Consider the following 72,089-nt stretch of genomic DNA (forward strand, 5'->3'; position numbering starts at 1 on the left):
GTACTATGCATGATAAAAAGCAATATAGTAGAATATTTTATAAGCTACTTCTACAGTGCAGACATTTTGTATGATTGCTTTTTGATCCATGTTGTAGTTTAGACCATTCCTAATGAAATTGATATCTCTATATACTTTGGCTATGTAAAACAGAGGATGAGAGTATTTGAATTGAGGATCAGAAATTGTCCTATTTTCTAAATGTCTTGTTTTTCGTTGCACTGTGCAGTAAAAGGATGATAGTGTTTGAAGCATATGAGATACCAAGGAAGTGTATCCACCTTTTCTGCCTCCTTGTGCAGTGTAAGTAACCATCAACATCTTTTAAACTTTGTCGTGTGACAAGAATAGCTTCTCCATTTTTATGTTCAGTGATCATATTTTTTCTAGTGCAAGTGACTTTTGATATGGTTTAGCAAGTTAGCCATTACAGCCGAATATCTAGATTATTCATATCAACCTTAGCAACTTTGTCTTCTAATAAGAAATGAGTTGAAAGTTATATTAAAGTCTTGTCAATCTTGATGGACTACGATGATTAGTTTATTGTGTCTGTTAGATTGATTGATTTTTGTTATAAATTATCAACACATGTCATGGCTAAACAGGTTTGCAATTTTGCATAGATGGTCAATGGGATTGAAAGATAATTTGCAGCCCAATCCACGCTACGGCCAGTATGGCAGCCATTTCACAACAAATCCATAGCTATATCACTTTTGCTTGAATTTAGCTAGAAATTAGATGCCAATTTCTTCGTAGCTAATACCCAATTTTCTTGTAGTGTGATTATATGCATGTATCAGGCATTTATCATGTGAGGAAACTTGATATATGTTTAATAGATAAAATATCTCAGTCAAATTTTGTTTGCCAGCTTGTCCCCAATAGCAATAGTAAAGGAATTATGACTTTAATTGAGAAAACAAAGGAGCAAAATAGCTACAATAGTTTCAATAGTATATTTTGTATTTTTTGCCGATTCAAAAAAAAAAAGTATATTTTGTAATTTTTTGGATGTAAGGAAAATGTGTGCTTGGGATAGTAACCTAGTTTGGGTGGGCAACACTTGAGTACTTTGGTGTATGACGGTATATTTTGATTCTAGAACTCATTTTTCTAGGATTAATAGCATTCGTCTATATAATTGGATAACATATATAATACACATTAACAAAAAATCAAGTACAAACTCTTTGTCAAAAAAGAGGAAAGAAACATTAACATATAGTCTCAAATAAGAAGACAAACTCCAATATTCACAACAACTTCACCACACAGACCATATTGACCACAAGTATATGGTCTCACATAAATTGAATCAAAACGCAAAGTGTGACATAAAATTGATTTTTATGATAGCGTTCAGGATATGGAACAAATTGATTTTTGGGGATGTGGAGAAACAAGCTCGCTTGGCCATTGATGACGTAAACCGTATTCAGCAGTTAATTGACACTTCTGATTTTAATGATGCACTCTACATTAAGGACCTTTAGGAGCAGCTCATTCTCACTAAGACTCTTATTTTCATCGTGTAACTACAATGATATTTTTACAGATCTAATTATTATTGAGCAGCACATTCTTAATTATTTTCAGTTAATTTTTGGCAGCCCGAATAATTGTTTTCCGAATGATATATATAACCTCAACTTCTATTCCAACATCGGTTAATGAGACAAATAATTTGATGTTAACCAAAATTCTGTTAGCATAAGAGATTAAAGGTGTGGTCTTTGATATAAATGGGGGTGGCCCAAATGAATTTAATTTAACATTTATAATTTATGATGCATATGTTAGTTATGCTATAAAAGTATTTCCAATAATCAAATAGAAGTAAATTTGATAGTGTTAGATTTAATTTTATGTGGAGTATTTGACTTATATGTACAAATCTTTATGATCACGTTAGTTGTTGCTATGTATATTTAATGGATTGAATATATGAATGTATTCAAATTGAAGTAGAATATCAAACCAAACTAGTTATTAAATATTTTAGCACAACTACTAATGACATAAAGTTTGCGCATCGTTAATTTTTCAAAAACTCTTCCTAAAGGAAAATTATTTACTTTTATATTTATATTAAGTTACAATTGATTGTAAATCATTTAGAGCAGGGCTTTTGAGTTGTTTAAAACAAAAACATTTTTTGTTGATAAAAATCGGGGTATTACAAAGTGAGTGTATGTTGTTCATGCTTTTTGTTCTATTCTAGTTATGGTTATAGGTTTTCACATAAGATGTGCAAGGAGTTTACTTTTTGTTAAAAATTATTTTCTTTATAAGATTTTTGGGGTATCTAGAGTTGGGCATAATGGTTAGCTTCAACTCATTTCTTTCATTTCTGGCATTGGGGATCAATTCTTCTTTTGGGAAAAATGATTAGTTATTGTTTTTGGCGAGTCCAAATACCATGTTTAGTCCTTTTAGTTTGACAGAATTCTCAAGTTAGTCCTTTAAGTTTTGAAAATTTCGATTAGGTTCTTTTATTTTGACATAATTCCCAAGTTAGTCCTTTAAGTTTCAAAAGCTTCAAATAGGTCATTTTAGTTGATAAACTATTTCACTGTTACCAGTGCTATCAGTTAATAATGAACTGATACTGATGTTGTCGTTAAGTTGTTGACTTGGATCAAAACGCTGCCTTTTAAAAACTCCAGGGTGTCAAAACGTTACATTTAATCATCACAAATAATTATTCTAGCACTATAAATGTCGTTTAATAATGCTAGAAAGGCATTGTTGTAAATAGATGTCTTTCAAGCACTATAAATGATCGTTTGTGACCATTAAACGTAGCGTTTTGACACCCTCGAGCTTTTAAAAGGCAACATTTTGATCCAAGTCAACAACTTAATAGCTACATCAGTATCAGTTAAACGGAGACTGACATCAGGGGTAACGGTGAAATAGTTTATCAACTAAAAGGACCTTTTTGAAACTTAAATGACTAACTTTGGATGGAGGCTTTAGGAGGGGAAGGGAGAGGAGGGCTTACTTTTCTTTTTTAAATTACGGACATTATAAAATTAGTTTTAGAAAATTGAATTAACAACAAGATAAATGATCATAAAATACTTCAAAAACACTTAACTTATTTTAAAAAAAACATTTTACATTGTTTGTAATTTGAAAAATAAAAGTGAACCCTCCCCTCCCTTCCCTTCCTAAACCCTCAATCCAAACACACCCTTATATTCTATATTTGTGGATCCTTTACATACTCTTATGCTACTCTTAAGTGCATTTCAGACTAGTTTACTATCAAATTATTGTATTTCACAGGAGTGAATATCTACAACATTCTTCAAAGCAGAATCCTAATGTTACTAAGAACATGGTTTTCTATAAGATTATATGTCAAAGGAGTCAACTTAATTGAAAATCAAAATACTATAATTCAAGTGAAAGCATATAGTATAGAAATCAAAATACTCTTAAGTCCCTCCTATACACAGATAAGTTGAATGGTGTACACCTTTAAATTCATAGTTTGAAATTAGGAGTTATGTCTATCAACTATAAACGTTTTATTCAAAGCTTAAATAAAAACATTCATGGCAGAAACAAGCTGAAATAATTAATCAAGACAGGAGAGTAAAAGACAAAGGTATTTAATTAAGACTACACTATCAGTCTTACAACACTTTGCATCATTCATTTCTTAGTGAAGTTGAACTTAGAATTAGTTCTAATCTTCTTTTTCACAGGTTCAAGCATTGGCTTTTCAACCCCAGCTTTTTCATCTTGCTTCCTTTTTGGTCTTATTTCTTGATCAGTGCCATCTTTAATGGCCTTGTCCAGAGTACTCCAGCTTGACCACTTTTTACGCTCATAGACATTCATCACTTTCCTTATAGAATTATTTTCAGAAGTGTCATGTGGGACTACTTGCTCCTCAACTTGAACTTCTACAAATTCTTGCTCTTGGATTGGTTGCTTCTTTTTCTTCGATGGTTGCTTATCAGTGACCTCCTCAGCTACCTTGTCTTCCTTCACAACATTTTCTTCTTCTAACCGATCCTCTTCTTCAGCATCTTGAATATTTAGAGGATATTCCTCTACATGATCCTCAACTTCAACTTGTTCTTCTTCAGCTAGAGATCCTTCATTCTGGTGTTCAGCCTGCTCTTCTAACACTTTCTCTCCTTCCGGCTCCTCTTCCTTATTTTCTTCCAATGTTTCTTCCATTGGTGGCTCCACATCCTTTTTGGCTTTCTTCTTCTTCTTTACAGCAGTGGCTTTCTTCTTCTCAGAATAACCCTTTTTCTCCTTTCCCTTGGATGTTGCAGCTTTGGCTTTGGATGTTGTAGCATTCTCATTTTCTTGAGTGGTTTCCAAAATGTGATTTGGGAACTGTGGGAAGGACTCCTTGTCAATATCAGCTAAACTCCACCCCATATTCTTTTGGTAATCTCCAACTTTTTTCATGTACTTCCAAAAATCCTGGCAATCTTTCTTAAATTCATCAAACTCCTTCTTGGTGATGACCTGATCTGATGGTAGATCTTGTGTTAAAGCAGATGGTTGAGCCGATAGGCGAGTGGATTTCCTGGAAAGAATCTGATTTCTAAGAGGCAAACCAGAATGTTTGGGCATCAAAGAACTACTAACCTAGAACCACAAACATTCAAAAGAGTAAATAAATGTTAGTTGATCAAAATAACGTGCAAATTAAAAATAAATAAATAAAAAACAAACAAACATATTATGTTTTCAACATAAACTTTCAACACCAAAAACTCATAATCACTTCGAATTTGCCTTTAAATGTCAAAAATAAAAAACAAAGACCATAAAACAAAATAGATTGAATTTGCCTTTAAATGTCTGAATTTGCTTCTACCTTTTTTCTTTCTCCGTTATTCTTTATGTGATTGCTTTCCAATTTGTCTAACATTTGTTGACGAACTTCATGCGGAACAGATGTACACGCTGCAACATTTTTATGTGTGCCAGCTAAATGGTGTTTTAATCGCGAAACACTTGAGGAATACTCTTCGTGACAGTAGTTGCACTTCATTTTGCTAGATTTATTGTCTACAGAAGTGGCATATTGCCATGCTACATCAAGTCTCCGACCACGAGTGTTTTTTATAACCTTCCTACACCTCTTAGTTCGAACATTACTCCTAGTACCAGCCATCTAACCAAAATATGAAAAACAAAGACAATTATTTTTAGATGGATAAACAAAGAATCAAAAACAGAGACAAACAAATTTGATATGAAAAATATGGGGAAAAAACCTTAACAAACAAACAACATGCAAAAAAAGATAAATAAAAATGGCAAAAAAAAACAGTGAAAACAACATTGATTTAGAAAATAAAAAAAAAAAAACGAAGAGACAACATAGTCAGGAGCTTACTGTGTGTGATTGATAGTTTAAGACTGAGTTTCCAATTATTGCTTTGGAAGGTCCGATAGTAGTTTCACAGTCGCACGTGTTTGAAGAGGAAGAAATAGTCACAACTTAGAGAGGAAACTTGATGAATTATGTTTTTTTTGCTTTATAGAACCATGAGACTCACAAAACCAAGAGGGGATTTCAATCCATTTTATTTTTTATTGTGGAATTACAATATTTGGTCAACTCCAATTAATTAAAAAGACAAAAAACTTATCAGTAATTGACAAAATTCAATGTTGGATTGACTCACTTTTTATTTTTAAAAAATATACAATGGGGGGTTGGGGGGCATGAATTTCACATTAGATTCATAAAACTAATATGGCATTTCAGCTTTTTTTTTTTCTTTTTTATTGTGAAATTCAAATTTGTGGTCAAATTTTTTGACCAAAATTTATGTCTCGCTGACTCCGCAATGATAACTTTGTATTTTTTCTAAAAGTTTAAATAAATAAAATATCAAATTATATTAAGAAATATATCTTCCTTTTTAAAAACAGGAAAATAAAGACAAACATAAGCACACATACAATGAAACAAAAGTGCATGCATTTTAGAGTAAATACATCAAATCAAAGGGCATTTCAATTCATTTTCCTTTTTCGTCTGAAACTCGAACTATGGTCAAATTTAAATTAATTTAAAAATTATTTCACTTGTGAAACTCTCCTTTTTTTGTGGTGTTCGGGGTTCGAACCCAACCTTATATATTATTCATTGTCATTACCAACTGAGATAAGTTCACACTCTCTATCATCAACTTTAATTTAATGTGGGGAAGGTAAATGTCATACCAAATACTCCCTCGGTCCCAATTTATATGTGGTTTTGGAAGAATAAAAATTGTCCCAAATTATATGTCATTTTACAACACTAATGAAGAATTAATATTACTTTTTCTATTATATCCTTAGCTATTTATTACTCTCGCTTCTTTCAATTCTTTAATTTATCTTTCTCATATCATTTATTAATGACAATTTTGTAAAACAACTCAGAATATCTTTTTTAATACAAAATCAATTACATTTCTTAATACTTGTAAAATAGTCAAAACGTCATATAATTTGGGACAGAAAGAGTACAATATGTAATGCACTTTAGTTGTCACAATATAATACTGGAGTTTTAGTGTTCTTCATTTTGAAATCATTTAGTAAATAAATCAACCACTACATTTCACAAGTTGCAACTGAGAGTGCTCTATATTCTGCTTCACTAGAGGATCTGGATACAATACTTTTCTTATTGGTGCACCATGATATTAAAGATGAACAAATGAAGAAGCATAAACCAGTAATGGATCTTCTAGTATCTACACATCCTACGCAGTCAGCATCAGTTAAACCTAAGAGTTGAGTATTGGATGATTTAAAAAAGAATAACCCTTTTCAGGGGTAACTCCTCATGTATCTTATGACTCTACATGCATCATTGTAGTGAGTCTTTGTAGGTGCAGATAAGAAATGGCTAAGCTGCTGAACAAAAAAACAAGTGTTTGACCTTGTATTAGTCATATACAACAATCTTCATATAATCATGTGATAGGAATAGATATCTTCATATGATTGTCTCCCATCTTGGTGCAACTTGACAGAGGGATCCGTAGGAGTAGTAGCAAGCTTGGAACCAAGTAAGCCAGAGTCATTGAGTAAGTCCAAACAATATTTCCTCTGTCACACAAAAATACCAAGATGAGAATAAGCAACTTAAAGACCAAGAAAATATTTTAGCTTGCCTAGATCCTTGATTTTGAAGCTGAATCAAGCATGTGTTTGATTCTTGTAATTTATGTGATAGAATTTCCAGCTAGGATGATGTCATCAACATACACAAGTAAAGCAGTGAAGGTGTTAGTTGATGTGTGGACAAACAAAGTATGATCTGCAATAGCTTGAACATTAAATTGTTGTAGAAGAAAGATAGCCAATTTTTCATACCATTTTGAGAGTTGACACCTTGTGGTATTTCCATATACATATCCTCAAGTAAGTCACCATGCAAAAATGCATTGTTGACATCGAGTTGGTGAATAAACCAGTTATTGATTGAGGTCATAGCAAGTAACATTCTAACATTTATAATTTTGGCCACAAGAGATAAGGTTTCCAAATAAACCAATCCCTCAACTTGATTATAACTCTTGGCAACCAATCTAGCTTTGTATCTTTCTATGGTTTCATCTGAATGGTATTTGATTGTATAAACCCATTTACTGCCTACAGGTTTAACCCTAGGAGGAAGATCAACCAGTGTCCATATACCATTCTTTATCAAAGCCAATGATTCAATATCCATTGCTTTAAGCCAATGTTCAGATTTCATAGCTTCCTCATAGGACTTAGGTTCAGAGTGTGAGAACAGACAATGAAAAATGTGATTGTGAAGAGGAAAGAAAATTTGACAAAGAATATAAAGTACCTGAGGAAGATGATACAGGTTGATCTGTGAAGGAATTACAAGCATAGTCTTTGTTGTTTTTGGATTTCCAAACTATTGTATTTGGATTTCCAAATTCTATTATCTACCGAAGTTGTTACTAGGTTGAGTCACGACCAGGTCGCTCTCTTTAAGACGTTTCGTGGCACTACGCAAAGTTGTGCAAGGTAGACTATCAACCACGCCGCCTCCAGGATAAAACAAGCCTAGCTACAACTGTGCGGTTAACTACTACACTGTAGAAAACCGTTCGAGAATTACACATTCAAATATGGTACTAAGACCACTCTTTAATACTGAAACCACTTTAATATGGTATTATTACCATTCTATTATGGTGCTAAGACCACTCAAATATGGTGTTTCCACCATTCTAACCCTTAAGTTCTCCAAACTATCAATATGGTACTAGGACCACTCAAATATGGTGTTACCACCATTTCTCCTCAAATAGAAAAATATTGTTATAATATTTATATACCGTTAAGATCATTCTTGATTCCGATGGGACATTATTATTCCAAATAGGGACTATGATCTTAAAAGTACTCTTTATTCCGAAGGGACATATATTACCGAAGGGACTATGAACTTAAGACCATTCTTAATTCTGAAGGGACATTAAACCGAAAAGGGACTATGGTCTTAAGAACACTCTTAATTCCGAAGGGACTGAAAGGAGTAGAAAAAGGAGAATGACTTGTTAAACAAGTCGAAGGAGGGAGAAGAGAGGAAAGACTCTTCAACACAAGTCAAGAATGGGAGAAGAGAGAAAGAGTTCCCGACAACTCAATGAAACTCTTTGGTGTGTGGAATGCACTATGTGAGTTCTCTATTTATAGGGAAAATTCACAACTAATAAGTGAGAAACTTTGGGAACAAGTAATATGAGAAACTTTGGGAACAAGTAACATATTACTTTGCGATTAAGTAATTCACATATTAGATCTAGTACAAAAATATCTTAATTGAGTACTAAAATATATTAAATTTAGTACAAAAATATATTATATTATGTACCAAAATATTTTAGCAAAACTTGAGGACTAAGAAAGCACTTTCTAATAATGATTAAATTAATTTAATTTATCATTTCCAAATAATAAAATATATATCAATATATATTTTTTCTCTAGTGCTTATGTACCCCCATTAATTAGAGGTACACCCCCACTATATAAACACTACTAATGTGTGTGTTCCATCCGATGTGGGACTTCCACTTTTTTCAATTCACACAACACTAGTTTTACCCAACATGGGAATTTTTGTTTAGTCTTTTTACTCAATTTCCACACATGTTCCAACAATCCCCCACTTGAATTTAAAAAATGGTTTCAGAAGTAACGTCAAAAACGTCTCCATAAGATTTGCTAGTAAACAAAGGTGTCGCGTACAACTTGAACCTTTGCATAGCGAGTAAAATTCTGATTAACAAGAGTTGCTTACAGCATTGAACTCTATCTCAGACATAGAACCCACACACAAACCTTTTCATAAGGTGTATTCTAAAAGCCCATACGTTTATGGCCTTGCACGTGTATCCCGGTTTTAACGAACGCTCTAGGTATTCTGCCCCAAATCCCATAGGAACCGGCCCTTAGTTCCACATTCATATAGGTGAGTCTATCAAGAGTACTCCTGTAGCTATGTACTCCACTCCAAATAGAGTATAGATCTCATTAAGAGTTTCTATTATCTCATCCTTCTATCGCTGCAGGAATCATGCTTTCTTACTTTTATCATAGCATGTTCTATCACTTGTGACTTGTTATTACCCATTGAACCTATTTCTTGGGATCTCCAGTCATGTAGGTCGGGTTACCATCACTTGTGACCTTTGGGCATTAGTCCCATCCTATTGGATGTGTTTAGGACTTTCTTTCTAGTAATTCCTTTCGTCAAAGGATTAACTAATTCTTTATCAGTACGTACATGATCTACTTTAACCGTTCCTTTTGAGAGTAGCTAGCTCTCTAATCCTTTATGTGTTCATGCCTTAATTATCGTCTCTAACGATTCTCAATTTTTGTAATAGCTGCAGACTATCACAATGAATTAACACTTCTGGAAACGGTTTTATCCACTAAGAGATCTCAATTAGCAAGCATCTTGTCAACTTGCTTCTCCACTAGTTTTCTCTAGTGTTCTCATCTCAGATTCATTCCACAGTGGACTGAGTCAATATCATTTGTTTTAACAAACAACTTCTCTAGTGATGCTCAATATGCAAACACTAGTCACTAAATATTCATCTGAAAGATGTTCTATTTTATATCTTGTACCATTTAAGTACAATAGGTTACTCCTAGTGAAGTAATCTTAGAGTCATAATCTTCTTAAGGCACCTCATGAATCTTTCTATAGCATGTCAATGCTTCTCATCCGTCTACTAGTAAACTTGCACAAGAGTTTTACGACATCGGCAATGTCGGGTCTAATACATTCAGTGGCTTACCTAAGGACTGCCAATGATGCTCGCATATTTTATTTGTTTAACTCCATCTCAAGTGTTCTTACACTTGGATCATAATATATGATTGCAAGTTTACGGTGAAATAATAATATTTCCTTAAGAACTTCAACTTTGTCTAGGTCTTTCTTATCAATGTTATTGATAAACAATGATTTCACATAATTCATAACATGAATCTTTAAATCAAATATGAGCAAGTCGTCTTTATAGAGACTTATGATCGTGCAAATATTATTTGTCACTTTCATTCACTTTATACTCATTCGATAGCATTAGAATGTCAAATATTTCATGTCATTCCTTAAGAGTTTATTTTAGACCATACAAATAATTATCTAACTTACAGACCTTGTTTTCTTGTCCATGAATCGCAAAACTTTCAGGTTGTTTCATATAGATTTCTTCTTCTAGTTCACCATAAAAAGAGGCAACTTTCACATCCATTTGGAGTACTATCGAGTTATGAACGGCGGCTAAAGGGACTAGTACTCTTATTGATATGATTTTCGTGACTGGTGAATGAATGTCGAAGAAGTCTATATTTTTCTCTGTCTAAAACCTTTGACTACAAGGAGAGCCTTGTATTCATCAACCGTACCATCAGGTTTTAGTTCCTTTTTCCAAAATCCAAATACAACCGATTGATTTTGCAACTATGAGACAAGTCAACCAAGTGTCATGTTTTGTTAGACTCTAGAAGATTCATTTCATCGTTTATTGCTTTTTGCCATAATTCAGCATCCAATGAGGATATAACTTCTTTAAGGCTTAATGAATCTTCTTCCAATGTATAAAACAAGTTCATACTCTTTAGCATTTTTAGCTTTCTTACCTCCTTGAGGTTCTATAACATCTAGTATGATGTTTTCATAACTATTTCTAATTACATGAATGTGATTAGATATAGTGCCCCCACTAGTTCTTAATTTTTAGAAGGAAATTTAGTTTACCCCCACTAGTGCCCCCACTATTCTTTAATTTACAGGGGTACTTACTTCATAGAAATCAGCATCTTTTAATTCTATGATCACTTTAACATTTAGGTCCTAAAACCTATATGCTTCGTTATTTATAACATACCTAATGAATACACATTCATAGGCTCTACTAGTGAGTTTAACTCTCTTGGGGTCCTGAAGCCAAATATAGTCCGGACAATCCCAAGTTCAAAAATAAGACAAGTTAGATTGTCTTTTCTTCAAAAATTTCTTAATTAGAATTTTTGTTCTTAGACTTGGGTACTCTATAAATTTCAATTTTCGTTATAAAAATTGAACATTCAAGCATATCAATTTTATTTTCCAAAATTCACAGTCATCAATAAATATGATAAAAACATCATTTTATCATTTCTAATTTATGTGTCATCAAATTCACACATATCATAATTTATTATATTTAGAGATTCATATTCTCTAAATTCTGATTTATATGAACTTTTGGTTCATAAATCTTGACTGCAATAAATAAAATTGTCTAATCATATAACTTTAGAATTAATTCCAAGTTACGCAAGTTTAAAATTAAACACTTGTTCGTGATCAATTTTGATATGTCAAATATTAAAATCACACAACTAACAAAATAGAAGGAGAATTTAATTTTTAACATACCATCAAAGGCGCAGTCTTTTCTCACAAGAATGCATGGTACACAAGTCTTTCTTTAAGTCTGAGTTAACTCAGTCTTATTCAATAGAAATCTGAAATTCAATTTCTTTCTTGTTTTAGAGCAACTAGCTTCAAACAAAATTCAGTTGCATAAATTTTTATAGCAACCATGATCCCATCTCTTGGCACTCTATTATGAACGCAAATTTAAGAGTTTGAACGCAAATTTAAGAGTTTGCACGTTCTTGCAAATGGTCATTCCAAAGTAGTATATAGCAAATCCACTTAAAGCAACGACCCAACCTATGCCAAGCAATTCCATCCCAAGCAGTCATTAGTTCATTATTTTCTGTTCGGTCCAAGACATTTTGTTATGTTTTGCAGCAATATAAAAAACTATGACATATCGATTTTATCATTATTAATTAATGATAGTCTTAAAGAAGTAGTTTCAATTTTTTTTATTCACAATATGGTTTTGATTTTTGAAAACAAATTCACAGTCACATATGTGAATTTCTTAGTGTTGTTGTTTATAACAACAATCACTTCATCGTTTCAGTCAAAAGATGTATTTCTATACTTGATTTATCCTTAATGAGTTTAGGGACAACTTAACCTCAATAAGTAACTTCTTCGGTAGACATAGTAGATCGAAATGTCTTAAAATTGTTGTTTTTGGCTATTAACTATGTAATTTCGTAATACCCTGATTTCTCCGTATAGTATAATCCCCATTTACTTGTGCATATGTACCTTATAATAATTTGTTGGCTATTAACTATGTAATTTCGTATCTATATTTATCTTTGATGGTTATTGTGAATTCTTGTGTGAGTTTGGTCGACAATAAATATACTCATAGTTATAGGTAATCATCTTGATATATTATATTATGTTAGAGCCACATTTAATTATAGAAGTGTTTAAATTTAAAATGAGTTGTAGAATATTAAAAATTGTAGAATACCCCTGTTTGAAATATCAAATTGCAGAAATCTCCTATTTAAAAAAAAAAAAAAAAACAAATCACTCCTATTATCTTTTATTTATTAAAGTTAACCCGAATGCTAATTGTTGCCCTAATTTTAACCTAAATCCAGTGCTTGCTTTTACTGTATTACCCCTGTTTGAAATATCAAATTGCAGAAATCTCCTATCTAAAAAAAACAAATCAATCCTATTAAAAATCAAAGAATCAAACACCTCTTCTATTAATCTTAGTCTAATTATGTTCCTAATTTCAATGATAATCGAATTTATTGTTCATTCCAATTAAAAGATCAAAATCTGTGTCGGGTCAATGTCATGTTACAATATCAAGGTCGATGTCATGGACATAATATGATACACCCTCCGGTCACAAATATAAGCAAAAATCCATGTTTTAGATTCATTCAATAAATGATGTATGTGGTCTTTATTGTAGACAACATAATATGGATTTTTGCTTATATTTGTGACCGGAGGGTGTATGGTACGGTACCGACGTCTATGATAATTAATATTAAGAATTTAATTAGAACAATTATGACATTCAACTAAACTATTTTGTTACATGTTACTGTCAAATATTATCTTCGATATGACCCATGCGATAGCACGGATCGATGGTCTAGTTGAAATAAAACTATGATCCAATTTTTTTTAAAGCAACTCATAAAATAGTAGAAATCGTAGTATTTACCCAAATAAAAAATTATCCAAAATATTCCTCGAAAAATTAAAATAAAAACAATCAAAATACATATAAAAAAGTGCATGCTAAAATAAACATCAAATTGATATAAATCATAAAATTTTTAGCTCGTGAGCTTATGAACGTAAGGATGAAACGATTACCGTATTAGGTTTTAGGTTTAGGTTTATGCTTAAATAGCTAAATAATTTAAATAATTATACACCAAAAATAAATAAAATATTTGTAATAATATTATATAAATATGTATATGCGGGTTGTAGGGCTGGGTAGTATAGTGCCCTTACCCGCACCCATACCCATCTAAATTTGCGGGTAATTACCTGTACCCAAGCCCATACCCATAAAGCGGGGTTTTACCCTACCCATTGTGTGTATTTTTTGCGGGTGCCCATCGGACCTGGGTCTAATTGCCACCACTTTGGGGCCTTCTTGTTCCTTACACCCAAAGGCCTAACTCTCCCAGCAGCAACTAGCCCATCTCCTGGTCCTTTAGGCTATGTTTGGTTTAGCGAAGAAAGTCAAAGGAAAGAAAGTGAAAGGATAGATAGTAGAAGGAAAGAATGGTTGAAGAAAGTGAGATGATTATTTTAGTTGTTTGGTATAAAAAAAAGTGAATAGATTGTGAGAGAAAAGAAAGATATGTATATTTGCAAAATGACAATTATAACCTTAAAAAGTTCTAACTAAATGTGTTTATTTAAAATTAATTATGTTATCTACACATTTAAATATATTTTATTAATAATTTTTAATTTACCTAATATTTGTTAAATTTTTGTTCGAAACATCACGCTAAGCAATTTAGAAGCACAACTTGTATTACAATGCTTGTTCAACAAAGTAATATAATTATTATAGCAAGGGTATTTTTGACTTTTCCCTCTAAAAGTTGGTGCTCCTTCATCTTTCCGTCCAAAATAGTGAGGAAAGGTTTTGAGCATGGGTCCCACCTCAAAACTTTCTTTCCTCTTCTTGTTGAAGTGTTGCCAAAGGGTGGAAAACCAATCTTTCCACACACTTTCTTACCTTCTTCTATCTTTCTCTAGATCCAAACACAACCTTAATTCTATCAAATATAAGTTGTTTTGTTTCATGCTTGAGGTAACATGTGTTATTTCAATGAAGGAAGCAATGAAAGGAGACCTTTTAACCAAATAGTGTTTGTAGTTACCTTAAGTAGAGCAATCGAAATACTCCATTCCATTTCAACATTGAATCATCAGTACAACGAAATTAGACAAATATGCAACTAATTATTGCCAACAAACCATGGGAAACCGGTAATGAGGGATAGACAAATAATTTGATGTTATAGCAGTTCGGTTTTTGTTAACCAAAATTTTGTTAGCATAAGGGATCAAAGGTGTGGTCTTTGATTTAAATGGGGATGGCGCTCCTGGCCCAAATGATTTCAACGGTTTTTTCTTCCAGCTTTTTTGGGATGTTGTGGCAGCAAATTTGATTGTTTCAGTTCAGGAATTTTTTGTGCTAGTAAATTTTCAGTTTAAGTTTTTTACTAAAATTCTATCACAGGTTGGTTCTGATCACTATGTGTATTATTTCTGAGCAGCACAAGGGTTTCATCAATCTTTTATATAAAAGGTACTTTCATAGTAATTTGACACTCAAAGTGGATATTAGAAAAGCTTTCGACACTTTAGATTGGAATTTCCTCCTATTGGTGATATAGCAGTTCGGTTTTTGTTCCAAGTTTCGTAATTTGAAACCTCTTATCTTACTCTCAACCAGGCTCTCCATCTTGGTTAATGGGAAGACTATTTGTTCGTGGGTGATCTCTTCATTAGGGTGATACTCTTTCCTTGTTGTTATTTTGTTTAGCAGAAGTCCTGAGCAGATCGCCTACTTTGCCAAACAAAATGGCTCCTTGGTCCCGATGAGTTATTGTGAAGGTTATTCTATTCCGATTCATGTTTTATATTATGTGAAGATTGTATATTCAAGGCAAACCTAGATGTATCCATTTTGAAGAAGTTACTGACATAATCAAAGTTCAGATACTTGGAAATGTTCCCTTCTTTCAATCATGGGTCGGGCTCAGTTGATAAAATTAGTTATCCATGGTATGTTGCTTTATTCCTTTCATATTTATATGCAACCATCCTTAAAAAAATGTTTATATGTGGCCTATCAAGCTCTTAGATCATATGGATAACCTAAAAGTTTGCGCAGTCTACTGGAAGTTTGTTTGCCTTCATTGGGAAGTGGCTAGCTTAGATCTTAAGCCAACACGTTTTGTCAATGAGTCCTTAATTTTTCATTTGGGATGGAAGCCTTCATCCGATGACCCTCAATCTGATTGGATGTCTAGACATCGGTTCTTTAAAAATGGTAGGCCATTTCAGCATAATTTCAAATCCTCGGTTTGGTCAGGAATCAAGTCTCACATGGGTTCCCTAATTCAAAATTCAATTTGGAATGTAGGAATGAATGATAGTATTCAATTTTGGCAAAATAATTGGTGGACCACTCCTTTGGTTGACGTCTTGAATATTCCCTCTCCTTCAAATTTTCAAGGTAACATTTCTTCAGTTATTGCTAATGGTGATTGGAATATGCCACAGTGGCTTATGGATACTCTGGAGATTGCCTCCAAATTTTTTAAAATAATTTTGTTGGTAACTCCCCTTTCGGACAAATTTATTTGGTTGCACTATTCGGATGGTAAGTTATATGCCAAGGAGCCATTTCCTTTTCTTCATCATTCGCATGTTGCTATTAGCAGCATCTATTTGGAAGAAGTACATTCCACCTTATCACTCTTTATTTGTTGGTGGTTTAAGTACGGTAAGATGCCTACGGATGAGAATCTACGCATAGGAGTTGTACAAATATTTATGTTTGTTTCCTTTGTATGTCGAATACTGAAACTTCTAATCATTTGTTCCATAATTGCCTATTTTCTAATCATCTCTTGTTGTGGTTAGGGAACAAGTTGAATTGTACCTTTGATTTATCTTCACCTCGATCGGATTGTATTCCACTAAGGTGTAGCCTGCAGGTTAAGAACATTTACATTGTGAGTATCATCCACACCATGCACATTATTTGGACAACTCAAAATATTTTGCGGTTTGGTACTAATATTGTGTTGTTTCTATATATATGCATGAAAGACAATTATAGGATCAGAAATTGCAATGTCAAGTAATTTTTCTAATGGTAACTGCTTGCCTTCTAATTGTTTATTTGGATTTAACACTAGAAGTTATATGAAAATTGAATTTAACATATATAATTTATGATGCATATAATATAATAAGTGTTTCCATTAATAACAAAAAAAAAATTGATAGTGTTAGATTTAATTTTACGTGGAGTATATTACTTATTTGTTTAAACCCCCTTATGACGTTAAAGTTAATTATGAAAAATCTTTATGATCATGTTTGGTTGTTGCTATGTATATTTAATGGATTGAATATACAAATATATTCAAATTGAAGTAGAACTTCAAACCAAAGTTGTTAATAAATATATTAGAACAACTATTAATGACATAAAGTATGTGGATTGTTGTTTTTAGGAAACTCTTCCTAAAGGAAAATTATTTACTTTATATTTATATTAAGTTACAATTAATTGTAAATCTTTTAGTACGAGACTTTTGCTGTTAAAAATCGGGGTATTACAAAGTGAGTGTTGTTCATGCTTTTTGTTCTATATATTCTATCACCCAAGGGATCCACTCTAACATTGCTATTGTTATAGGTTTTCACATAAGATGTGCAAGGAGTTTACTTTTTGTTAGAAATTAATTTTTTTTAGAAGATTTTTTGGGTATCTAGAGTTGGGCATAATGGTTAGCTTCAACTCATTTCTTTCATTTCTAGCATTGGGGATCAACACTTATTTTGTGAAAAATGATTATTGTGCAAAGGTCAAAGTACTTCAATTAGTTATTGTTTTTGGCTAAGTTGAGCTGCATTCCTTCATATGTTTACCCCTTATTCTATTCTTGTGGATCCTTACATACTTTTATGCTACTCTTAAGTTTACTATCAAAGTTCTTGTATTTCCCAAGAGTGAATATCTATAACATTCCTCAAAGCAGAATCCTAATGGTACTAAGAACATGGTTTTCTATAAGATTACATGTCAAAGGAGTTAAAAGGTCCCACTAGTTCACCATAGTTATCCTCATAGGGTTCAAACTCAATTCAAAATCAAAATACTATAATTCAAATGCAAGTCCCTCCTGAAAACACAAAGTTGAATGGTATAAACACCTTTAAATTCATAGTTTCAAATTATGAGTTATGTCTATCAACTATAAACATTTTCTTCAAAGCTTAAATCAAAATATTCACGGTAGAAACAATGCTAAAATAATTCATCAAAACAAGAAAGTAAAAGACAGCAACATTTAATTAAAACTACCCTATCAATCCTCAAACACTCTGCATCATTCATTTCTTAGTGAATTCTAACTTAGAATTAGTTCTAATCTTCTTTTTCACAGGTTCAAGCATTGGCTTCTCAACCCCAGCTTTTTCATCTTGCTTCCTTTTTGGTCTTGTTTCTTGATCAGTGCCATCTTTAATGGCCTTGTTCAGAGTACTCCAGCTTGACCACTTTTTGCGCTCATAGACATTCATCACTTTCCTTATAGAATTATTTTCAGAAGTGTCATGTGGGACTACTTGCTCCTCAACTTGAACTTCTACAGATTCTGGCTCTTGGATTGGTTGCTTCTTTTTCTTCGATGGTTGCTTATCAGTGACCTCCTCAGCTACCTTGTCTTCCTTCACAACATTTTCTTCTTCTAACTGATCCTCTTCATCAGCATCTTGAATATTTAGAGGATATTCCTCTACTTGATCTTCAACTTCAACTTGTTCTTCTTCAGCTAGAGATCCTTCATTCTGGTGTTCAGCCTGCTCTTCTAACACTTTCTCTCCTTCCGGATCCTCTTCCATTGGTGGCTCCACATCCTTTTTGGCTTTTTTCTTCTTCTTTCCAGCAGTGGCTTTCTTCTTCTGAGAATAACCCTTTTTCTCCTTTCCCTTGGATGTTGCAGCATTGGCTTTGGATGTTGTAGCATTCACCGCATATATCACATCTTTTTCCTTGCATGTTGCACCATCCTCTTTTTCTTGAGTAGTTTCCAAAATGTGATTTGGAAACTGTGGGAAGGACTCCTTGTCAATATCAGCTAAACTCCACCCCATATTCTTTTGGTAATCTCCAACTTTTTTCATGTACTTCCAAAAATCCTGGCAATCTTTCTTAAATTCATCAAACTCCTTCTTGGTGATGACCTGATCTGATGGTAGATCTTGTGTTAAAGCAGATGGTTGAGCCGATAGGCGAGTGGATTTCCTGGAAAGAATCTGATTTCTAAGAGGCAAACCAGAATGTTTGGGCATCAAAGAACTACTAACCTAGAACCACAAACATTCAAAAGAGTAAATAAATGTTAGTTGATCAAAATAACGTGCAAATTAAAAATAAATAAATAAAAAACAAACAAACATATTATGTTTTCAACATAAACTTTCAACACCAAAAACTCATAATCACTTCGAATTTGCCTTTAAATGTCAAAAATAAAAAACAAAGACCATAAAACAAAATAGAGTGAATTTGCCTTTAAATGTCTGAATTTGCTTCTACCTTTTTTCTTTCTCCGTTATTCTTTATGTGATTGCTTTCCAATTTGTCTAACATTTGTTGACGAACTTCATGCGGAACAGATGTACACGCTGCAACATTTTTATGTGTGCCAGCTAAATGGTGTTTTAATCGCGAAACACTTGAGGAATACTCTTCGTGACAGTAGTTGCACTTCATTTTGCTAGATTTATTGTCTACAGAAGTGGCATATTGCCATGCTACATCAAGTCTCCGACCACGAGTGTTTTTTATAACCTTCCTACACCTCTTAGTTCGAACATTACTCCTAGTACCAGCCATCTAACCAAAATATGAAAAACAAAGACAATTATTTTTAGATGGAAAAACAAAGAATCAAAAATAGAGACAAACAAATTTGATATGAAAAATATGGGGAAAAAACCTTAACAGACAAACAACATGCAAAAAAAGATAAATAAAAATGGCAAAAAAAACAGTGAAAACAACATTGATTTAGAAAATAAAAAAAAAACGAAGAGACAACATAGTCAGGAGCTTACTGTGTGTGATTGATAGTTTAAGACTGAGTTTCCAACTATTGCTTTGGAAGGTCCGATAGTAGTTTCACAGTCGCACGTGTTTGAAGAGGAAGAAATAGTCACAACTTAGAGAGGAAACTTGATGAATTATGTTTTTTTTGCTTTATAGAACCATGAGACTCACAAAACCAAGAGGGGATTTCAATCCATTTTATTTTTTATTGTGGAATTACAATATTTGGTCAACTCCAATTAATTAAAAAGACAAAAAACTTATCAGTAATTGACAAAATTCAATGTTGGATTGACTCACTTTTTTATTTTTAAAAAAATATACAATGGGGGGTTGGGGGGCATGAATTTCACATTAGATTCATAAAACTAATATTGCATTTCAGCTTTTTTTTTCTTTTTTATTGTGAAATTCAAATTTGTGGTCAAATTTTTTGACCAAAATTTATGTCTCGCTGACTCCGCAATGATAACTTTGTATTTTTTCTAAAAGTTTAAATAAATAAAATATCAAATTATATTAAGAAATATATCTTCCTTTTTAAAAACAGGAAAATAAAGACAAACATAAGCACACATACAATGAAACAAAAGTGCATGCATTTTAGAGTAAATACATCAAATCAAAGGGCATTTCAATTCATTTTCCTTTTTCGTCTGAAACTCGAACTATGGTCAAATTTAAATTAATTTAAAAATTATTTCACTTGTGAAACTCTCCTTTTTTTGTGGTGATCGGGGTTCGAACCGAACCTTATATATTATTCATTGTCATTACCAACTGAGATAAGTTCACGGAGACTTGGGAAATTCTCTATCATCAACTTTAATTTAATGTGGGGAAGGTAAATGTCATACCAAATACTCCCTCGGTCCCAATTTATATGTGGTTTTGGAAGAATAAAAATTGTCCCAAATTATATGTCATTTTACAACACTAATGAAGAATTCATATTACTTTTTCTATTATATCCTTAGCTATTTATTACTCTCGCTTCTTTCAATTCTTTAATTTATCTTTCTCATATCATTTATTAATGACAATTTTGTAAAACAACTCAGAATATCTTTTTTAATACAAAATCAATTACATTTCTTAATACTTGTAAAATAGTCAAAACGTCATATAATTTGGGACAGAAAGAGTACAATATGTAATGCACTTTAGTTGTCACAATATAATACTGGAGTTTTAGTGTTCTTCATTTTGAAATCATTTAGTAAATAAATCAACCACTACATTTCACAAGTTGCAACTGAGAGTGCTCTATATTCTGTTTCACTAGAAGATCTGGATACAATACTTTGCTTATTGGTGCACCATGATATTAAAGATGAACAAATGAAGAAGCATAAACCAGTAATGGATCTTCTAGTATCTACACATCCTACACAGTCAGCATCAGTTAAACCTAAGAGCTGAGTATTGGATGATTTAAAAAAGAATAACCCTTTTCAGGGGTAACTCCTCATGTATCTTATGACTCTACATGCATCATTGTAGTGAGTCTTTGCAGGTGCAGATAAGAAATGGCTAAGCTGCTGAACAAAAAAACAAGTGTTTGACCTTGTATTAGTCAGATACAACAATCTTCATATAAGCATGCGATACGAATAGATATCTTCATATGATTATCTCCCATCTTGGTGCAACTTGACAGAGGGATCTGTAGGAGTAGTAGCAAGCTTGGAACCAAGTAAGCCAGAGTCATTGAGTAAGTCCAAACAATATTTCCTCTGTCACACAAAAATACCAAGATGTCATCAACATGCACAAGTAAAGCAGTGAAGGTGTTAGTTGATGTGTGGACAAACAAAGTATGATCTGCAGCAGCTTGAACATAACCTTGTTGTAGAAGAAAGATAGCCAATTTTTCATACCATTTTCCTCAAGCCTGCTTTTAACCATACAAAGATTTCTTCAGTTTGCAAACTTGATTTGGTTTTTGAGAGTTGACACCTTGTGGTATTTCCATATACACATCCTCATGTAAGTCACCATGCAAAAATGCATTGTTGACATCGAGTTGGTGAATGAACTAGTTATTGATTGAGGTTAAAGCAAGTAACATTCTAACAGTTGTAATTTTGGCCACAAGAGATAAGGTTTCCAAATAAACCAATCCCTCAACTTGATTATAATTCTTGGCTACCAATCTAGCTTTGTATCTTTCTAATGTTTCATCTGAATGGTATTTGATTGTATAAACCCATTTACTTCCTACAGGTTTAACCTTAGGAGGAAGATCAACCAGTGTTCATGTACCATTCTTTATCAAAGCCAATGATTCAATATCCATTGCTTTAAGCAAATGTTCAGATTTCATAGCTTCCTCATAGGACATAGGTTCAGTGTGTGTGAGAACTGACAGTGAAAAATGTGATTGTGAAGAAGAAAGAAAATTTGACAAAGGATATAAAGTACCTGAGGAAGATGATACAGGTTGATCTGTGAAGGAATTACAAGCGTAGTCTTGAAGTTTAACTGAAAGGTTTCTAACTCTATAAGACCTTATCAGATCATTAGCAGGAGGTTAATGATCAATATTTTCAACAGGAGCAAGAGGTTCAATATTAGCATGATGGTTTTGCTCTATATAAGAGGGATTGATATGATCAAGATTACATGGAAAAATGGACTCAGTACTATGATTAAGATCAAATTGTTCTCTATCAAAAAGAGAATTAGAAGACTTATCATAAAGAGAATGATCATCGTATGAATGAAAATGTTGATTTGTAAGATCAATTTAATATGGTAAAATGTGCTCATAGAAAATAACATTTCCATAAATGAAGATTTGCCTAGTTTTCAGATAAAAAAGAATATAACCCTTGACACCAATTTTATAACCCAAGAAAAGACATTTTTTTGCTCTAGCATCAAGTTTGGTCATGTGTGAGCTAATAGTAGAAGCAAAACACAATGAACCAATAACTTTAAGACCGTTAAAATCATGATCTTGATTAAAAAGAAGTTGATATGGTGACTTGTTGTGCAAGATAGTGGAAGATATTCAATCAATAATATAAGTAGCATGAACAGGAGCATAATACCGAAAATTTGAGGGAGTTTAAACTGAAATAATAGAGCTCTTCCCATATTAAGAATATGTTTGGTGATTTTTTTTCAACTCTCCCATTTTGTTGGCAGTTTCTGTTGGAATATTTTATTATTTAATTATATTACAATATCATTATGTGGGAAAATATCGTAATAATAATTATATTAGTTATTTATCAATTTAGAACCTTAATTGATTAGTGATCAATTTAAGTAATAAGGCTAATTAAATTTTCTATTTAGATAATTAATTATTGAAATTAATTGGTATGGATTCTATGAGTGAATGTCTGGATGGCCCATTAACGGAAGAGTGGAAAACTCTCCTGGTCATCCAATATAAAAGAGGTTATGGTCTCCAATATTCGTATACGGCAAAATTCTCTCTCTTCTAACTGTAACACCCCGATTTCTCCGTATAGTATAATCCCCATTTACTTGTGCATATGTACCTTATATTCGTTGGCTATTAACTATGTAATTTCATGTCTATATTTATCTTTGATGGTTATTGTGAATTCTTGTGTGAGTTTGGTCGACAATAAAAATACTCATAGTTATAGGTAATCATCTTGATGTATTATTTTATTTTAGAGCCACATTTAATTATAGAAGTGTTTTTTTTTTTTTTTGAAGAATTAATTATATATAGAAGTGTTTAAAAAATAGTGTTGGAGAATATTATAAAGTTTTAAAATTGATTTATTTGAGTTTATGGGCTTTACTAGCTTTTACCGTTACAAACTCCTTTGATTTTGGCTGAAAATCACCATGATTAGGTTTCTTATTCTATAGGTAGGATATGTATACCTAGAAAATTATTTTCATGTAACAGTGGCAGCCGCACCATATATATCTCTTATACATCTATGATTATAAATCCATCTTCATCACCTATAATCTACCATTAATTTAATCATGGTTTTCAGTCTCGTGTGGCTTATATTTTGAATGCTCTAAGCCCTCACTTTCATTCTCGTGGGTTACTTGTTGTAACTGTATTTTCCCGAAACTAGCTTTTATGGTCGTTGATTTGAAAAACAGCTACTATTCTAGGATTACTCACACCAAAACTTTTAGTTAGCACTATCATTTCGTATGTCCCGAGAAGATCATTATCAGACCTTGTTAGCGTTCTGCTGCATGTGTCGCCCGTTGGTGAATCACATTATTACAGGCTTGTTCGTTGTGCGTTTTCGATCATCTATTATTCTCGAGATTATTTTATCCTTGTTTCCACGAGAGATCGTTAAAACAGGTATGAGGCGAGAGAGAAGAGTTCGAATACATGGGTATGAAATAAGTGAGATGAAAGGGAATATTTTCCCAAAAAGTTTGTTCAGGGCTCAATGTGACGGTTGTAGCCCTTGAGAATAAGACTAATGTGCAAATATGGAGTTGTGAGATAAAACACAAGTAATTAGAAACATTATTAAGTTTTTGATTGATTTATATGGTAGAAATTATGTGTAATTGATGTGTTGTGAATTAGTTGTTGTGTTGATATCGAATTATTCGTGATATTGAATTGTTGTGATTACTTGACTGGTTTGATTCTTGTTGATTGATATTATGTGTTTCACTATGTGTATGGGTATATGATTGTGTTGTTTATGTGACAATTGGCTGATGTGTTTGTATGTGTGTTGTGGTTAGAAGAAATATTATATTGAGATTGATATGTGACTTGAAATTATGTCATACTAATTCAAGAATGTTGTAAGAATGTTGTGAATGATACCATTCAAGAATGTTGTAAGAATGTTGTGAATGATACCGAGATGAAAAATTGAGACGAAATTCAAATGAGATATTTGGAATTGAGATAAATGAAACTGAGATTACCCCAAAATATTGGAATAACGATAGCTTCAACCCGGCTTAAGATGAGACTCCGAAGGGGTGTCCTAGGCCAACGAGGGGAGAAACTAGTTGTTAAAGGTTTAAAAGTGAAAATCATTTTGCCATAAGTATCTTGGATTGAGGAAAGGGTCTATGAGGTCAAACTTCACCTGGCTTATCAATAATGATAAGACCACCACGATTTCCCCCGGCTTATCAACAAATGATAAGACCACCATGATATTCCCTCGGCTTATCAGTAATGATAAGACCACCACGATATTCTCTCTCCCCGGCTTATCGATGATAAGACTACCATGATATTCCCCCTCCCGTCTTATCAATCAAGATAATACCAACATGATATGGTGATTTGTCCATCCACCCACGTGGTGGTATAGTACTATCGATCTCCTAACCAAGTACTTCAAAAATATAATGGTACTAAGAAAAATGAAGAGTGTAGAGTCTCAGAGCATGCATAGCATTGTTGAATTGTGGTTGAACTAGTTGAATGTGTTGAGTTAGATTGTTGTTTTATATATATCTTGATATTTGTGTAAAATATGACTGGTGTGACAATGTTTATACTTGGTGATTTGATATGGTGACCTTTACTTGTTAAATTGCGTTGATGTTTGAAGAATTCTTCTAAATTTGATTTGATATGATATGATGTTCCTTCTAACTTCTTGCGTGTTCCTTTCATTTATTTTATACTATTAATGTTCTCGAAACTCACCCCTTCGTTGTTTGTGTATGCTGGCTTGGCCATGCGTTTGCTAAATCGCCGTTCTATAAGTTATGAGTCCTGAAGTGAAGTACATGTCTTATTCGAAGACTTTGTTTTGGGAACTTGGTCCGCTCTGATAGGTGACATCGGGTTGGGAGTATTAATTATATTTAAACTTAATACTTGTAATCCAATTTGTAAAACCTTTTGTAATTTTTAAATATTAGTTGTAAAACCAAAATTTACTATTATTAAATTTTTAAAATAATTGAGCATGAAATGAATGTATGAGTTGTGATGTCATTGTTTCAAAAAGTTTTTAGAAATCTACAATTTTCATGAAATGACTGAAATTTTATAAATATTAGTAATATATATTTTGGGTTTAAGGGTGTCACACTAACCCTTTTGTTTGTTTCAGATCACCTCTCGTTTTGTTTCAGATCACTTCTCTATTTATCGTTGCTGTTGAGAGAGGGCTACCATGAAAGCTTTATCCAGTATTTTTAATACCCTAATTCTTTATATCCTTGATAAATCAAACATGTCGTAGATCCAATATAATCATGTTCAATGTTTCGTTTGCTTTCGCTATTGATTCATAATTGTTGAACATGTTTTATAAAATTTGTTTTCATTAAGACCGAAATTTCTAACAGTTTCAACACAAGACTTTTGATGTAAAATACCTTTGGAATTGTAAAACTAAGAAAGATCAAATTCAGGGACATTGTCACTTTTGACAATTTTTACTTTACAATCAAATTGAGTTTATGTGAATGTAATAAAATTTTAAACATGATTTTGAACATGAGCTTTTGATTTTAGCAAAATGATTCATACAAATCTATATATTTTTTTTAAGGAGATTCATACAAATCTATTGTAGTCATCAAAAACACTTAAAAAACTATTTTCGAGTTGAACTAACTCATTTGTTTAACGAGCTTGATTTTTAACTCAAGTTCAAATCATTTGATTTACGAACTAAATTCAACGAATTAATCATCAAATCAAATCTCAAATTATTTTCGAGTAAATTTGATTCATTGCTAGCCATATTTTGGGGTGAGAGGAGGGTCACCGCCACCGCGTTCACTGCCATGTAATTTTTTCCTAATGTTAAATATGTTTTTGGTTCTTATAAAATTTTAAAATTTTAAGTTTTAGTCCTTCTAAAAATTTTCATCAATTTTTGGTTTTTGCAAAATTTTCCATCTCACTTGGGGTCTTTGGTTTTAAGTCAACTTATGTGTATGCTTCACATTTTTAAACGAATGTTTATAGATGTTTATAATATTAAACAATTTCTCACAAAAAAAAATTAATTTTTTTACAAAGATATAAATTAAATATGATTTTGTATGTGCTAAAAATTCATATTTTATTTATCACTTGTGAAAAAATTAAAACTTTCTTTTCGAAAAAAATTGTTGGAACGATTTGATACTTGTTCAAAAAATAGAAACAAGAACCACTTCACGGCGTCAGAATTCGCACTGCAATCTAAATGTCAGCGTCCGCTTCAATCGCTGATCTCCGCACCACCACTTCACGGCGTCGTTCGCCGATCACCACCACCGCATCTGAAATCAGGTTCTAAACTTTTTCATTTTCCCCCTTTTAATTCAGTTTTATTTGCGTTGTTCTTAATTTTCTGATGATTTAATATAAATTTAAATAACTTATGAATTTATGTAATGTAATGTCACTTGCCATCCATAAGCACGAATACGAACATCGGACATGATACCGACCGACACGCTGACACTGCTAATAATTTGAAGAGAAAAAAAAAATCGCATACTTCAGTGTAATTATATGTGTCGGTGTCAGGTGTCGGTACTGACACACGTGTCTGACACTAGAGGGTGTCAGAGGACACGGCTAATCTAAGGAGTGCCCGTGCTTCATAGCTTTCTATCTTAGTGTCCATGTCGGTGTCGAACAAGATATGTATCCAACACAAGGACATGTCTAATAGGAGGAGTATCTCTGCTTCATAACTTACTATGTAATTGGCTTTTGTGAGATAATGAAGTGAATCTGAGATGGTTTAATTTTTCGTCTTTTGTTTCCTGTGAATTTGTTTGCTGGATGCATCTTTTATTTTTCTATATATGGAATTTTTGTAATGATTTTTTATTTTAAATGAACACTAGGTCATGTGGTTATAATGAAGGGCGGTAAAGCATAGTGGTTAGAAATCATCAATCACACGGCACTTCAGAATTCGCTCACAATGTCATCGTCCGCTTCAATCGTCGCTCCTCGACCACCACCGCATCTCAAATCAGGTTCAACAACTTTTTAATTTTCCAATATTTCTGTCACTCATTCCTAGCTTTATTCTTTTACCTATTTATTTTCGTTGTTCTTAAATTCTGATTCAATAGCAATTTAATCTAGTAAAATCTAAGTGAAATTGAATAGGTTATGAATGTATGCATACTTACTATATAAGTGGCTACTTGAGATAGTTCAATGTTAATTATGTTGTTTCCTTTGTGATTTTGTTTTCTGGATGCATAGTATAGATATAAGTTCTGATCTTTTAACCATAAGCAATAGTCTCTTTATGCATAATCCATCATTAGATCAATGCAACACATAAAGCTTATTCCTCTTCTCCATCAGCATCTGTCAAACCAACTTGTAATGTGTAGCATTGTCTGTTAGAATTTGGAAACTTTATCAGCTGTCTTTGAAATGGCAGAAGCAACAATTTATTTTAAAAAGAAAGTTCCCATTAGCACTCTTCACCAAAGAGTTTAGGATAGGCTTCCTAATCTGGTTAATCCATCCATACAACAACCAAGCCTTATCCCACTAAGTGGGGGCAGCTACTTGGATCAAACGATGCCATAATGTTCTATCATATTCACACCATTAAATATTTGATCCATGTCATTAAGATTCGACATAGCTTTAAGTTGGGTGTCGAACACAACTCTCCTTTTATCGGGGCTTGGGACCGGCTATGCATATCAAGACTAACATAGGCAGGATTAATAAATAAAATTATTTGAAATTGGTGGTCTCTACAGGGATCGAACCCGTGACCTTCGGCTCATTAGTCGAATGCTCTGACCAACTGTGGTTCAGACTTTCGGCTCATGATTGTACATCAACTATTTTTCTAAGCCACTTTATTCTCCTCCAATATGTTATGTGTAGCCTCAACAATTTTCTTCAAATGTTTATAGCTAATGTCATAGTAAGACGGTGGCTTATATCTAATACCAAACTGACCAATCATTTCACACATCTATATAAGTTCTTTATTCTTTTACAAAATTAAAGGGGATAATATTTTTTGTAAATGAATGTTGGAACATTTAGGTCAGTATCTTTCTTCAATTTCTTCAAACTTATATCCAATATAAAAATCTAGGGTTTTGTTTTTGTTTTTAAAGAACTGCCTTGCAAATCGAGTCACACATTACCCAAGCATACACATGGACCAAGTATATACACAATAGCTTCTTTTCTTTACATCATGCTTTTACTTTCTTAATCTTGTTTTTTCTCCTATAAAAAGAGTAGGAATTATTGAGAGATTTATAGATAGTTACACATCAATTTATTCTCCCCTCCATGGGAATTTTTTTCCACTCATATCCTTGGGAATAAATCAACTTCCCCAAGAATCCTTTATACCCAGGAATAAAATCTAAAAACTTGGAACAAACATAAGAATGCATATTTTCTATCCTTTTATTCCCGAAAATCTAAAAAGATAACTTGAAACAAGCATATCGTTTATTTCCTCCACTCTTTCCTGCAAAACCGAAACTTTCATAAATCATGCCATAGATTATGTGAACCAAAGCTGTTGTTTTTCTCTCTAACAATTAAATCTTAGTTGTCAATAGCGTTGTAGAGTTGCGGCGAGGCCCTCCATTGCCATGCCATTGGCCCGCGAAGCGCCAGTTGCAATAGCAGCCATAGATGTAAGATGCCGCTAATAGTGGTTGAGTAACAACACCATCATTGCCCTATCTTGATTCCGTAGAATTTGTGCTTGTAGGCGTAATTGAGGTTGTCAAGACCGGTAGGGGGGTTGCAAGATCATAAAATGCAAGATCGCAACTAGGATTAAAGATTGTTCTTAAATTTCTGATTCAGTATCAATTTAATCTAATAGAATCTAATTGAAATTGAATAGGTTCTAAAATAACTCATTCATTCCTAAGATAATGAAGAGAATTTGAGATAATTCAATGTTAATTATGTTGTTTCCTTTGTGATTTTGTATGCTGAATGCATATTATATTTCTGCAATCCTAACATAGAAATTCTCCTCTTGAAGTGAATCAGGAGAATTCAGGGTTCGAACCTTGACCCCTACATATCGCAATGTCCCTACCCCCGGCCCCTTGAGGTGAATAAGTTTTGATCATTTTACCTGAAGCAATAGTGAGATTCCACACGTGTCTCATCGGTTTCAATCTCAAACTAAATAAATAATGAAAATAAATATGAATTAATTAATTAAACATTAAATATTTTTCTTCTCTATTTTTTATCCACCTCACACTTAAAAACGCACACACACAACCATTCTCACTTTCACTCCAACAAACGCAAAAATCAAAACAAAACCAAAATCCCTAAGTATTTTTTTCTCTCATTTTTCCCTTTCTCTTCGTCATCTTTCAATTATTTATGAATTATTGTTTAATTATACAAAATTGTAAGGTTTATTATTATTAATTCCGGTATTGTCGTTCTATTTGAATATTTTTGGGGGAAATTGGCAGGTGAAAATGGCGAGTTTGATGGAGAAGGAAGGTTCTGCTGCTGTCAGAGCTGATGCAGGTGCATCGGATGAACCTGTTCGGTTGGATCCACCTGCACCATCTGGTTGGACCAAAAAGGTTCTGATTCTTTGACTATTCAATTTTATTGCAATTTGAATTTTGTGTTGTTGTAATTTTATGTTTCTTGTTTGATTTTCGTGTTGGTTTTGTTTAATTTCACGATCTATGTTTGTAAGATGCTGTGGTTTTGATTTTCACAATTAGGGATTTGATTTTGAATTTTCACCCATTTTGTTGTTTTCTTGAATTTTGAACTGTTGAATGTGTGTTTCTAGATTTATGGCAAAGATTTAGGTATTTTGTTCTTTGAAGTCTGAAAATTTTCTAGTTGCTGGGTGTTGAATCACCTGCTAGGGTTTTCAAGATTGTTAACTTGGTACAAAACATGTTTGTTAGTCTGCGGGAATTTCTTACTTTGGTTAGAACTATTTTAAAAATTTGGCAAAATGGGTAATGAGCAATTGGTCTTGATTGTTCCTGAGCTAGTTATTTGTTACTCTGGGAAACTTGTTGAAGAATGACTTTTGTGCATTTCACAGCTCTAGGTTTTGACACGGATGATATTGATTTCTCAGTGTTGTTATTTTGTTGTGTTTAATTTTTTCTTCTAGGATAGATTATGTAATTTCATGTTTGGGTCCAACAAAATATCCCAAATATGTTTTTAATGTAAAAAAACTGTAAAAAGAGGAAGAAGACTTTAAGACTTTAGGGCTCAAAAACCACTTTTACAGTTTGCTTTTCTGTTGTTCTTTTTTTCTTCTTTTTTTGTTTAGTTTCTAAGGTGTTCAGTTTGCTCTAAAGACAGTGATCCAACTAATACATTTTCGGTTAGCACCGATCTTAAGATATTAGATTGTCAAATTATTCAACAGATCATCCCTTCTCATTCAATCAGGCTTAGTGTTAGTTAGCAAATCCAACACTGACCAGAGCATGAACGATATGGTATTATTGAACCAAGTAAATCAGTCATGTAAATTATACCCACATAAGTCAGTATGGAGGAAATAAACGTCTAATAAGTTTCATAATATTTTCTGCCATATTTGTAACCGTTTATTCTAAATTTTTCTGATATTGTGCACGGGATAAACCCACTATGTAACAGCCTTTTTTAATATTTCTTGAAGTAAATTGCATTAACTTGCCCTGAGTTTTACAAAACCCATGCAATCACGATTGATATTTTTTTTTCCTTTTCCATGAGAAAACTTGACTAACCTATGGTGTTTAACTCGGCACTAAAATGCTTTAAAATGTAACAACAAAATAAGTTTTTGATTAATAGAAGAGGAAGATACACTTTCAATGATAAGGCATAATTCTTGTTTTATCTTTTAACAGCATGAGCATCAAAGAAGATCAGCAAGAATCTTTGAGAAGGCAAAGGCAGCTCCTCTAGTAGAGCATGAGAGTGAGCCCCCTAAGAAACGGGGCAAAAAGTCAGCAGCTGATCTAAAAGCATCAAAAGGAAAGATTGATGACAAAGCAGCTGAGGGGTCTGAAGTTGTCCAGACTAAAGATGAACAGAAGATTGGAAAACCAGCAAAGGAGAGGAAGAAAAGATGGTGGAATAAAGAGTGGAAGATTGGTCAAACCTCCGAATAAGAAAATAGAATAAACTCTTGGCTTCTGTCTTCTGTCACTGATGACACCTTTCCATTTTCACTGTTGGGTGAACTGCAACAATGCATGTAGTAAAATTCTCAATGACATTAAAATTACAATTTTGTGAGACAATTTTGATCCAAGTTTAAACTTCATGAGCCATGAAAAGTGATCTTGTTGGTCTTTCCTAGATAAAGCTGTGATATGGGTCTGCCCCAAACACCATAATTTGGTGAGCCAGAAGGGTGTATTAATGGAATTTTTTATATCTAAGATGGAATATTAATGGAAAATATTTCTTCTAGCTTCTTCACTCAATGTTCAAATCCCTTTAAGTTTACCAATCAGTCCTGTCAATTTGGAAGGCTCCACAAAATTCTTAACAAATGCCAAAAAATCAATATCAAGGCTATGCTTTGGAGGGGAAGAGAGGGAAATGTTTGGAGGGATGAGATTAGAGGGAGAAATAGAGAAATCTTTCAAAACAAAATTAAGTGTTTTGCCCTTATATTTTCCACCTCCGAAGCCCTCTCTTCCCTTCCCCTCAATACTCCCATACAAAGCCTGAGAGTTGGTGTGCGAGCTCTAAGAAATATTAGATCCTACTTTTCAAAATATTACATATATGAGGTTAAATATCTACATTCCGAGCCTAGAATTTTGTTCGCAATTGTCACTATGCACAAATGTGTGCGTGCGTGCACACACTTAAGAAAGTCGACGAGGATAGTCTTTTTTCAAGGTTACATATAGACTATTCATTTTAAGATAGATTAAAAACATGTTTGAGCACTCAACGAGTCCTAGTTCAACTAGTAAAATTGCCGAAATTGCTAGACTAGACGCCGTGACTTGGGTTTGAACCCCCGGCTCCATCATTTGCAATTTTTTTATAAACAACAGAAGGCATAAAATTGAAATCCAAACACATTTATTTTCCAGGTGCTAACCATCTAAATCAAGAGAAGGCCTAAAATTAAACAAGATGCTTGAAAGAGGAGCATGTTTTCTGTGCTGTATGAAGTTTAATTCCTAGACTTCTCTTCAGTACTGTAACTCAGCTGTTAAGAAGTAGACCAAGAAGATTAAAATAAAATAAATACATTAACATTTCTCCAAATAGAGATTATAGAGTGTGTTTCAAGTTTCAACGACGACCGTATCTCAAACATAAGTTTTGGATTTGTACTTTCCACTTGAAAATAATAATAAAGGGCACCAGTTTCTTCCAATTTTGAAATTGAATCTAATGCTAATATATGAGCATTTACATATCAAGGTCAAAAATTTAGTTCAAATTATTGCTTTTGATTAAGAAATTATATGAATGATGTTACTATCAATATTATTGCAAAGAAATTAATAACATGCGACTTTCTTTTTGTGTAACTTTTGATATGAAATTTCATAACAAAATGATTCATACCAAATGCATTAAAGTGCATGTTTGAATTGACAATGAGTTTCACAGAATTGTGGTGTTAACGTGATTCCGTCAAACTCACTATGATTCCAAACAGACACATAAGATATGCCATTTTAAAGGCTAAATGTAGTTAGACCATTTTTTTTCAATATCTTGACCAACTTCACTCAAATAGTACACCAAGTCCTGAAGATACCCTATGATTATTTTTCATTCTTCTATATAAAAAGGAAAGAAAAAAAATGTTCGTGGTAAATTTAAGAACTCAGTGCAAAAATACAATGTTTAAAGTTTTTCATGAGCGAACTTGATAAAGCAATAACATGAACTAGGGAATAGAAGCTTATCAGAGGAAAACTGTTGTTTTTGGAATTTGAAACTTGCTTTAAAAAAAACACCGAATATATTACAGAATTGATTCGTGCATTCGGTCGTTATCTTCAAGACGTTTTGTCGGCACTGCTAAATACTATTGTGCAAGGAAAACAATCCACCATAATTTCCCCATGATAAAACAACCCAAACAACTATATCAGTTTACCACTGACTTTACAGTAGAAAAATGTTCTATAATCACACCCACTACGACGATTACAACTACTATAATATGGTATGAATACAGCTAGATACAGAAAGGAACACAAAAAGTAGATGAGAAGAATAGATTGATAATTCGAAAGTAGAGAGGGAGAAGAGAAAGAAAATTTTCAATAACTCAAAGCATTAATTTTTGGGAAACAAATGAATTGAGGCAGAGTCCTCTATTCATAGAGGAAGTCTACAACTCAGTTACCCTCAAAACGTGGGAACGTGTTGTTTTCGTTTCATATCAATTCTGACTGGTCTGATGACGATCGAGGTTGTTGAACGGTTGTTCACGGTGCTTTGGTGCGACGGAGGTTGAATCTTTACGGTGGAGGATAAAAGTACATCCAGGCACGTTCGCACTCCAATGCTCAAGTCAGTATCTGAGAGAGATGGTTATATGCGGAAAAGTGAATCATACCTCAAAGTTGACAATGAGTCACCCTTATATAGCCACATAGAATGCTAATGAATTTAGTGAAATGTGGTGCCATCATAGGGATCGGTTGGGGATTGCATGTATGCTGGAGATAATATTAAGGTGTGCTCCTGTGTGGTAATCCGCACAGGGCTTCATGTGCTCCTCCATCATTTCTCTTCTTGTTTTCATTGGCCTTTGGCCTATTGGGCCTTATGTGATTGGGCTTCCAACCAATCCGCAACAGTTGACCTACAATCATTTCCCCGATCCTTTTGGCTAGAATTCAGGGATTCTTCATTGCAGTTATTTCCAACATTTGGAGTAAAGCGATTTTTCGCACTTTCCTTCCTTTCTTCCAACAACTTCTAAAAAAGGTAATATCTTTCTCCCTTACTTTCTTTTTCGTGTTTTCCTTTATTTTTATTTTTTTAATGTATTGGGATGGAGAGGGAGACTGCTTTAGATGATTCAGAAAGTTTGATTCTGAGTGATTGGTCAGAGGGTGTGAATGAGATAGTTTCGACTCAATAAGGGATTCGTGCACTGTATCGTATATAAAAGTGGGTGTAGATTGCTAACTTACTACTCAATGATTTTAGATAGGTCTAGATTGTTAATTTACTCCTTAGTCTTTTTAGGTGAGTCTAAATTAGCAGTCCCGTATATATATAGACACACACACACACACACAGGTGAGTGGAGGGTCCCCGCCACCGCATTCACTTGCCATGTAATTTTTTTCCTAATATTAAATATGTTTTGGGTTTCTATAAAATTTTCAAATTTCAAGTTTTAGTCCCTTTAAATTTTTTCATCATTTTTGGTTTTTGCAAAATTTTCAATCTCACTTGGAGTCTGTGTCTTAAGTCAACTCATGTGTATACTTCACATTTTTAAAAGAATATTTATAAGATGTCTATAGTATTATAACAATTTCTCAAAAAAAAAAAAGAATTTTTTTTAACAAGATATAAATTAAATATGAATTCCTTCAAAAAAAAAATAAAAAATAAATATGAATTTGTATGCTTTAAAAACTTAAAAGTTCATCTTTTCATTTTTCCTTTTTTTGTTGAAAAGAAATTGGTGAACGACGCCGTTTGATACTCATACAAAAAATAGAAACTTTCAAATCGCAGTCAGAATTCGCACTGCAATCTAAATGTCTGCGTCCGTTTCAATCGCCGATCTCCGCACCACCAATTCACGGCGTCGTTCGCCGACCACCACCGCCGCATCTGATACAAGGTTCAACAACTTTTGCTTTTTCCCCTCTAAATTATAAACTTTTTCATTTTCCCCTTTGCATTCAGTTTTATATGTATCCGACACCGTGACATATCTAAGGGACATGTCTAATAGGAGGAGTATCTCTGCTTGATAACTTACTATATAATTGGCTTTCGTGAGATAATGAAGTGAATCTGAGATTATATAATGTTTGTTCTGTTGTTTTCTGTGAAATTTTGTAATGATTTTTTCTTTTAAATGAAGATTAGGTCATGTGGTTCAATTAGTGACCAATGTTGTCAAACATCGGTTTTAACGAATGGCGGTAAAGCATAGTGGTTAGAAATCAATCACACAACACTTCAGAATTTGATCGCAATGTCATCGTCCGCTTCAATCGTCGCTCCTCGACCACCACCGCATCTCAAATCAGGTTCAACAGCTTTATTCTTTTACCAATTTATTTTCGTTGTTCTTAAATTCTGATTCAATAGCAATTTAATCTCGTAAAAGCTTAGTCAAATTGAATAGGTTATGAATATATGAAAAGAGAATCTGAGATAGTTCAATGTTAATTATGTTGTTTCCTTTTCGATTTTGTTTGCTGGATGCATAGTATATTTTTCCAATTCTAGCATAGATATAAGTTCTGATCTTTTTACCATAAGCAATAGTCTCTTTATGCATAATCCAACATTAGATCAATGCAATGAGCTGCACGTAAAGCTTATTCCTCTTCTCCATCAACATCTGTCAAACCAACTTGTAGTTTGTAGCATTGTCCGTTAGAATTTGGACTATATTTTCTTCACCCGCAACCTCAATAATGTCATCCATCATTTTGTAAACTTTATCAGTTGTCTTTGAAATGGCAGAAGCAACAATTGATTTTATAAAGAAAGTTCCCATAGTACTCTTTACAACCAAGTCTTATCCCACTAAGTGGGCAGCTACATGGATCAAACAATGCCATAATGTTCTATCATATTCACACCATTACGTATTTGATCCATGTCATTGAGATTCGACAAAGTTTTAAGTTTGGTATCGATGCCTAACACAACTCTCCTTTTTTCGGGACTTGGAACCGGCTATGCTTATCAAGACTAACATAGGCAGGATTAATAAATAAAATTATTTGAAATTGGTGGTCTCTACAGGGATCGAACTTGCGACCTTCGGCTCATTAGTCGAATGCTCTGACCGTGTTTCAGACTTTCGGCTCACGATTGTACATCAAATATTTTTCCAAGCCACTTTATGCTCGTCTAATATGTTATGTGTAGCCTCACAATTTTCTTCAAATGTTTATCTCTAATGTCATAGTAAGACGGTGGCTTATATCTAATACCAAACTGACCAATCATTTCACACATCTATATAAATTCTTTATTGTTTTACAAAATTAAAAGGGATAATATTTTGTTGTAAATGAATGTTGGAACATTTAGGTTAGTATCCTCCTTCAATTTCTTCAAGCTTATATCCAATATAAAAATCTAGGGTTTTGTTTTTGTTTTTAAAGAACCGCCTTGCAAATCGAGTCACACATTACCCAAGCAAACACATGGACCAAGTATATACACAATAGCTTTATTTATTTACATCATGCTTTTACTTTCTTAATCTTGTTTTTTCTCCTATAAAAAGAGTAGGAATTATTGAGAGATTTATAGATAGTCACACATCAATTTATTCTCCCCTCCATGGGAATTTTTTTCCCACTCATTTCCTTGGGAATAAAACAACTGCCCCAAGAATCCTTTATATCCAGGAATAAAATCTAAAAACTTGGAACAAACATAAGAATGCATATTTTCTATCCTTTTGTTCCTGAAAATCTAAAAACATAACTTGAAACAAGCACATCGTTTATTTCCTCCACTCTTTCCTGCAAAACCCGAACTTTCATAAATCACTCCATAGATTATGTGAACCAAAGTTGTTGTTTTTCTCTCTAACAATTAAATCTTAGTTGTCAATAGCGTTGTAGCGTTGCGGCGAGGCCCTTGACTGCCATGCCATTGGCCCGCAAAGCGCCAGTTCCAATAGCGGTCATAGATGTAAGATGCCGCTAATAGTGGTTGAGTAACAACATCATTGCCCCATCTTGGTTCCATAGAATTTATGCGTGTTGTAGGCGTGATCAAGGTTGTCAAGACTGGTTGGGGGGTTGCAAGATCATAAAATGCAAGATCACAACTAGGATCAGAAGATTGTTCTTAAATTTCTGATTCAGTATCATATCTAATCTAACAGAATCTAAATGAAATCGAATAGGTTCTTAAATAACTCATTCATTCCTTGAGATAATGAAGAGAATATGAGATAGTTCAATGTTAATTATGTTGTTTCCTTTGTGATTTTGTTTGCTGGATGCATATTATATTTCTGCAATCCTTACATAGAAATTCACCCCTTGAAGTGATAAGTGGAGAATTCGGGGTTCGAACCTCGGCCCCTTTATATCGCAATGTCCCTACCCTGGCCCCTTGAGGTGAATAAGTTGTGATCATTTTACCTGAAGCAATAGTGAGATTCCACACGTGTCTCATCGGTTTCAATCTCAAACTAAATAAATAAAGAAAATAAATATTAATTAATTAATTATACATTAAATATTTTTCTTCTCTATTTTTTATCTACCTTTCACTTAAAAACACACACACACACACACACAACCAATCTCACTTTCACTTAAAAACACACACACACACAACCAATCTCACTTTCACTCCAACAAACGCAAAAATCAATACAAAACCAAAAACCCTAAGTATTTTTTCTCTCCTTTTTCCCTTCTCTTCATCATCTTTCAATTATTTATGAATTATTGTTCAATTATACAAAATTGTAAGGTTTATTATTATTATTAATTCTGGTATTGTCGTTATAATTGAATTTTTTTGGGGGAAATTGGCAGGTGAAAATGGCGAGTTCAGTGAAGGAAGGTTCGGCTGCTGTCAGAGCTGATGCAGGTGCATCGGAGGAGCATGTTTGGTTGGATCTACCTGCACCATCTGGTTGGACCAAAAAGGTTCTGATTCTTTGACTATTCAATTTTAGTGCAATTTGAATTTCGTGTTGTTGTAATTTCATGTTTCTTGTTTGATTTTCGTGTTGGTTTTGTTTAATTTCACGACCTGTGTTTGTAAGATGCTGTGGTTTTGGTTTTCACAATTAGGGATTTGATTTTGAATTTTCACCAATTTTGCTGTTTTCTTGAATTTTGAACTGTTGAATGTGTGTTTCTAGATTTATGGCAAATATTTAGGTATCTTGTTCTCTGAAGTCTGAAAATTATCTAGCTGCTCCATCTGGTTGGACCTAAAAGGTTCTGATTTTCTCTGACTAAATGACTATTCAATTTTGGGGAAATGTGAATTTAGTGTTGCTGTAATTTTTGTTTCTTGTAAGATTTTCGTGTTGGTTTTGTTTAACTTCACGATTTGTGTTTGTAAGATGCTGTGATTTTGGTTTTCCCAATTAGGGTTTTGATTTTGAATATTCACGCATTTTGTTGTTTTCCTGACTTTTGAACTGTTGAATGTGTGTTTCAAGATCCATGTCAAAGATTTAGGTATTTTGTTCTCTGAATTCGGAGAATTATTTAGTTGCTGGGTGTTGAGTCACCTGCTAGGATTTTCAAGATTGTTGACTTTGTACAAAACAAGTTTTTTACTCTGCGGGAATTTCTTACTTTGGTTAGAACTGTTTTTACAATTTGGCAAAATGGGTAATGAGCAATTGGGCTTGATTGTTCCTGAGCTAGTTGTTTGTTACTCTGCAGAAAACTTGTTGAAGAATGACTTTTGTGCATTTCACAGCTCTAGGTTTCGACTCAGGGATTGATTTCTCATTGTTGTTATCTTGTTGTGTTAAGTTTTTTGTTCTAGGATAGATTATGTAATTTCATGTTTGGGTCCAACAAAATATCCCATTCTCAGAATTTTGTCTTGATTTTGTGAAATTCTACTAGCAATTTGTTTTTTTATGTAAAAAAACTGTAAAAAGAGGAAGAAGACTTTAGGGCTCAAAAACCACTTCTAAAGGAATTTTCATTTACCTATTTCCAAGGGGACTAGCGGGTCACGACCTGGAACCTCCAGATTCAAGGCCTGTCATTTTACTACTATACCAACCCCTCGAAGTTGGTTAACTCCATTGTTGTGTGTAAAGTTATCATTTTTCATTTGTCAACATATATCTTTTACAAGTAGTCATTCTTTGGGAAACATGAATAACTTTGTTATTAGATCACATCAATCACTCCATAAGTTCAACAAACACCTCATTCACGTAATTTTTAACATTAATATTTTCATGTTTGCAATCCAATACTGTTTGCTTTTCAGCTTTTTTTTTCTTTTCTTTTTCTGTTTAGTTTCTAAGGTGTTCAGTTTGCTCTAAAAACAGTAATCCAGCTAATACATTTTCGGTTAGCACCGATCTTAAGATATTAGATTGTCAAATCACTGAACAGATCATCCCTACTGGCTCAATCAGGCTTAGTGTTAGTTAGCAAATCCAACACTGACCAGAGCATGAACCATATGGTATGATTGAACCCAGTAAATCAGTCACATCTAATAAATTTCATAATATTTTCTGCCATATTTGTAACCATTTATTCTAATTTTTTCTGATATTGTGCATGGGTTAAACCCACTATGTAACAGCCTTTTTTAATATTTCTTGAAGGAAATTGCATTAATTTGCCCTGTGTTTTACAAAACCCATGCAATCACCAATGATTTTTTTTTCTTTCTTTTCCATGAAAAACCATACCTGATGTGGTCTTGAGTTCTCAATCTCCATATAAACTTACTCTTTTTTCTAGGTACATAGGCCCTCTGGGTTATTGTATAGTACAAAACTCGAGGAGCATCTATGTATTCTCTATTACTGCAGTTTTAGATTGGAAATTATTTTCAATACAGTCCATACATGTCCATTTTTTTCTTTCTTGGTCATTATGAGCCATGGATACTTGTCTTCAGACCGAACAAGGTTAATTTGGTGCCATGCTATTTGTTATGCTCTTACAGTCTTAATGAAGTTTAACAGTAAAACTGCTAGCTTATTTATAACAACCTATGGTGTTTAACTAGGCACTAAAATGCGTTAAAATGTAACAACAAAATAAGTTTTTGATTAATAGAAGAGGAAGAAACATTTTCAATGATAAGGCATAATTCTTGTTTTATCTTTTAACAGCATGAGGATCAAAGACATATAATGTACTGTGATGTTAGAGTAGGGAAGAGAGATTCATTTTTCACATTAGGTACTGCTTGTTAATAACCTGGAACAAGATCTTGTATGTGTTACAGTTGTTGTTTTGTTGCATGTTATTGCATGAGTATTCATAAATTATATTTCCTTTGCAGGTCTTCTTTCCAAAGTCTGGAAAAAATGAGATTGTCTTTACTGCTCCAACAGGAGAGAGAATCCATACCAGGAGGCGTATGGAGAAGTATCTGAAGGAAAATGGTGGCCCAAAGATCTCAGAATTTGATTGGGGCGATGGTGAGACTCCAAGAAGATCAACAAGAATCATCGAGAAGGCCACGGCAGCTCCTCCAGTAGAGCATGAGAGTGAGCCCCCTAAGAAACGGGGCAAAAAGTCAGCAGCTGATCTAAAAGCATCAAAAGGGAAGATTGATGACAAAGCAGCTGAGGGGTCTGAAGTTCGATTGGTCAAACCAGCTAAGGAGATGAAGAAAAGATGGTGGAAGAAAGATTGGAAGATTGGTCAAACCTCCGATTAAGGAATAGAATAAACTCTTGGATTCTGTCTTCATTAAACCATTAGCCTTTTTAATGGCTAAATTTTGTGTGACATGGTTGCAGTTAATTATACTTCTGCAGCCTGAAAGTCTTCCCATTTTCACTGTTGGTTGAACTGCAACAATGCATGTAGTAAAATTCTCAATGACATTAAAATTACAATTTTGTGAGACAATTTGGATCCAAGTTTAAACTTCATGAACCATGAAAAATGAGCTTGTTGGTCTTTCCTAGATAAGGCTGTGATATGGGTCTGCCCCAAACACCATAATTTGGTGAGCAACAAGGGAATATTAATGGAATTCTCTATATCTAAGATGGAATATTAATGAAAATACTTTCTTGTAGCTTCTTCACTCAATGTTCAAATCCCTTTAAGTGTTTACCAACCAGTCCTGTCAATTTGGAAGACTCCACATAATTCTTAGCAAATGCCAAAAACATCAATATTAAGGTTTTGTTTGAGAGTTTGGAGGGGAAGGGATGGAAGGGTTTTGGAGGAATGATATTAGAGGGAGAAATAGAGAAATCTTTCAATTTTTTTAGTGAATGATAAAAATATATTTATGATTTTCTGTACTTTGAATTTTACGTATATTATAACAATATATATTGGATTTAATTTTTTTTTACCTAAACTCTCCAAAACCTCATCCGATACAATTTTTTAGTTCTCCCAAATTATGAGGATTTTATATTATGAAGAAAATTAAGCTCCTCAAAACACTTCCCTCCTAAAGCTTTCCATTCTTTCAACTCTTCATTATTTTTTTCCAAACTCTCAAGCGGAGCCTAAGAGTTAGTGTGTGCTTGAAGAAATATTAGCTCCTACTTTTTAAAACATTACGGAGCCTAAGAGTTGGTGTATGCTTGAAGAAATATTAGATCTTATTTTTAAAACATTACATCTTCTAACTACATACCTGCAAATTGGTTAGTTTTCAAATTTATGAGCACGCTATTCTTGATATCGAACACTACTTCGTTTGGTGGTTGGAATCCCAGTGAGACTTCGTCCAAGTTATCCAGTCGCCCATAATCTCACATTTCTAACGCTTCTGATGAATAATCTTGAATTGGGATTGCTTCGCGAAGTGCTCGTTCAGTCCTGTCTATATCTGATTTGAATTGCAGATTCCCATCGTAGCTTTGCGAGAAACTGGACATAATTTTTAGTATGAAAGTAGCAAAACAGTTACTAATAAGTATTTTAAATTGCTTAGTCGAAAATATCAACAATCCCCGACAACGGCCCCAAAAACATGATGGTCGGATTAGGCAAGTGTACCAATTCGTTTACCAAGTAATAAATTGATAAGTGGAGTATTGTATCCACAAGGATTGACGTTTCAACCATACAATTCACGTTACTTATTTGGGAACAATAAAATAAATAAAGAGATAAGGGTTTAGAGTTTTGCAATTTAATATGTTTGCAACAAAACAACGTTGACCTGTTTTGATTGCAGAATGTTAGCGCCCGTTAGGATCCTTTTAATCCCCTTTATTTATTTGTTGGAATTAATTAACAGTCAAGTCAAGTTCAATTATTGTAAGTAGACTATCTAAGTGATGAGTTCGTCGAGACGTTATAACCTAATCAACTGTCCAGTTACACCAGCTGGTCACACGGGGCTCAGAAGCCATGCTTGGGGCGCCTAGGCCATGCTCGGGGGCTCATATGCTCGGGGCGCATGGATCATGCTTGGGTCACCAGTGAGTGTGTTCTGGTGCATAAATCTCCGTTTTTCCGTCCTTTTGGGCGTTTGCTTCCATATAAGATGTCTTGGCACCTGGGAAAAGAATTTCTCCCTCTCTAACGTGTTCTGATACCTCCTAAATCTTCATTCTTGATCTTCCCATAGTCTTCACTAATCTTTAGATGTCTTGCTTTGCCGATTTGCATGATTTCTTCGTGAATTACATCAAAACGCCCTAAAATTGCTATGTTTCGGGAAGAATAGAATTACATATTCAAATATAGAAAACATTACAAATGTTCTAAAATCATAAGCAATTGATCTAATACTTCTCTATTCTGGTTGTAAAACCTATTGAAAATGACAGAAAATCATGCTAAGAATAACATAAGATGACTTGTCATCACTACGCGAATCTATAGTTTCACAATCCCTGTGGAATCGATATCTTTTTATACAATAACTTAGACAGTGTATACTTGCATGCACCCAGTCTTTCCACCTTAAAATACTCAGTGTTTTGGGAGACACCAGTAATCGGTTACCAAGTTTTTAAAAGGGTTTTTGTTGAATTTTTACTAGTGGTAACCAGATACCTGAGCTGTGCTAATCGGTTACCATATTGAAAAATAAGTTTTTTGGAGGTTTTTAACAAGTGGTAACCGGTTACCAATGTGAGGTAATCGGTTACCATAAGCCAGAAAACAACTTTCTAGTACCAAAATCAGCTTAACTCATGCATCAACACATTGTTTATTTTAACATTTCTCTCGATATAACTTGATCTAAATCTACAGCCTCTATACTCTGAAAGTGAAATTTTTGCTCACATTGAACACAAACAAGATTATTTTTGTTGGAACAAAATGTGTTTAACAATGAACCTTAAAGAGTTTAGATGATAACAAGGTATTAAAAATTGTAAAATTGGACTAGCTAATATTTGTTCAAGAGTACAGGACCACAATTAAAAAAGTTACATCATTAATTGATTCTGAATGAGCAAATAAAGAGCAAAAGAAAATGAAGCTTAGATGATTCTGAAGGCAATACGCTCCTGAAAGTAAAAGCGCTCCTGAAGGTAAAAGCGCTCCTGAAGTCAAGCTGCTCCTGAAGAAATAGCGCTTCTGAAGAATAGTGCTCCTGAAGACAAGAGGTCCAGAAGCCACATTATCAGAAGCTGCATCATCAGAAGCTGAAGAAGCTGCACCATCAGAAGCTGCAGAAGTTGCTTCATCAGAAGCTGCATCATCAGAAGCTGCCTCATCAGAAGTCATTTCACCAGAAGCTGAAGATCAACTGGATTTGCAGAACATTCAAAGATTGAAGTATCTAAATTGCAAAAGCTGTCTATTGGATTCGAAAACACAGCAGAAAATTAGTGGAACATTGCAACGGTCATTTCAAAGGTGTTTGAAGGCATGTGCTTGCAATTTGGACGAAAGCGTTGACATTGTACTTTGTACGAATTGTACAACCACGTTCTCCACTACTCTGTTTTGTGTCCACGCTACAAGACAAGAAAACAGCTCTAGAATACGGCTTCGCCTGCATAGATGTTCCTTTGGATAAGGAATGGATTTCAAATTGGTTCTTCATAGGACAACAACCAAATCAGGCAAAATATCATTGGTGAAAGATCAAGCTTCAACAACGACTCTCTGGTGTGCTGGCAATTTCACAACGTCTCTTTCACACCTGTATATAAAGGAGTGAAGACTTAGAGTTTTGGTAATGCAAGAACGCTGAACGAAAGACTCACAACATTTTTACAAGTGCCAAAACCTCTGCTGAAATTGTTCTGCATTCACTTAGAATTTCTGTGTCTTAAAGTCATATCTTAGAAATTCTTAAGTCCATTGAGTTTGTATCTGATTTATATTGTGAGCACCTCTGATTGTATATCAAGTGTTCAACCTTAAACAATTTTCTGTGTAATTTTGTTTAGTTAGGAAGTCTCTTGCAGTTGTGCTTGAGCAAGAAGTCTCTTGATTGTGTTCTTGAGCAAAGGAAGCCTCTAGCTTGTGTGCTTGAGCAAAGGAAGTCTCTTGCTTGTGTGCTTGAGCAATTGTAATCAGATATTACTCTTAGTGAAATCTCCTTGGAAGTGCAAGGGGGACTGGACTACTTCCGGATTGTGGAAGGAACCAGTATAATTGCTTTGTGTCGTTCTTCTTCTCTCTCTCTGTTTTATTCCGCTGCATTTAGATTCTGATCATCACTTCAGAAGCTGTCTCACTTAGCTTCTGATCAGTGTGTTCAGTTGTTTAGGAGAAACGAAGAATTTTTCAGAACACAATTCAACCCCCCCTTCTTGTGTTTTTCTCACCTTCAATTGGTATCTAGAGCCTTGGTCTGTTGTGTAACACTTAACCGTGCAACAGTCAAAGATCTGAGAAAAACATGTCTATTCCTCCTCCTACTGGTTCTGGTGATACTAGCTATAAAAATGTCTCACATGATTATAGTGATAGTAAGAAAACCAGTGTTGGAAAAGTTCCAAAGTTCAATGGAGATGCTGAAGAGTTCTCTTGGTGGAAGACCAACTTTTACAGTTACATCATGAGCCTAGATGAAGAATTGTGGGATATTCTGGAGGATGGTGTTGGTGATTTAGTCCTTGATGAAGAAGGAGCTGCTGTGGATAGAAAGAAACATACTCCAGAACTGAGGAAACTCTACAAGAAGCATCATATTATCAGATGAGCTCTTGTCACTGCCATACCCAAAGCAGAGTACATGAAGATGAGTGACAAATTCACTGCTAAAGCTATGTTTGCTTCTCTCTGTTCAAAGGAGCAAGAAGGTCAAAGAAGCAAAGGCTCTCCTGCTTGTACATCAGTATGAGTTATTCAAGATGAAGGATGATGAAACTATTGAGGAGATGTACTCAAGGTTTCAAACCTTAGTTTCTGGGCTACAGATTCTAAAGAAGAGCTATGTTGCTTCTGATCATGTAAGCAAGATACTCAGAAGCTTACCTGCCAGATGGAGACCAAAGGTGACTGCCATTGAGGAAGCTAAAGATTTAAACACTTTAAGTGTCGAAGATCTTGTTAGTTCTCTCAAAGTTCATGAGTTAAGTCTTAATGAACATGAGTCTACTAAGAAGAGTAAATCAATAGCTCTTCCATCCAAAGGCAAGTCATCAAAAGCTCTCAAAGTGGTTGAATCTGAAGAGGAAGAACAGTCAAGTTCAGATTCTGAACCAGATGCTGCTGAAATGGCCATGCTCTCAAACAGACTTCAATATCTGGCCAAGAAGAACAGAAAGTTTCTCGCCAAAAGGGGTAACTCCAGAAGCTCAAGGAAAGAAGATCAGAAGGGATGCTTCAACTGTAAGAAGCCGGGACACTTCATTGCTGAATGCCCTGATCTTCAAAGAGAAAAGTCAAAGGACAAGTCAAAGAGGTCTACATTCAAACCAAGCAAATTCAAGAAGCAGATTAAGCAGAGTTTAATGGCAACCTGGGATGATTTGGGTAGTGAATCTGGATCTTATAAAGAGGAAGCTGATGAAGATGCAAAGGTAGCTGTTGGGTTGGTAGCAACAGCAACTTCAGAAGCTCAGAAGATGAAAACGAGGTATATTCCAAAATTCCCAGAGATGAACTTGTTGAGTCACTTAAAGAACTTCTTACACATTTTGAAGTAAGAACCAATGAGTTGAAGGATTTAAAAGAAAAATATGTTGATTTGGTACAACAGCAAAAATCAACTCTATTGGATCTGAAAGCTTCTGAACAAGGACTTAGGGGCTTTGACTTCATGTGTAAAACATATGAAGATCAGCTCAGGTTCTTATGTCAGAAGCTACAAGAAAAGTGTAATGAAAAATCTTTAAGTAACCATGAAATTGCTCTTGAAGATTTTATTATATCTGGCATTGACAGAAGCAGAGTAGCTTCTATGATTTATAGCATTTACAAGAACAATGGCAGAGGAATTGGTTTTCCAGAAGTGAAACTTGAGAAAACCAATCTAAAATCTTGTTGTGAATGCATCAAGGAAGGTCTGAAAACATTCTTTGTACCAGAAGGGGCTGAGTTGGAAACGGTTGTTCAATCAGAACCTGAAGCTTCTAGTTCTAAGGCTAAGATTACTTCAAAGCCAAAGAACTCTAAGTCAAAGGCTATGATCAAATCTGATTCCAAGACTTCAAAGGTTAGGATACTAAAAAGATCAGAACCTATTCCTCAGAGTCTGGTGAAACCAAAATCTGAGGCTCTGAAATCTAAGTTTCAGAAGAAGACAGTTACTGCTTCTGAAATACCAAAACCTAAGGTGATGGTTAATCAGAAGCAACCCAACTCACAGCACAAGGTACAAGAAGTGAAGAGTAAAGCCTTAAGTACTAACTTTCCAGGACCCATAGGACAATGGGTACCTAAATCTAAAAATGTCAATGATGCAGGTATGTCTAAGAGCAGTGCCAAAGCAAAGATCATGGTACCTAGACAGCGGTTGCTCAAGACACATGACAGGAGACAAGTCCATGTTCCTCAGCCTAACAATGAAAGAGGGAGGAAATGTGAAGTTTGGAGGAAACCAGCCAGGCAAGATCATAGGTACAGGAACTATTGGTAATTCCTCTACCTCAATTAATAATGTATGGTTGGTAGATGGTCTTGAACATAACCTTTTGAGCATTAGTCAATTTTGTGATAATGGTTATGATGTGCTTTTTGAAAAACCCAACTGTACAGTAATCAACAAGGAAGACAAATCCATTGTGTTCAAGGGAAAGAGAGTTGACAATGTCTATAAAATCAATTTTTCTGAACTAGCTGATCAGAAGGTGATTTGCCTACTATCAGTGAATGATAAGAAATGGATGTGGCACAGAAAGTTGGGACATGCTAACTGGAGGTTAATCTCTAAGCTTAGTAAGTTACAACTTGTGAAAGGGCTACCAGACATTGACTATCATTCAGATGCACTCTGTGGTGCATGTCAGAGAGGGAAAATTGTGAAATCATCTTTTAAAACAAAAGACATCGTTTCAACCTCAAGACCTTTAGAATTACTCCATATTGATTTATTTGGACCAGTGAGTACTGCATCCTTATATGGAAGTAAATATGGATTAGTCATTGTTGATGATTACAGCAGATGGACTTGGGTGAAATTCCTGAAAAGTAAGGATTATGCATATGAGGTATTCAGTAACTTCTGCACACAAATTCAAACTGAAAAAGAGTCAAAAATTTTGAAAATCAGAAGTGATCATGGTGGAGAATTTGAAAATGAGCCATTTGAAGCTTTTTGTGAAAAACATGGAATCATTCATGAATTCTCTTCTTCTAGAACTCCACAACAAAATGGGGTTGTAGAGAGAAAGAATAGAACTTTACAAGAAATGGCCAGAACCATGATCCATGAAAACAATTTGGCTAAACATTTTTGGGCAGAAGCAGTGAATACAGCATGTTATGTTCAAAACAGGATTTATATTAGACCTATTTTGGAGAAAACAGCATATGAACTTTTTAAAGGAAGAAAACCCAATATCTCTTACTTTCATCAATTTGGATGTACATGTTACATTCTGAACAACAAGCTCTACCTAAAGAAATTTGATGCCAAGGCCCAAAGAGGAATCTTCTTAGGTTACTCTGAAAGGTCAAAGGCGTACAGAGTGTATAATTCAGAGACACTCTGTGTTGAAGAATCTATGCACGTTAGATTTGATGACAAAGAGCTTGAAGATAAAACTTCAAAGCAAGGTGAAAGTTTTGCAGAGATACAGGTTCCTGAAGTTACTCCAGAACCTGATCAGATAGCTGAATCTGAAGATAGTCCAGAAGCTGAACCCACATCAGAAGCGCAAGATGAAGCTGCTTCTGATGAAGCACAAGATGGCTCACATCAAGCAGATCCTCCCAGAAACACATTCAAGCACAAGTCTTCACATCCTGAGGAGCTAATCATTGGAAACAAAGATAGTCCAAGAAGAACAAGATCACATTTCAGACAAGTAGAGTCAATGATTGGACTAATCTCAATGATTGAACCTACAACAGTGGATGAAGCACTTTCAGATGATGGATGGATCCTAGCTATGCAAGAAGAGTTGAATCAATTTCAAATAAATGATGTGTGGGATCTGGTACCCAAACCTCAGCACAAGAACATTATTGGAACAAAATGGGTATTCAGAAACAAGCTGAATGAGCAAGGTGAAGTAACAAGAAACAAAGCCAGGCTTGTTGCACAAGGGTATAGTCAACAAGAAGGCATTGATTACACTGAAACGTTTGCTCCAGTTGCAAGATTGGAAGCAATCAGGTTACTTCTTTCCTATGCAGTTAATCATGGCATAATATTATATCAAATGGATGTCAAGAGTGCATTTCTCAATGGTGTCATAGAAGAAGAAGTGTTTGTCAAGCAACCTCCTGGATTTGAGGATATTAAATGTCCTGACCATGTTTTTAAACTGAAGAAATCACTATATGGCTTGAAACAAGCTCCCAGAGCTTGGTATGATAGACTAAGTAATTTCTTAATCAAGAATGATTTTAAAAGAGGACAGGTTGATACAACACTCTTCAGAAGGACCCTTGGGAAAGATATTCTTGTTGTGCAAATATATGTTGATGATATAATATTTGGTTCTACTAATGCATCTCTTTGCAAGGAATTTTCTGAGTTAATGCAGGATGAATTTGAAATAAGCATGATGGGAGAGCTGAAGTTCTTCCTTGGCATTCAAATCAATCAATGCAAAGAAGGAGTCTATGTTCATCAATCAAAGTACACAAAGGAGCTTCTGAAGAAGTTCAAACTTGAAGATTGTAAAGTGATGAACACTCCAATGCACCCTACGTGCACCTTAAGCAAAGAAGATGAAGGAGCTAAAGTAGATCAGAAGCTGTATAGAGGTATGATTGGTTCTTTGTTATACCTTACTGCATCTAGGCCAGATATTTTATTCAGTGTATGCTTGTGTGCAAGATTCCAATCAGATCCTAGAGAATCTCATATGACTGCTGTCAAGAGAATCTTCAGGTATTTGAAAGGAACAACTAATCTTGGACTCCTTTATAGGAAATCCTTAGATTATAAGCTAATTGGATTCTGTGATGCTGATTATGCTGGTGATAGGATTGAAAGAAAGTCAACCAGTGGCAATTGTTAATTTCTGGGTGATAATCTTATATCCTGGGCTAGCAAAAGACAAACAACTATTGCTATGTCTACAGCAGAAGCAGAATACATTTCAGCTGCAAGTTTTTGTACACAACTACTTTGGATGAAACATCAGTTGGAAGATTATCAGATAACTGCTAACAGTATTCCCATTTATTGTGATAATACTGCTGCTATTTGTTTGTCTAAAAATCCAATTTTGCATTCAAGAGCTAAGCACATTGAAATCAAACACCATTTTATCAGAGATTATGTTCAAAAAGGAATTTTAGATATACAATTCATTGATACTGAAAATCAATGGGCTGATATATTTACTAAGCCTTTAACTGTTGAAAGATTTGATTTTATAAAGAAAAATTTGAACATGCACTACGTGTCTGATTAGATGTTTGCTTGCTCCTGAAAAGGATTTTAGGTTCTGAAGTTAGTTCAGAAGCAGTAGTCCATCAGAAGCTCTTTATTGAGGATCTGAGGAAAACTCGCTTCTGATGATGACGTCAGCATCTGAAGTCCAGAAGCTGGATTTATTGCTTCTGAATAGTTGAATTAGTGGAAACGTTGGGAGTTATTTTTTAAAGTAACTTCTGGCCCACTAACTTGGTAGTTACTCTGTGAACTTCTTACGTGGCCTGTATGTGTTGGTGTATAACAAAAAGGGCAATGATGATTTAATAGCTTTGAGAGTACTTTTCACGCGCCCCCAATTTTGTCATTAATGTTATGTTTGTTTGTTTCTTTTGAATTGCAAACGTTTTTACTCTTAAACACTTTTTCAATTCACACACTACTCACTCACAACAAACACATTTTGCTCTCAAACCTCTTGCGAAGTAAGCGCAAAAACCTTAGAACCCTATATTCTCTAAATCTTCTTCAATCATCATCAAATGGCATCATCAAGCTCGCAACAGGAAGTTTCAGACTCTTCTGCACGAATGGTTCCTGAATATGACTACAGAGGAAGAAGTATGAAACTGGAAGAATGGGAACTACAGGTTCAAATAGAAAATCCGGTGGATTTTGAATCTCTCGCCTTCCATGAGTGTTGGATCAGATGCTACTATGAAAAGCAGGAACTTATGTATTACTTCAAGATGTTGAATGGACCAACATACGAAGCATTGGTTAGACACTTCTGGGTGAGAGCTAAGATTTATGACAAAGCTGCGTCTATAGCTGAAGAAAGTCAAATGGTGTTGATTTATCCCGAACTGGAAGGGAAGACCAGAGAAGTAATGGGACTTGAGCCATTTACAGGTGTTGAAATCAGGTCAAGCATTTGTGGTATTCCAGTAAGAATTGCAGAATGGCAGATAGAAGCTGTACTCCGTAGAGAGGCCTCTGGAAAATACTCTGGAATTGATCTCTCAAGTACAGCTGAAGAACGCTTCTGGAAAGAGAAAGTAAACTTGGCTCTGTACAACTCCATGCAAGCAGGAAAGTATGTTGATCTGAGCATGGATAAGAAGCTGCTTCTGAAGATTCAGAATGAGGACTTACTTCCATGTGGTGGAAGTGAGAAACCCAATTTGGCACAGAAGGTCTTTCTCCAGCACTTCATTAAGAAGGAGAAAGTGAACGCGCCAAAATATATGTTCAAGTACTTGATAGAGTGTCTGAAACAGAGTTAGCTGCAGAATAGAACCTGGGTACCTTATGGAAGACTCTTGTCAGAAATATTCTATCAAGGAGGAGTCTTGGACAAGCTAAGCAGTGCTGAAGCCTTCACAGATGAGCTGCTTGATACTAAAACTGGAAAGTTCATAAATGCACAAACCCTCAAGAATATGAAGTTGATCCCTGTTGTCACCAAGCTTCAAACTGATTTGAGTGAATCACTTGCTAAGTCTGACCTTATGAAGGACTTTCCACCCATCTGCCAGAAGGATCCCCTTGAAGTGCAGATGTACTATATCAAGGAACACTTTGAGGCAACCAATGAGAGAATCAGATTGGAAGATGTACCAGAGGAAATGTATGGTGGTGCTCTGCCACGAGCCAGAGGCAGAAAGTCAAAAAGGAAGATGACTGCAGAGCAATACCTAGAGGTTGAAAAATCTGCGAAGAAGTCTAAAGTCACTTCTGATAAGCTTAACATTGGTGGTTCTGCAATGCCATCAATTGAAGAAGTGGATGAAGACATCAACTCTAGCGTGGTCCTGAGTATTGGTATTGCTCTTGATCAACCTGCAATACCAAAGAAGAAAAGGAAGCAAGCAGTAAGGAGGACCAAGGATTTTCCTCTTATTACCAAGAAGGCTGAAGCTGCTACTAATGTGTCAGAAGCTATTGGAAAAGCTATGGAGATTGCTTCAGAACTTCAAGAGAGGGTAATAACAGAAGCATCACAACTTCTTAAAATTCCTGACACTGCTGAAGATGATCAATTAAAGTCAGCTGATTGTTCAGAACCCTCTACAACAGGTAATATCTTCACGCATTCAGAACAAATAGTACATGAGATATCCAGTGACTCTCCTTCACCCTCTTCAAAATCCTCATCATCATCTTCTGATTCTGATGATGATAAACCTATAAGTCTTCTGTTTCGTAAGCCAATAAAAAGCCATTCAACATCAACCAAGACCAACAAAAAGTCCTCTCAGTCAAGCACTTTTAAGCCAGTTGGTCATATAATCAATCAGAAGATAGAAAAAATGGCTGAGCAGAGAGACAGAGTCATTGATACTATCCTCCGCCATCACCCTCAACCTCTTAACATTCAACCCCTCAACATGATTGTACCAGAAAATGTTGAGTCAACCTCAGAGAAAGCCTCTGAGACAACTCCAGAAGCAGCTGCTTCTGATAAAGTTGTTTCAGAAGACCCCCCTCAACAAAAACCTTCACCAGAAAAAGCCTCTTCACCGCCTATAACTTCATCATCCCCAATTGTTCCTGAACCATCTGTTCCTGAACAAGTCTCTCCTCAAAAGACCGTTCCTGAACATATTGTTCCTGAACAACCAGTTACTAAACCCACTCCTGAACCTGAACCTGAAACTGCTGCTCCTGAACACATTGTTCCTGAGCCAACCTCTGCTTCCATAACTCCTTCACCAGTACAAGTTATCAAGATCACCCATCATACTGGTGTATGTGATATGGACACAGACTCTGAGGATGATCAAAATGATCATGCCTCTGATATGGTAGTTGACCCCACTCTTGACCAACCATCAACCAGCCAATCCATAACTACAAATGACCAATCTTCATCAAACCTACCAATTGTTCCCCTAGCCCCTCCAAAACCCTCTAAACAACCTTCACCTCCCACCATTTACCTGGATTCTCAAGTACTAAAGGATGTGTGGGAAGATATTGCTTCTGAAGTTCTCAGACTGATAGCAGGTAGAAATGACTTGGGTCATACAATAAGCTATCAGAAGCAATGGAGAAGGATCAAGGAAAGGGTCATCAACCTGATTTCAGCTCTGCATGATTCCTGCATTGAGGCTCAAGAGCAAGCCAAGCAGAAGCTAGAAGATTGGTTGAATGGAATTGAAGAGAATGCAGGAGATGTGGAAATTCTTGGTACTTGGGTGAAGAATCCACTCAGTATCAGAGGCAAAGCACCTGATGAATTCCTGCCTAAGGAGCTGCATCTGAGTATTCCTTCTGAGATCCTAGAGAAGATTGATGCACCTAAACTGGCTCTAGCTCAGGAGAACAAGGTGCTCAAAGAAGAAAATTAGAGGCTGGAAACAGAGCTACTAGAGCAGAAGCTGAAGATATCAAAGTTGGAAGCTGACATGCAAGAAGCCAAGATCAGAGAAGACAACTACAGAAAAGATATGGACAAGAAGTATGCTGATGTTCAAGAGCTTCTGAAGAAGATTTTAGAGAAATAAGCCAAACCCATAGTTGCACACTTTTAGCTTATTTTTTCTGTCTTTTTAGGCTTTTGATACTCTATGTTCATTTCTGCTTCTGACTTAGTCTTTCGCTTCTGATATTATATGCTTCTGAATTCTTCTTGCTTCTGATTATCATTAACAGATTATACCTTGTGTGTTATTATTTGCTTGCTATGACTGTTTATTTAATCTTTGAAAATGGTTAAAATGCTTTAAATTAAGCTTTGAACCTTTAATCTTATGTTTTTCTCATCTCTTCTTTTTGTTTATGTCTTTTTGCTAATGACAAAAGGGGGAGTATATGTGATAGTATTTAAAGGCTCTGAGCCCCATTAATTAACGTTTGAAAATTTTGAAAATTTCTATCCTTTTTATCGGTGTATCAAAAAGGGGGAGTATCAAATTTCAAATAACAATTAATTGAACCATTCTTCTTATCTATAAGTCAATTCTTTCAATTTTTTTTAGCTCTGATATTATTGTGCAAAAAATGAATTTAATTAACCTGGATAGAACTTAGGGGGAGCTTACAAACCTCACCTTAAAGACTATCAGACTCAGGGGGAGTTAGAGCTTACAAACCTCAGACTCTGAGCTTACAAACTTCAGAACCCCAAGGTCAACTTGTTAATTAGATTAACAACAATTGATCAATTTTTAAATACTATTGTTTGTCATCATCAAAAAGGGGGAGATTGTTGGAACAAAATGTGTTTAACAATGAACCTTAAAGAGCTTTGATGATAACAAGGTATTAAAAATTGTAAAATTGGACTAGCTAATATTTGTTCAAGTGTACAGGACCACAGTTAAAAAAGTTACATCATTAATTGGTTCTGAATGAGCAAATAAAGAGCAAAAGAAAATGAAGCTTAGATGATTCTGAAGGCAATACGCTCATGAAAGTAAAAGCGCTCCTGAAGGTAAAAGCGCTCCTGAAGGTAAAAGCGCTCCTGAAGTCAAGCTGCTCCTGAAGAAATAGCGCTTCTGAAGAATAGTGCTCCTGAAGACAAGAGGTCCAGAAGCCAAATTATCAGAAGCTGCATCATCAGAAGCTGAAGAAGCTGCACCATCAGAAGCTGCAGAAGTTGCTTCATCAGAAGCTGCCTCATCAGAAGTCATTTCACCAGAAGCTGAAGATCAACTGGATTTGCAGAACATTCAAAGATTGAAGTATCTACATTGCAAAAGCTGTCTATTGGATTCGAAAACACAGCAGAAAATTAGTGCAACATTGCAACGGTCATTTCAAAGGTGTTTGAAGGCATGTGCTTGCAATTTGGACGAAAGCGTTGACATTGTACATTGTACGAATTGTACAACCACGTTCTCCACTACTCTGTTTTGTGTCCACGCTACAAGACAAGAAAACAGCTCCAGAATACGGCTTCGCCTGCATAGATGTTCCTTTGGATAAGGAATGGATTTCAAATTGGTTCTTCATAGGACAACAACCAAATCAGGCAAAATATCATTGGTGAAAGATCAAGCTTCAACAACGACTCTCTGGTGTGCTGGCAATTTCACAACGTCTCTTTCACACCTCTATATAAAGGAGTGAAGACTTAGAGTTTTGGTAATGCAAGAACGCTGAACGAAAGACTCACAACATTTTTACAAGTGCCAAAACCTCTGCTGAAATTGTTCTGCATTCACTTAGAATTTCTGTGTCTTAAAGTCATATCTTAGAAATTCTTAAGTCCATTGAGTCTGTATCTGATTTATATTGTGAGCACCTCTGATTGTATATCAAGTGTTCAACCTTAAACAATTTTCTGTGTAATTTTGTTTAGTTAGGAAGTCTCTTGCAGTTGTGCTTGAGCAAGAAGTCTCTTGATTGTGTTCTTGAGCAAAGGAAGTCTCTAGCTTGTGTGCTTGAGCAAAGGAAGTCTCTTGCTTGTGTGCTTGAACAATTGTAATCAGATATTACTCTTAGTGAAATCTCCTTGGAAGTGCAAGGGGGACTGGACTACTTCCGGATTGTGGAAGGAACCAGTATAATTGCTTTGTGTCGTTCTTCTTCTCTCTCTCTGTTTTATTCCGCTGCATTTAGATTCTGATCATCACTTCAGAAGCTGTCTCACTTAGCTTCTGATCAGTGTGTTCAGTTGTTTAGGAGAAACGAAGAATTTTTCAGAACACAATTCAACCCCCCCCTTCTTGTGTTTTTCTCACCTTCAATTTTTATAAGGGTTATCTGATAGCATATTTTGCAACAACATGTTGGACATAACCAATGACCATTTAGTAACTTTAAACTAAGACATTTGCATGAATAGGCAACACTTGTCATCATGCTAACTTAAACCAATAAAGAAAGTTAACTTTGTGTTAGTCTAATCCTATATACTAATATTTATGAGTAATTGGCAAAGGATGAGGGGCTCTAAGGAGTGCCAACATAGTTGGGATGTCTTATCGTCTCTTTGATGTCATTACACTCTTGATTCAGTAAAAGAAAAAACTTAAATAAATACTAAAATTCGAACCCTAGTACAACAAAATGTATTCCAGAAGGATAGTTGCATATGATCATCAAGTACTAAAGAACTATCGATCGTGGAGTTACTGCCCATTGATAATACTCACAGTCTTGAATGTTGAGATGATATTTACTTAAATATTTGTTAGCTATTGTTTGTAGCCACTTGCCAACAATGTTTGACAAGAACTTCTTAAAACTGAAACACCTTTTTCCATTTAAATAATTATAATGTAATGTACAACTGAAGTTTTTTTCTTTTTTCCGAAGTTATATGGGAAGAAAAGTGAAATAAATTAATGGTTGTTATTTTATTTGAGGGAGGAAAGGATTGTTATTTGTTTCTCATAAATATTAAAATAAAATACCCTAACATGCACACTCAAATAAAGATTTTTAGGCATTAGATTGTACAAATCAATATTTATTTACTACATTTTGAAGATAGAGAATATTACGCCAATTAAAGAAAGGAAAATAATGTATGTGTTAAACTTAAAAGATATATATATATATATATATATATATATATATATATATATATATATATATATATATATTAATAATTTAGTGAAATGAACATGTCTTCAGTGAGAAAACTAAATGAATAGACTTTGCACTTGTTTTGAATAAAGCATTTAGAAAAAAATTTAAACGGATTTAATCTAACTATTTTCAGTATGAGTATATAGGTCTACTGTATGTGTGCTTATGTTTATATTTCGTTACCTTCTTCTTTTTACGTGTGATTATGTTTATATTTTGTTTTTTTTCTCGTGAGCTTAAATCAGTTGGTAGGAACAACGCATAATATATGCAAGGTCCTGACCACCACCAAAATGTTTATATTTTGTTACCTTCTTTTTCATTTTTTTTTTTGAAATAAAGGATGGTGTATTTTTTAATAGGAGTTTTCTAACCTGTGCAAGATTGCGCAACTTATGGAGTAATAAATGCATGATTTTTTAAGTTTTCTAAGTCCTATTAATGAATCAATTGACTGGCTTTTTTTTAAAACCCGTATTTTTCTCTCTCATATTAACATTTGCCAACAAAATGGAGCTTACTTGGAACAAACCAGACCTTCAGTTTTAATCTAAAGCTAATTTTGTAACCAAAAAAAAATCTAAAGCTAATTTCAATTAATTACCCCATGAATTATGATTCATCCCTTTCCCTTGAATGTTCGTCAGTTTTTCTTTTTCCACTAAACAAAAATCCATGTCAAGGATTATCTCCCTAATTTACAATATTTTGTTTCATTTACAATTTGATTGTAGGATAATGTATTGATTGATGGGAACAACATGAATCAGTGATTAAAATTGAAATTTCATCGAGCTATAGTATGGTAAGGGTACTGCGACTGCACAACTAAATTTTAACGAGTCAATTATCAGTGTGATCTGGTTCGTTGGCAATTGCAAAAATGAGAGGGCCTTTAACGAGAAAAAACAGTTTCAAAAAACCCAAAAAACGACTCATTAATAGACTTTTAAAAAACCCAATAATTAGGCATTTATTACTCCTTAAGCTGTGCAACAATCTTGCACAGGTTAGAAAAACCCTTTTTAATATAAATTTGTATCTATCTGTTTCAACTTTGAAAAGGACAACTTAATACAGTTAAAACTCTATAAATTAATAATGTCAGGATCAGAGAAATTTATTAATTTAGAGAGTTATTAATTTATCGATAAATTAATAATTATTAATTTAAAGAGTTTTTAAGTAATTATACTGTACATACCAAACAAAAAGGCAAATTAGTCTATGCCTCTTAGAATTACGTTGCAGCGAACCTTAAGACTCAACGTAAATTAGTAACTACTGTATTCATATGCATTGAAAATCAATAATGACTTTTGAAGTACAGTAAATGTAAACAAGAGGAACAAATGTGTTCAATGTATTCTTAATATATTTTTTTTTTCAGTTTCTATGAATTATTAATTTATGATTTTTTTGGGACCGAATATTATAAAGGGATCTCCCGAAAAATTATTATCTTATTATTTTATCGAGTTTTTCAATTTTTTACATTGGCCTAAGTCGGGACCGGACAAATTTATTATTTTAGAGAGTTTATTAATTTACCGAGTATTAATTCAAAGAGTTTCTACTGTAACTATAAAGTCAGTCAATATGACATTTAATACTTTTTTTATCAAATTAAATCTTACCATAAATTAGTGTTTCACATAAAAAAAAAAAAAAAACAGGTGTTCATGCCATATTGTTTTTGTGTATCTGTTCTAAAATGCATACACTACCCCTTTCTGTACAAAAATGAAGATGCAATTTTTAATATAAAGTGTTATTTATTTAATTAAACTTTAAAAATAAATTTTCAAAATCCAAAAGCAAGTCAATGAAATATTAAATTTGGTCAAAACATTGACTAGTTTTTAGCTTTTGTAATTAAATTAAAGTTTTTCCAAGTAATTTAGTTTGACCAAATAATTAAAGTTTTTAGTTTTAAATTAAAGCTAGACCAAAGAAAAAATTAAAATGCCACTATTAAAACAGATGCACCACCCTCTCTCTTTTTCAACTATATCTTCCTCCTCAAAGGTGTATGACAGTGCAACTGCTATTGGATCTTTCAAAGCAACAATTGGGATCTCAATCTCACATTGTAAGCCTCTTTGACTATGTTGTCTCTTCATATTTTGCTTTGTTTTTTGTTTTCTAAATCAATGTTTCCTTCACATTTATTTTTCCGTAGTTACTTTCCATTTTTTGCATGTTGTTTTTCTATTACATTTTTTTTTCATATCAAATTTATTATTCTCTGTTTTATTATTTGGTCTCCATTTTTTGTTTTTTGCATCTAATTTACTTGTCTTTGTTTTTCATTTTGTGTTAGATGGCTGGTATTAGAAGAGAACTCAAATATATATAGAGATTAACTTGGAAAAAGTAAAAAGGTAGAAATTCTACTCTTTTTTTATACTGTTTTTGGCATGTTGTTTGTCATTTGTGAATTGTTTTTTTTAACGTCAAAGTAAGTTGGTTTTCTCTATTTTGTTTTATGGTCTTTCTTTTTCGTTTTAAAAAATTTCAAGGACCATTTAGTGTGGTTCTAAGTTTGTGGATTTTAGTTTTTAAAGTATTTGTTTGTTCTTTTTTTTTTTTTTTTGGGTACAAAAGTATTTGTTTGTTCTAGCAGTGGGAAAGTAAAAAACGTGAGTTTGGGAGAAGCTATAAATTTGAGCTTTAGAATGTCACGATAAAAATGGGTTACAAACGTGAGAAAGTATGATTTAACGTCAAACCAAACTCACTAAAAGTTTATTTTGAAAACAAAATGTGTTTGTGTAATTAACGACCAATGTTTATAATTGTTATCATATTCGATCTTGGTCAATGGAAGTTATAGTATTTTTAATGTGGCTAATAAAATGCTTCCGAGATTTTTTGTTTGTTTTTCATTGTTATCATTTTCTGAATTTAATATGTTATTTGAACCCATATTTATCTGGAGTAACGATGTCAATTTCATTTTAGCATGAAATAGTTTGAATAAGATTTGAAAAATTCAAAATCCACACATTTATTATTAACATTACTCCTTATGTAGTTTGATCCTAATCTTATAGACTTCACACTCAAATTGAAATTTTTGCACACATTGAACACAAGCAAGAATATTGTATCATTACCATTTGCACACTCTTGTTTGCACTTGGGTTGATAACATATTTTGCAACCACAAGTTGGACAAAACTAATCACTATCCAAAACTCGGCCGAGACCTAAAGAACTGGGGTGGAGTGCAGAAGGACATCGATCACATAATATTAGGTCACCCCCAAAACCACAAATAGAACAAATATCATTATTTTCATTAGGATTTGCTACAGCAACACAATGATTCCCTTCTTAAGAATTTTCTTCAGCAACACACTGATTCCCCTTTTGATTGCTCAAACTTAGAGCTTCCCTTTGACATTCCAACAATGACCTTTTGCCTTTCATAATGATACTAGTGGATGGTCTATGTCTTGTAAAAACAACATGAACCTTGAATCCTATGACATTTTATTTAACATGTCAATTTCAAATTCATATTAACGAGGCTAGAGTTTGTGGTGGATTCAAGGCTCATGTTGTTAGTAAAAAATATAGACCATCCAGTGGTATCTTGTTGGAAGATAGAAGAACATTGTTGGAATGTGAATGAGTAGCTTTAGGTTTGCACGATCAGAAGGGAAACCATTGTATTGCCGAAGCAAATTTTGAAGCAGGAAATCATTGTGTTGTCGAAGCATTTTCTAAAGAAAATAATGATGTTTGTCCTATTTTTGGTTTTGGTGGTGACATAGTATTTTGTGATTGGTGTCCTTCTTCATTAAACCATGGTTGTTTAGTTCTCAATCGAGTTCTAGATGGTGATTGGTTCTTCTAAATTGTTGTTGCAAAATATGCTATCGACCTAAATGAAAACCAGAATGTGCAGATGGAAATGATAACAACATTCTGTTTGTGATCAATGTGTGAAAAATTTCACTTTGGGTGTGTAAAGGCTATATGATTTGGATCTAGTCATATGAATAATAGGACAAACTAAAATCACTTCAAACTTTTGTCAAAAAAAAAAAAATCACTTCAAACTAAAATTTCACTTTAGTTTTCATTCTTGTTATTCGAAGTTTTTTTTTTTTTTTTTTGAAAAGTAGGTTTTTATTTTAATTAATTTTTTTTATTTCAATGATAGCAATTCTTATATACAACAAAATACTGTTTTCAAAATTCAACATTCTTCTCCCTTTATTTTCTTTTGCCGTTTTTTTTTTTCTTTTTTTCAATTCAACATTGGCAATTGAAAGCCAGAAAAGCCAATATTATTATTATCATATTCTATCTTAGTCATTACGATTTATAGTATTTTTTCTGTTTTTATTTGTTATCCTTTTCTAAATCGAATGTGTTAATGGAAACCTTATCAATATGTACATGAAATAATTAAAAAAGGTTTGCAAATTCATACACCACATGTTTATTTTTACATTTCTCTTGATATGACTCTATCGAAATATATAGCCTTTATACACCCAAAGGGAATTTCTCACATTGAACACAAACAAAGAATACAAGAGTTATCTTCTCACTCTTGTTTGAACTTGGCTTGATATCATAATTTACAACAACCTGTTGGATCTATGTCCATCTAGTAACTTCAAACTAAGACATTTGCATGAATTAGACAACAAATATGATCATGCTATCTTAAACCAATAAAGAAAGTTTAACTTTGTTTTAGTCTAATCTTATATACTAAGCTTTTATAAATACTGAAATTTGAAACCCAGTACAACAAAAAGTATTCCAAAAGGATAATTCTATACTATCCTCAAGTGCTAAAGAACCATTGATCATAGAGTTACTGCCCATGGATAATATACTTAAATATTTGTTAGTTATTTTTAGTAGCAACTTGCCAACAATGTTCAACAAGAACTTCTTAAAAATGAAATACCTTTTTCCATTTAAATAACCATAATCTAATGTACAACTGAAGTTTTACCCTATTATCAATCTTATCTCGGGGCCAATCATTTTCTCTCCCACTCTCCAAATTTTCGGTACTCTCTTTATTCACATTCACCAAGTGATCATCACATTTTGCAGGGCCGGATCTTGGAGAGTGCAAGAAGCGCTACCGAACCGAGCCTCTAAAAATTATGGGCCTCAAAAAAAATTATAATACCCACCCCCATTGAAAGAATCACAACAATTATTTCTTTTTCGCATAAACCATTCGTTTTCTCCTTTCATACGACGTAGGAGTGACATTCCAAACGACATCGTTAGGTAAATTTCAAATCTCTTTCACTTAATTTTATTTTGTTTTGTTTCGTGTTTAAAAGTTCTTCTGATTCTGATTTTTTAATGAAGCTTAGCTACACAAAAAGAATTGTGTTTTGATTTTACTAGGGCCTATTTTAAAAATAGAACCGAGCCTACTATTTCATAGGAACGACCCTGATTTTGTTCCCTTCTCTTCACAATACGACGAACTTGACCCTCCCTCATTCAACTCTTTCTTTCTATGTTCTACTTTACCTTTAGCTATTCATTCTACACAAAGCCAAGGCAAGGATTTGCATGCAAGAAACAAAAATAAAATACATTTCAAACAAGTGAGATTTCTTTACCTCTTCAACTTTAATTATCTATAAAGGGTGTGGAGAGAACTCTTCATTTGAAATTCATAGAAGGGAAAATAGTGAAGGCAGAGCTAATTAATGGCTTCGATTAGCAAGAGAAGAAATAAGGAATTTATACTCATTTTAATCAAGATTTAGAAAATACAGAGGAATGAAGAAGGAAGAAGTTAGAGTTTTCACTATGACAAATTTAAATTCAAAATGAAGATTTGGGTTTTTCTCCTTCGTTAGAAGTAACATAGTCTTACCCCAAACTCAACCTCTCTAGGGTGTACTACGATTCTTGAATTAACTGTATGTTTGGGTAAAGCTATGTTCTAATAATGTGATTTATGTGTATTTCTATTACATGAAATTGGAATGCATTTGATGGTTGGATTAAGCAATTGTACCAAATCGTTTACCAAATAATAAAGTGATAAGTAGAATATCGTATCCACAAGGATAGTCGTTTCGTCCAAACAATTCACGTTACTTATTTGTAAACAAAATAATAAAATAAAGAGTTGAGGGTTAAGAGATTTGCAATTTTTATCTGTTTACAACAGAGAAAGTTACCTATTTTGGTTGTAGAAATGTTAGCAGCGGTTAGAATTATTTAGGGAGGTTTTGGGAGTGTTTCCCGAGAGGAAAACCCATTTCTTTGCTTCTCAGGAACAGGGGGCTCGCTGGGCGAGCATATTCTACGCCATGGCGAGCCAGTGCAGAACATCACTTGTTGTTTTGCAGGTTTTGACCTTTTTGGGGACGTTTTCGGACATCCCTGTGTGTTTCTTATGAGATGTATTTTGATGTTGTTTGATGAATTGAACTTATGTAACCATGCTTTCTTTTTATTAAATAAGTTATGTCAATTTGAGACGAACTTTGATTATGTATAGGGTTAATAGTGTTTTACCCCCCTGTAATATAGATCATTTCTAGGTTTACCCCCTGTAAAAAAAAATTGATTTACCCCGCTGTAATTTATTTTTTTCTTTTCATAATACCCCCCTATAATAGGTCATTCAAAAACCAATAATTTTTTTCCTGAAATTTTGGTTTTTGAATGGCCTATTAGGGAGTATTTTGGAAAAAAAAAATTACAGGGGGGTAAATAAAAAAAAATTACATGAAATGATCTATGTTACGGGGGGGTAAAACACCCTTAAGTATATGAATTGTTTGGACGAAACGATTACATGAAATGATCTATGTTACAGGGTTTTCCTGAAATTCTTGATCTATGTGAATTAGAACAAGCACTGGCCCGGACAGCCTTACAAAACCGCTAGTTTCCAGAACCGGTAAAAACCGGGAAAACCGGTGAACCGGCCCTGATTCTGCCTAACCGGCCGGTCGACCTTTTAAGGCTTTTTTCCCGCGAACCCCATCACGTACGCCTCCCTCTACTCTGCCGTCAACAACCATGATTTAGCTGTTCTGACTAAGTTCTCCTCAACATGAGTGAAAAAATTAACTTGAGAGAAAGATTAAATTCGTTTAATATTTGAGTTGGAGAGAGGGGAGCAATGTTATAATTTTAACTTAACTAACACTTAGGATTTGCCGGGATCCATTGTTACCCAAATTTACCCTGCAGTGTTATCCTTAATGTAATCTCAGAGTTCTTTGTAGACCGATTAACATAATCAACTACATATTTACCTAACAATTTTTAACATGAATTCATATACTACCTAGATGCTTAATTATGCACATAAATTTTTAACAAATATCTTAAATATATAAATATATATATATATATATATATATATATATATATATATATATATATAATTATAATTATAGTTAAAGGGTTTGTCTAACATGTGCAATATTGCACATGCTAAAGTAACTAAAAACAACAATTATTTATTGAAAAACAAAATTTATTTATTAAAAAATTATATATTAAGAGAAAATACACAAGTTCCAAATCAAACATACTACTTTAAACTTCTTAACATGTGCAAATTTGCACATGATAGAAAAACCCTTTAATTAAATGACATTATATATTATAAAAATTTCAAGACTTGGACTAGATTCTACTGTTTAAAATTTGAACAGTTGAATTTAATTGAAACACTTTGAATCTCTATGACATGGACCAAGTATATAATAGTGTGAACATTAGGTCAGTGCCTAGAAAAAACGTGTTGTATAACTCAAGTACAGTGTTAAATGAGCAAAGGCAGATACATCGATGCCTGAATGAAGTAAAAAATAAGCAAGGGTCCCACATCTTTGTGAACACGTGTGGGTAAAGAAGTTAGTTTATGACAGTAGGATCTGTTTTTGAACATGGAATAAAGGTACCCTTACTTGAACATATATGGAAATCATTGACGTTATGACTAGGAGGAAGATTAATTGTATGTGCCAACAAAAAACTAAGTGGGTGAGTGAAAAGGCTAAAGAATTAGATAGTTCAGTATTTAAGCATTGGTAAACTGGAATAGTTAGATCGAGAAATGTTGTAGGCATTATTGAGGATAAGGAATGGAAAAAAGATATTGTGAATGTAAAGAGGATAGGAGATTGGATTGTAGCCCACAAATTTGTAGTTTAATAAGACATATTTAATTTATTTTTTTGAAAGGAAATAAGACATCTTTAATGTTATTAGTGTTTACTCACCTTAGGTAGGTTTGGAAGAATATCCTAAAGTAAAATTTTGGAAGGATTTGAAAGGCTTAATTCAAGATATACCACAATAAGAATATTTTTCTAGGAGGGGATCTAAATGAGCATGTAAGGAATGTTTGATAAGTTTTGAAGGCGTGAATGAGGGTATAGCCTTGGGGAGAAAAATGCATTCGGTAAATCCATCCTAGATTTTTTGTTGTCTTTTTATCTTACTTTAGGAAAAGAAAGGAGAATCTTTATACTAACAATTTAGAGTTCTTAGAAATAGCCTATTTCAAAATCCTCTCCTCTAAAGATGTCCACCTCAACAAAATCCTACTTGCCATTAGTTCCAAAATTTTCTTCTTATTTTTAATACAAGCTTAATAATTATAATTATTATTAAAAACAGTTTTTTATTTAACATTAAATTGTACATAAAATACATAGTTGGTTACAAACAAATAATTATTAATATAATTATAGTTTTGATTAAAATTTATATGTTACATTAAAAAATTGGTACGATACAATCATATAATTATTAATATAATTATTGTTTTGATTAAAATTTATATGTTACATTAAAAATTTGTATGTTACAATCGAATAATTATTAATATAATTAGTATTCGATTAACATTTATACGTTACATTAAAAATTTGGTAGGTTACAAAATTATAATATATAACTTCAATAAATTATATTTTGAATTTTTGTCCGTTACACTATTATAGTAACCTACTAATTAAAAATTTAATTGTAGTAATTAATTTTTAAGGTTATATAATTAATATTTATTCGTTACAAAATTATATTACTTAATATTAATAAGATATTATTAAATTTCAAATGTTATGAAGTTAATTTTTTGTAGGCTACATGTAATATAATCTAATCGTTCAATGCACATTTTATAATATTAAAGACGTTGATAATATTAATTATAAAATAGTCAAATTAATAATTAATAGATATTAACCGTTATGGTACTATTTTTCTATATAAATAGTAGCGCCTCTGGGTACGAGTACACAAGAATCACAAAATATAGTTCTTCTTTTTCTATTCTCTGGTTCTCTGATAACTATATTCTAAGTTATTTCTGTAATTTTTTCTATTGCAAAGAAAAATGTCTATGAAACACGACTTCATCTTTGATGTTTCGCCAAGAAAACAATCGTGGACATTGGTTGTCAGGGTTGTTTGTGCTTGGTTTGTTCAAGACTACAAAAGTAAAAACTACCATTTTCCATGGAGTTGGTTCTAAAGGATCGAAAGGTATTTTTTTCATATCGTTTTTGTTTTTTGTTTTTTTGTATTTTTTTGTTTAAAGTATAGTGTTTTAATCATTGTTATCTAGGGTGATCGAATTGGCGCGTCTATGCGATGAACATTGATATACAAGTTCAAGGAGCAACTCCAAGTGGGAATGGTGTTCACGATTTTCTCATTTGATGTTGCTTGCAACATTGGTTCGTATCGACCATCACACAGCGAATACAAACTGAATTTCACAATCAACGGAAAAGCCAAACTATCTAAAACTGCTTTGGTCCCAACAAACGTGTATTCGTTTACACCTGCACCTAATGTAATTGGAGTCATGACTGAAGTGTGTGTTTAAAGAGAATATCAATGAAACAGTGGAAAAATTAAGATGAATGTCATTGAACTGGAGTCAAATGGGTAAGCTTGATTTTTTGTAAGTGTATTTTTTAAATGGTATTAATTAATATTTGTATAATCTTTGACAATTTTGAATACGTATCGCATTAAATGTACTCTTTTTGGAGAGTATGTTGAAGAGTTGAACTCTTTCTATCTTCTGATGAATCTCAAAATGTTGTTGTTGTCATTATGTTAGCAAAAATTAAATTGTTTCGAGGTAATAATTGATAACCATCAATGTAATTGTTTGGTTACATACATACATATATATATATATATATATATATATATATATATATATATATATATATATATATATATATATTTTGAATCATATTTTTATCATTGCAATCATTTTGAAACCCCATCCTCACCCCTTTCCTAACAACGTGAAAATTTTAGTGTTAAGTTACTTAACATTTAAGATATTATATATTGATGTAGTTGGTGTCTTGACTAAGCTGGATTTTGTTTGTATGAAGACGTCAAATCAATCATATTAACAATCCTTCAAGCACAAGATGTGCATAACAAAGGAAAATACAAAGTTCGAGATGTATAAGTATAAAAGAATCAATTCATGAGGTAGAATAACCAAGATAAGTGGAAGGATTATTCCAGCAACATTGCAACTCAAAATACGAACCTAAATTCTTAGCATTTTGCCACCACTAAATGAATTGTAAATTTATCTAACAACACCATAAACGGGTTCTGGTGACAAAAATGTAAGAATTTATGTATTTCCAAATAATCGTGTTGTAGAAGTGACTCAAAATTGGAGTTTGGAGTGCAAAATCATGTTTGCTGGAAGACCCAAAATCGGCGGCCGATTTTGGAAATCGGGGCCCGATTTTGGCTGCCTTTGGGAGGCTTCTTGTTCTGGAAAAATCGGCGCCCGATTTGGTAAATCGGGGCCCGATTTTGCGTAACAATTTTTTTTTCAGAAACATTTTTGGGCCAGATTTGTTACAATTTTATGGGAGTTACTTTTACTATAAATATAGGCATTGTATCAGTGTAAACCTTGAGATAGAGGGGGCTGAAACAAGGGTTTAGAAATCAAACTAGGGTTTGTATAGAGTTTGTCTCTTGGCAACAAACTAGGGTTTGAAGGTTGATTCACCTTGGGAAACACTATTAGGATTGAGTCTCTTGGTTACGGGAAAAGGCTGGGATTTGGGTAGCATTAGGCGGGAGACTTATTCTTGTAACCCATTGATATCTCTTTTGTAACGTTACTTATCATATAGTGAAACGGAGGGCTGCTCTCTCCCCCAGACTAGGTCAATTTTAACCGAACTGGGTCAACAAATTCTTTTGTGTTCTCTCTTCTTTTCTCTCTCGTTGTCTTTCTACTTTTGGCTTGTGATTATAACTGTTCCATACACTTTGTTTTGGTTGCTTGATTATCCCTTGCTCCACACATCAAGTTTGTTATTGGTGTGTTTTCTCATCGAATTCACAACAAATCGAAATGCAAGTCAACAAAATCAACTAAAAACTAAAATAAACATTTTTTTTTGAACCGTTGAGAACCATTAAGAGTACTCTCGCAGGAATTAATGGGAAGAACACAATAATTATCCAACCACTTTAGAATATTATGTCAAATATTATCGAAGAATTCACACTAAAAATAAAAATGATTAACATTTTCCTCTTTCTCACACCTGTCAGAACATAAAAATGAGTCCATATTTAAAATACTCCATCAAGTTAAGTTATCCTTTGTTAGATTCAGTTATTCAAGAGCCTCCACGAAAAGAGAGAGACATTTAGATGAACTACTTTGTTCCCAATGAGATTTTTTTAGAGCCATAGGTTCATCATGCTCCACCTGCATCATCAGATGATATACCCCTTTGTCAGGGTACCTTTCACCATGATCAACTTTCCATGTTCACTTATCAATGATGCTAGCCTTAAAAAAAATTTGTCCAACAAAGAACAACAATATATCCCCTGCAACTCCTTCCAAAAAAAAAAAATTCTATGACATCGTCTCAACCCCATCCGACTCTAACCTACGCATCTCCTTAAATGGCACAGTTATTTTGAGATAACTAAAAAAGTCTTCTAAATATAATACACAAAGGACCACTCTAAAATCACGAATCATGGCAAAAAAAATGTATTTTTCTCATTACTCTCCACTATCGTCAAGTTGTCATCAAACCAATTTCAAATGCCCATCTCCGCCCCTATTTTAGCACTATGGAAGTGTTTCTACCACATATACGCCTAACTGTCGCCACTCTTCACATGAACTCCCTCCAACCTATTCTAATATGCTAAAACTTTTAACCGCAAACTCATTGATCCATATTAGCATCCAAAACAATTCACTTAACAAAGATAAGTTAAAATTCTGCACTATACGAACCTCTAAGCAACAACTATATCGACCAAGAAACATCTTATCCCACTTAACCCAATTGACTTTCCTAGCTTCCACACTCCCTCCACACTAAAAATAATAAGGATTCAATAAAAGAAATTATACTTAAGTGAGCCTTTAAGAATGAAAGAAATTAAACCAACTATGGTGGGTATTGAAAAAAAATACAAAGATACATTACAAAAACATAGATACATTACAAGAACATTGAATTGAATTTGAATGGGTGAACCTAATTTGTTTTTATTTTTTCATTTTAAATATATAACACATTATAATATTTAATTATTGTTTTAATTATTTGTCAATTAATTTTGAAGATATATCAGTTTGAATGTACTATTTTTCTATCTTCAGGGAATTTAAAAAGGCGACTCCGATAAAAATAGTTATATCTTTATTGTTATATCACTATTTTATCACTATTTTGCCACTCTCACAAAAATAGTTATATCTTTATAAAATTTAACCTTTTTGGTCTCAATAAACAGTGATTTATTGCTTCAATTTTAAATATGATGATAAAGTACAACATAATGTCAAAATTCTGGAATGAAATCAAACTAAAAAAAATCAAATAATATTTGAAAAACCTATTTTTGTGTAAAACCCGTTAATTTTTTTTAAATAAAATGTATCCCGTGCTTGGCACGGGGCGTTACACTAGTATTATTACATACAAGAGTGAGATATCATGTTCTCAGATAGATTTATTTCTTATTGGGAATTCTGACATAAATATTTGTTTGGACTTAAAGTTTTACCTAGAGAGAGTTTGATACTCTATTAAATTGATTTTTTCTAGCAAATTCATAAAAAAAAAATTATGAACTAATGAAATCTATATTTTATAAATTTAATAATAATTTCTCTAATAAAAAATATTAGTTTGTGGGCCAATTAGTTTGTGGGCTTAATTCAAGATATACGACAATAAGAATATTTTTTAGTTTGAGTTAAGCTGAAAGAAGTTTTTTTCGATTAAGAATTGAGTCGTAATTTAATATCATTTTTTCCGTTGCATTGCATATATTCTCTTAATTTCATTTTTAGTTTTTATGACAAAGATCACAAGAGTGAAAATAGACATTTTTAGTTATATATATATATATATATGGGGGCTTCTAATATACACACACTTAAAATATAGTTGATGTTTGTTAGCATCATGCACATTTTCACATGGACCAAAAAACCATTTCTCTTTCTTCAAAAACAACTAAATGTGTGTCTCTTAATGTAATTTTACACAGTTTTTCTCTCTCCTTATCATAAGTAATGATTATTATGAAGAAAGAGAAAGATGTCTAGCCATTATTAAAATATATTAAGCTACCATAAAAGAAAAAAAACTATGAAATTTATTCAGAAAAAATAGAAGAAAAAAAACTGTCTCATTTCTAAATAAAAGAAATGCTACGATTCAATTTTTGTCAATTTTATTTAAGCATAATTTGAATCTCATTGTCTGGACCTTAACTTTTGAATCACTAATTTTTTTGTTACTCAACTTTGGAAGCACTATTTCTATTTCAGTTGTGTACATAAGCATTATTTTACGAAAGCATTATATTTTCACCTCACCAATTCACCATTTTGCTGATATTTTCTGGACATATGCGTCACCTAAGCATTATATTATTTTCTGGACATATGTGTGAACCTAAGAAATGTATTTCTAGAAAATAGAGGCAACATAATGACTCTTAGTACATAACTTCTTGCTAAAACATTGAAGAAATATACTATAGACAAAACAGTCCATGTAACATGGTAAATGCACATGTCCATTACCAATAGTACTATGGTAGTAATCACAGCCACAAGTGCTTACAAAATGTCGTAATAGTAGTATTTAGGTTGTCAAGTTGAATTTAAGAAAAAAATAAGGGAAAAATAAAGGTAGAGACACACCTTTAAATTCACCGTAGCATTTTTTTTTTATTTGCAAATGAGACAGTTTTTTTTCTTCTATGGTAGCTTAAATATATTTTAATAATGGCTAGACACATCATGAGAGAGAACATCTTTCTCTTTCTTCATAATAATCATTACTTATGACAAGGAGAGAGAAAAACTGTGTAAAATTACATTAAAAGACACCACATTTAGTTGTTTTTGAAGAAAGAGAAATGGTTTTTTGGTCCATGTGAAAATGTGCATGATGCTAACAAACACCAACTATATTTTAAGTGTGTGTATATTAGAAGCCCCCTATATATATATATATATTTTAAGGCCAGAACATGTTGTGATTGTCATTGATGAGAATTAGAACAAATGGTGTGTCATTATGCAACTTTAAAAGGAAAAGCTGCACTTAAAATACATTAAGAGGTAACATAGAACTTCAAAGTAAAAACATGTCTCCACTGAGATATGCTTTGTTAGTGTTTTCTCCACTGCACTTCTCTTTGCGTACTCCTTTGTTGTTGTTTCTGAAGCAACACAAGTCAAATACTGCTTGGAATTCTGGGATGACGAGTTTAGCATCAGGGTGCAAATGACATGGACGAGGCAATTATTTTTATAAAAGTTTCTTAGACAAATAATTTATTTCAAATGGTTCTGAGATCAGTTATGTCTCTTTTTCTCAAAATGAAAAGCTTATGCAAAGGAAGTGGAGAGAAACTACTCATGTTATTGTTGACGATGTGAAAAAAAAACAGTACTTCACTAATAAAAAATAGGGATAAGGGTGATACATTTGAAG

The 72,089-nt window shown here is 33.5% G+C and overlaps 2 protein-coding genes across 5 annotated transcripts; both read left to right on the forward strand.

The window, feature by feature from the left end:
• The first annotated feature begins 26,850 nt into the window (after positions 1–26,850).
• LOC146916738 (uncharacterized) lies at positions 26,851–32,003 on the forward strand. 2 transcript variants are annotated; one of them, XM_085718699.1, is made up of 5 exons: positions 26,861–27,033; positions 27,600–27,734; positions 29,750–29,821; positions 30,201–30,317; positions 31,608–32,003. In XM_085718699.1, the coding sequence occupies exons 4-5, from the start codon at positions 30,207–30,209 to the stop codon at positions 31,869–31,871; spliced, it is 375 nt and encodes a 124-aa protein (XP_085574825.1). In that variant the 5' UTR covers positions 26,861–27,033; positions 27,600–27,734; positions 29,750–29,821; positions 30,201–30,206; the 3' UTR covers positions 31,872–32,003. The 2 variants fall into 2 exon arrangements, with proteins under 2 accessions (XP_085574824.1, XP_085574825.1); XM_085718698.1 differs by lacking the exon at positions 29,750–29,821 and having other exon boundaries at positions 26,851–27,033.
• Positions 32,004–35,411: 3,408 nt separating this feature from the next.
• Positions 35,412–41,509, forward strand: LOC146916739 (methyl-CpG-binding domain-containing protein 11-like). 3 transcript variants are annotated; one of them, XM_085718700.1, is made up of 5 exons: positions 35,413–35,551; positions 35,803–35,966; positions 38,457–38,570; positions 40,017–40,089; positions 40,924–41,509. In XM_085718700.1, the coding sequence occupies exons 3-5, from the start codon at positions 38,506–38,508 to the stop codon at positions 41,302–41,304; spliced, it is 519 nt and encodes a 172-aa protein (XP_085574826.1). In that variant the 5' UTR covers positions 35,413–35,551; positions 35,803–35,966; positions 38,457–38,505; the 3' UTR covers positions 41,305–41,509. The 3 variants fall into 3 exon arrangements, with proteins under 3 accessions (XP_085574827.1, XP_085574826.1, XP_085574828.1); XM_085718701.1 differs by lacking the exon at positions 40,017–40,089 and having other exon boundaries at positions 35,412–35,551; positions 35,798–35,966; XM_085718702.1 differs by lacking the exon at positions 40,017–40,089.
• Positions 41,510–72,089: the final 30,580 nt, after the last annotated feature.

This window comes from Medicago sativa, chromosome 6 (genome assembly GCF_051527215.1).
Source record: "Medicago sativa cultivar Bolivia chromosome 6, Bolivia_mono, whole genome shotgun sequence".
NCBI classification, from domain to species: Eukaryota; Viridiplantae; Streptophyta; class Magnoliopsida; order Fabales; family Fabaceae; genus Medicago; species Medicago sativa.

Bases quoted from the DNA above. Each gene is read 5' to 3' on its own strand.
- LOC146916738 (XM_085718698.1), top strand. From the start codon at position 30,207: ATGGCGAGTTTGATGGAGAAGGAAGGTTCTGCTGCTGTCAGAGCTGAT. The intron at 30,318-31,607 runs GTTCTGATTCTT...ATCTTTTAACAG, and splicing joins CATCTGGTTGGACCAAAAAG to CATGAGCATCAAAGAAGATC.
- LOC146916739 (XM_085718700.1), top strand. From the start codon at position 38,506: ATGCAGGTGCATCGGAGGAGCATGTTTGGTTGGATCTACCTGCACCAT. The intron at 38,571-40,016 runs GTTCTGATTCTT...ATCACTGAACAG, and splicing joins CATCTGGTTGGACCAAAAAG to ATCATCCCTACTGGCTCAAT. The intron at 40,090-40,923 runs GTATGATTGAAC...TTTCCTTTGCAG, and splicing joins ACCAGAGCATGAACCATATG to GTCTTCTTTCCAAAGTCTGG.